Source organism: Helianthus annuus, chromosome 8 (assembly GCF_002127325.2).
Source record: "Helianthus annuus cultivar XRQ/B chromosome 8, HanXRQr2.0-SUNRISE, whole genome shotgun sequence".
NCBI classification, from domain to species: domain Eukaryota; kingdom Viridiplantae; phylum Streptophyta; class Magnoliopsida; order Asterales; family Asteraceae; genus Helianthus; species Helianthus annuus.
Window position 1 is genome coordinate 116,701,441 of NC_035440.2, and position 72,089 is coordinate 116,773,529.

General features: G+C 37.3%; 1 long non-coding RNA gene and 2 pseudogenes across 13 annotated transcripts; all 3 read left to right on the plus strand.

Annotated features, from left to right (window-relative positions):
- Nucleotides 1-7,175: 7,175 nt before the first annotated feature.
- Nucleotides 7,176-7,818, plus strand: LOC110901134 (annotated as a pseudogene).
- Nucleotides 7,819-12,368: 4,550 nt separating this feature from the next.
- On the plus strand, nt 12,369-20,015 carry LOC110901136 (annotated as a pseudogene).
- A 1,794-nt stretch (nt 20,016-21,809) lies between these two features.
- On the plus strand, nt 21,810-31,312 carry LOC110898354. 13 transcript variants are annotated; one of them, XR_004863878.1, is made up of 7 exons: nt 21,824-22,205; nt 23,661-24,696; nt 24,847-25,230; nt 25,876-28,440; nt 29,896-29,980; nt 30,776-30,862; nt 31,086-31,312. It is a non-coding gene; the product is annotated as an uncharacterized LOC110898354 (long non-coding RNA). The 13 variants fall into 13 exon arrangements; XR_002569355.2 differs by lacking the exon at nt 31,086-31,312 and having other exon boundaries at nt 21,810-22,205; nt 23,661-23,745; nt 24,541-24,696; nt 29,896-31,075; XR_004863877.1 differs by lacking the exon at nt 31,086-31,312 and having other exon boundaries at nt 21,810-22,205; nt 23,661-23,745; nt 24,541-24,627; nt 29,896-31,075.
- The last annotated feature ends 40,777 nt before the right edge of the window (nt 31,313-72,089 follow it).

Consider the following 72,089-nt stretch of genomic DNA (forward strand, 5'->3'; position numbering starts at 1 on the left):
GCTCATACTTTCATCCTTACTCATGATTCGTACATTCGTACCTATACGCGAGCGTAATCCGAGGGATTCGCTTACGTGGGTCCCATACATGCTTAAACATAAACATGCTTACATACGACATTCTTCTACGTACACATTCTTATTTTCAAATTCATGTATACCTTGATTCATACATAACTAGTACAAGCTATGTGGATCATGCGACGATCAGTATAATCGCGGGTGCACACGGGATTATAGTGATAGACGTATGAGAACCATAGAGTGTACTACTGTGTATGGTAAGACACGGAACGTAACATGACCCCGAGTAACGACGGACGTAATGTGGTTAAAACATGGTGGATACGCCGCTGGTACTTCCTATATATAAGTGTTTTCACCATGTTACCAAACTTTCGTAAAACGTGCCATGAGAAATTCAGTGTGTTGCAGACCTTTTGGACCTAATACAACTTCACGCAACTCACAAACGCATTATATCCGATTATTCATGACGAGACTTCATCCTTAACACACTACGTTCATCTATCCAACACTTATGCTATTCACATACTTGTACTCTTTAAGAGCCATTCGTTCATTCTATACTCGTATTATTTTATACAAAACTCGTTCGCAATCCAGCTTGTTTAAACATTTGAGTCCTAACTTACCTCATTACCTATAAAATAGCATCCCTATTCTTGATTCTTGTGTAACTATACTTAGTATCTCTCTATTGCTTTATTTAAAGTAACAAACCTTTTCGTTCCTCTCAATAAACAGGTTTTACGAAAGTATGATTTTTTTTATACTATCCTTAAAAACCTCCCCTTGCAAATCTACCTTGATGTTCTCCAAAATTTGGTACTTTTCAAAACTTTCAAACTTCCCAAGTTTCAATTCTTAATGATCACCTTTATGCCAAAAACTCTTTCAAGCCTTCCTCTTGAATAAATTTCGGGACGAAATTTCCTAAAGGAGGGGAGACTGTAACGCCCTGCGTTTTCAAACTTCCTACATTTAGAAACCTTACGTGAAATTCTAACTTTGGAAATCTTGTGTTCTTTTAACCATTCTTTCATTGTAATCGTTGTAAAATACGGAACGTGCTTCGTAAATAAAACTTGTACATTACACTTTTTACCTAGTTAAATCATGTTTTATTTCATATTTCACCTTGTTACAAGTTAGGGGAAACATTGTTGCACATTATTACACAACTTAACTAACAAAATTACTCATTATAATGTTTTAAAAAAATAAAAAAATAAAGAAATATGGCAGCCCCAATTCAGCAAAATTCAGCCCATATAGTTGGGTTTTGTGGGCTAGTTTCAAGGTGTAACCCCTTCTAAACACTTCCAAAGCCCAACCCATTGAAACCCTAATCCTTCCCCTTATAAATACCACTTATAACCAGCCTCCCTACCACTTTTGCAACCCTAAAAACTCACAAAACATCCACCAAACCGTAGCTGAAAGCAAGGGTTCGAGTAGATTGACACCCCTTCACGAAAATGAGCATAACTCACTCAATTCTTATCTGATTCACTCGATTCTTTTTCCTACTTGCTTGTATAATCATGGGGTTCGATTCCTAGACTTCTCCTTGGAGAAATCAGACCTGGAAATGCCCCGAAATAGTCCATAAACTTTCTGTTTGTTTTTATGTTCATCAAAAACTTGTTTAAACCTATGCAACTTGTGTCCAACACATCTCATACCTATGTCCTAATGCTTACAACTTATCCCATGGTTGGTTAAGCTTAAAAACAAGGTTGAGACATTTAAAATCAGAGGATTAAACCTCATAAACTTGGTGTTTTGTTTAGGGTTTTTAACCCACAAGTCATGTCAAACTTTGTCTTTGATACATGAGTGATTATGGAACAACTTGGGTTGTCCAAACATACAATCCTCACATGATTTGATGATTTCTCTTAGTTAGTGTGTATATTTCTTATTCTTTATTGTATGTTCATGACCCTCCTTGATTGTTTTTTTTTACATCAAGTGTAGTGGTGAACACATAGAGGTGCCTAAATGGAAGACTTGATCTTCCTACCTCCTACATGACTTCTATGACATTTAGAGGTACCAAAATGAAGATTTTAATCTTCTACCTCATGCTTGAACTATTGGACATATATTATATAACCTAAATATATTATTCGAAGAATCGAATCTTTGATGATGAACTAAGTGTTCATATGTCGGGGTACTAGATTACATCATCCTAGACTATGATAACTTATCACGATTCTAATGGAACCTTGTTCCATGAAAACATCTAAACTCCTTCGAGTTTCCTAGTGTCAAGAACAAGCATCATATGTACTAAATGATTATTTTCCATGTTATTCTCATATCTTATTTTTACGTTGTTTTAAACACCGAATCTCGACTCTAAACATACTTGAACTTTAACCCTTATACATTCGGACTCTAAATCTCTACTCGTCAACAATTGGATAATCGGAAAACATATGCAAACTTTGTGAGTATACTCGTATTCCCCCTTTTTACTTTTATCACTTTTGGGGTGTAACATGTTTACCTATTGAAACTTACACATGAACTTTTGTCTAAACACATGAACACTTCTATAACATGCTTGTATATGTGATGGCTTGATACTTTAAAGTTGGGTGATTCTTATGTGTAGAACTTATCATTAACTTCGTACGAGCCAAACCTTGACATATGTAGCGCTATAGGATTAACGACCCGCCTCTACTGAAACTTTGGTTATGTCATGAGCAAGTTGCGTTTTCTTGGTTTGATATGTTAGACACATGCCATATTTAATGTTTATCTTGAATCGCATGCTTGCTATGAGGGATTGTTCACACTTTTATCTTATGCTATGTATGTACCAAACTTGTATACTCGCCTTTGCTTTTGCATTGAATTGTATTTTAAACATGTTACAGGTTGATGATGATGAAATGAAAGAGGTAGCACGATGCCTAGATACACACTTTAGACGTTAGGTTTAATATGTTGTATCGAATTTTGGTTATGTTGGTTTGTTATTTTGATTAAACTTGTTGTTATTTGGGATCTTGTATTGATGACTACTTGAAGTTTGGAAATGAAATTGGAATTTATTAAATATTGTCACAAATAGTGTTATGATGTCTCGAGCAATCTTCACACTTCGTCTCATCCCGATGTTTCCGCCATTGGTTGGGGTGTGACAGTAAAGTTTGGGGTTGGAAAAGGAAGTAGAAGACGAAGATCCGGTCAACTACATGAAGGTCATCGACTCAAGCTTGGATGATGCTCTCCGACGGTGCATGGGATGCAAAGCATCCCGCTTGAGTAACATATGACCAGGCTTTGGGTCTAGCCAAGGACCCTTATAAACGTGGCGCACCACAGAGGCATTCCGCGGAACTATCCTTAGTTTAGCTTAGAATAATTTTTATATTTTCTAGTTTAATTTTTAATTTTCAGGAATAAAACACACTCGGGATGGTGAAGGATGACAAGGGAAATGAGAAACAGCACCCCATGCACGAAAACAGGGCCATCCGGAAAATTTTTCTTCGTTACAGCAAGTTCAACACGGGCCGTGTCCGCCCAACACGGCCCCGTGCGGCACAATCTGCAGAAAATGCCCAGTTCAGGTAACTGGACACGGGCCGTGTTCACTGAACACGCCCCCGTCTCCAAGCTTTTGTTTCTTTTTACAAACTTTTGTTACTGGCACTTGAACACGGGGTCATGCCCGGTCACCACGGGGCCGTGTCCAGAGTACCAGTAACATAAAATTTTGCTTTTTCACACCTTTTTACACATTCAATCAACCTAAAAACTTATTTTTGGGACACATTGAGGACAATGTGTAATTTAAGTGTGGGGGGGATGCTAAAACCTTGAATCTTGCAAGTCCTAATTAACAAGCCTTACACAAAACTCTATTGGAACCGCTAATCACCCCAAATTTTTTCAAAAACTTTTTGTTTTTTTTTTGTACTTGTCTTGGTTTAATTTGGGAATAACAAGTTCTAAAAAGGTTATATTTTTACAAATTTACAACCGATAGCGTCGTGATAAAAAGAACCAACATAAGAAAATTATGAAACGGCGTGACAAAGTTAGTTAGAATTTGATTATATATACTTGATCACATAAAAACCCATTCCCACAAAAGTGAGTTTTGAGCCTTTATTGAGCATACAAATACATATCTTTACAATAAATGCTCATCTTTCATTTCTTGTGTGAATAGCCGCTTGGTTCTTACGACTCTAGAACTTGCCACGACAATGCATTCCCAGTCCTTACCAACTTAAACCCGAGTAAGTAAATGATGGAGGCATTAGGACTAACCCTTTTTCTTTCTACACCATTATTTTTCTTTTTTTTTTACCACCTACCCAAAATCCCCCTAGTTAACCCCTTTGAGCCTAAACCTTTTCCTTTCTTAACCCAAACAAACACCCTTTTTACCCACCTAAACCCTTTTTCATTTTAACTCTTTCTTTTAGTAACAAAGCTCGGTTTTCCTTATGACTTATGAAAAAAAAATGAATGATGATGAAACCAAATAAACAAACAAGTTTATCAAAAATAACTTTGTTTGAAAGAAATGGTTCATCAAAATAAAATAAAAAGTCTTTCAAAAACCGATGCTTTTTACGCTTTTCGCCCTTTTACTAACCACTAACCCAACCACCCACCTTTAGGCCAAGCCTAACCCTTCACCCAAAAAGTCCTCTTAATATTTACAAAGATATATAGTTAAAAAGGAGGAGGATTGATTGCTTGGCAAGCTTATGGTAGGAGTAAGTTCCATGCCGCTCTCGAGTGATTTACTAAAAATACACCTTCGGCCGAGTGTTGAGTGATCCCCCGTGAGGTATGTGAACTTGTAGATAAATGGAATTTTAAAAAAGGCATGTTATGCCCTAATAAGTAATTTATCTTATGAAACGTTTTTAATAAATCATGACGAATAGGATTGTAAATAAATAAAATAAAACTTAATAAAGAATCTTGGAAATATCGACACTCTATGACAAGCCCAAAAACCTTCTCTTCTACCGATTCCATTTGGGAGTGAAAAAGCCACATTATAAGGAGTTTTGCTTGAGGACAAGCAAAGATTCAAGTGTGGGGGTATTTGATGTGCACAAAATGCAACATATAAATTACATCAATTGTGGCATAAAACTAACCCTTTTTTAGTACTGATGTTGGAAAAAGTGTGCTTTTGTCTTCCTTTTGTATTTTCAGGATTAAATGAGCTCAAATAAACAAAAGAAGCAAAAAGGCAACTAAATCTAACACAAATACAAGAAAATGAACAAACGTGGCATGCCCGGCCTTCCGACAACATCTTCCCAAGCAAAACATGGAAACAGAGGGCTGAACACGCCCCGTGCTCAATGAGCACGGGGGCGTGCCCAAGTGTTAGTAGAAAAGACAGTTGTAGAAGCTTCCATCGCCACCATGGGGCCGTGCTCAGCGGACACGGGGCCGTGGTCAACTATAAGATTCGCGGAATCCAGACAAATCTTGATAGTACAAATATGCTTCTGCACACGGGGTCGTGCTCAGAAACACGGAGGCGTGGTCAACTAATGCAGACAAACTGCATTTAATGAAGAAAGAGAGGAGGATGGACACGGGGTCGTGCCCAATGGACACGGGGCCGTGCCCGAGCTTCTGTTCAGCCTATAAATAGGAGTGCTTGGAGCTCTTTCAACTCATCCCTTGGCACACCACCTCTCTCACACTTCACCCACCACCAACCACCATCACAACACCATCATCCAGCACCATCAAAGAGTATGTGAGTCGTCTCGGGATCCAAGATTGATCGTAAGAGTTCTTGACAATCAAAGGCCATGTTTGCCTAAGTATCTTACATCACTTGGTGAAGAAAAGTGTTTAGTATAATACTTTTTATTTTCAATATTTTGCACTTTTTAATTGGTTATGTATTAATGACTTTAATAACTAGTTTCTTATGTTGAAGGTGATTCTTCCTTATCGTTTGTCCGTGGTGTCTTGGCATTATTTTACTGTCTATATAAAATAAAAGATTTTCACCATTCATATCTCCACGTTCTATATGGAGGCATGTTGGCTACCTGGTCGGGGGTTAAGGGAACGGTTTGGTAAGAGTCTTGCCATTGTTCAGTGTATAGATCCTGCAAAGGACCTGGGTCAAATTTAGTAGGACTTCCTTCAATACCCAACGGTATTGGATGGCGGGGGTCCAAACTCTTTGACCCCCTCATAAGTTAAACTACTATTAAAACTTTAACCCCGCTACTTAGGACTGTATCCCTGCTGACTCAGACTACTTAGCCAAGGATAACGTCGCCTTCAAAAGAGGGGCCTACCACATTATGCATTAATAACTTAATTAATTATCTTTCAATAATCCAACCCTTTAGGAATGTATCCTTGCTGACTCAAACTACTGGGTTGAGGGTAATGTCACCTTCAAAAGAGGGGCCTACTACAATAACTAAGATAATCTCTTAAACTAGTGCAAAAGTGCGAAAATAATCAAAGGTTACACTACACACGAGTCGGATCCAAGTGATTCATCTTGTCTATCTGTTTTTTACTTTTATATTACTTTTTAGCATTTTAGTTAGTTTTATTTTTCTAGTTTAAAAACCTTTTTCTAACCTTTTGATTTGATTAAACGTTGAGGATAAACCGGTACTAAAAGCTCTTATGTCCTTGGACGACCTCGGTATCTTACCAACACTATACTACGTCCATGATGGGTGCACTTGCCCATATGTGTGTTTAGTGTTAGTAAATATCGTGTTTTATAAATTTAAAACTTGGCTAAAAAAGTGTAAAAAGGGCTTAAAATATACACCTAAAATATATCACACCTAAAACGCATCATTTGCCATCAAAGACAAGTCATATGTATCCTGGGGGTTCACTTACGATGTAAGTTTGTTTTCTTTACTCTGAACCGATATATAATAATCTTATTCTGAGTTTGTTGCATTTGTGTTTTAGGTAAAAAAGTTCTACCTGGAGGATGTACTTTTTCTTGTGAAAACAAATGCTCGTTCTCTTGACCGCACTTCAGAAACAAACATTAGCAAGAAATCCAATTAACCGAAGAGTACAAACGTGCCCTTGATGAGACTATTAATTTAACTTGGTCAAGTGATGAGCTGGAATCCTTATTAGACATTGTTTCAATGGGTCAGGTTTCGGTGACAGGTGTCATACCGTTAATGGTCTTTGCTAGAAAAGGACGAGTCGGTGATATCTGCATGCTTCTTTCCTTTGGTGCTAATTGTCATTTACGAGATAACGAAGGAAAAATCACGCTGTCATGGGCCGAACACGCGGATTTGACAATTTTTAGTTTATCGGAAAACATGAGTGAAGTAACTTTTACGTTGTAACCTGCAGTTAGAGCTGATGCAGATGAAGATAAAATTGAATTGCTACTAAAGTAAGTCAAGGGTAAAGATATCACAGAGCTAATTGCTTCCGAAAGGGAAAAGCTGGCTTCGGTTCCATCCGGTGGTGGTGGTGTTGCAGTTGCCGCTGCAACTGGTGGCGGTGCCGCACCTGCTGTCGCCGCTGCTGAGACAAAGAAAGAAGAGAAGGTCGAAGAGAAAGAAGAATCTAATGATGTAAGCTTCTTTTACTTTGTCTTTGATCTTGATTCAATTTAGTCGGTTTTTTGGATCATTTGCTTACTTTTTTTGTTTATTTTTTCTGGACATGGGATTCAGTTTGTTCGACTAAGTGATTCAGCCACCGTGTGAGAAGCATGCTTTCATTTTGTTATGTTCGTGTATGTTCACTTTGTTTTGTCACAAATTATGGGTGTTTTTTAGACATTACAAAATTTTAGGATTTCCAAGTTTTGTTAGTTAAAGATATTATGGTTGCACATATTTATAAAGTGTTTTTTTGGACAACTGGAAGAGTCTAGCTTTTCTCTTTTTTGTCTATTTAAGATTATTTTCAACTATCTTTTCCAAAATTTTAAGACTCTAAATCTGTACTTCATGTCTATAAAATTGTAATTAAAACTAAAAATGTTTTCTGTTAAAAAAGAACTAAAAATAAAAAAAATCTCAATAATTATCTTCGTTTTCATCACCAGCATTATCATTAAATGGTTTTCACAACCTAGCAAGATTACAGAAACTATTGTCTCTTCTCTTTGTGTTTGGAAACTTTTGCAGAAACCTAGCTGCTTATAAGACACTGATTTGGTTGAAAAGTTTCCAAGTTGCAAACTTGCTATTGATTCTGCTGGTTATCTTTTGAGGTTTCTTGCATTGTTCTTGATTTTATAATTAATTTACTTTTATTATGTGTTTGGCTTGTGTATTACGTCGGGTCATAACTTGTTCATGCGAGCGAATTGATTTATTTAACTTTGAGCGGATTTTGACAACATGAGCTTGCTTGAGTAAAATTCATGTATGGCTTCAGTTAATGAATTGAGATGGTTGTTGTAGAGCAGGTTAATACTACCATTTATGTAACGTGTCGCGGCAACGCGCGGGCATTCCCACTAGTATTAAAAGAGAGTCAAATTGTTTAAATAAACTCAAATCAAATGAACAAGAAATTAGCAGTTTAACAAGAAAAGTCAATGAGCTGTTATAGGTCATTGATTTGGCTTGTGAAACTGTGAGGGATAAAACTAATGAATTTTCTGAAAAGTGTAGGGAATTGGCCATTGCATAAGGCCAAATTGTTGAACTTAAAGATAAGTTAGACAAATTTGGAAAATCTTCATTAGTTAGGACTCAAATTCAAAAAGGACTGAAAAGAGTAATGGTAAAACGGGAGTGGGGTTTAGTAAAGCATCACCTTCTAAGGATCAAGACTACTCTTTTTTACCTGATGAGAATGAGTTAACTGATTTTGTGCCTACTACACAAGCTGTAGTGGATTCGATAGCTGTGGACTTGCCGAATAGTCCAGTTTCTTTGAAAGAATCTGTTGAGTCTAACAGTACACCTCATAAATCGGATGAGGATACTGAAAAGGAAAAGAAGAAAACATTTAAAAAGAGATTTAATAAAAAGAGAATTTATAAGAAAAAAATCTTGTTTTAAATGTCACAACAAAGGGCATGTGGCGAGTTGTTGTCCTTTGAATAAAAATAAGCAAAACGTTGATGAAGTTAAGGATGGGAATAGGGTTGGTTTGAATAATAATGTTCATCAACACTGTCAAAGTAATCAACCAAGATTTCAATCTAAAACTTCAACATCAGAAAGATTTGATAGACCACGAAGTATTTCTACACAATTTAGTCATTATAATGGCAAATCAAATCGGTTTCAAAGTCAAAATAGAAATTTTGGATATCAAAATCAATACCAAACTTCTCGTAATCGAAATTTTCAAAGAGAACATAGGGGTTTTAGTAACTCAAATGTTCAACAACATCCAAAATTTTTCCAAAATTCATGGTATGATAATGAGAGAAGAAGGTTTTGAGATAATGATTTTCAAAGGTTGGAAAATTCAAGAGTTTATTGGAACTCTTGCAATCAAAGACCTAGTGGAAGTTATAAATCTTGTTCAACAACGGGTAAGACATCCAAGACACCAGTAAGGTGTGATGGATACTGGTTAGAAGCATCTTATGTGGATTTATATGGTCGACCCAAAACCGGTAAGGTTTGGGTTCTCAAGTCTAACTAAGTTGTTGAGAATGTGCAGGATGGCCAAGAAGGACTTTTTGATGTGTTCAACAGTGGTTGTTCCTGTAAAGCATCTGAGGTGAATAGTAGGTTAAAATTGGTAACGAACTATTTACTACAATGATTGTTATGATTATTCTACACTTTAACATTGAAAAACTAATTGTGAGGTTAAAGTGGGAGTCTATTTGTGTTTTTATATTTATGTTTTTGAAACTTGCTCCATAAAAACAAAAATTAGGGGGAGAAATTTCCCTAAGCCAAAAAGAATTTTGTTAGTGCGTGAGTTTAGGGGGAGTAAGTTAAAAATAATACAAAAACATTGAAAAATGAAAATCATAAAAAATGAAAAATTGAAAAAAAAAAAGAGATTTCATGGTGTGAAAAAGAAGAAATGATAGTACATCAGCAAGTTAGACTGTCACACTGAAATTGAATTAAAATGCTTAAGTGTGATAGCAGCTTCATCATATGATGTACCAGTAGGCAAAAAGCATGAAATAATCAACTTACCAATGTGATATAAACATAACGAACTGTGTATGAGTGGAGAACACATCAGTGGCGTATGGTTTAATGACCTTAAATCTTGCGTTGATAGATTACCAAAATACAAGGTTTTGGGTCTTTATACTGTTATTTCATCCGGGGGTATCAGGGTTGTCCTTCTGCTGCATCCAGATACATGCTGACCTAGGCACAACCAGGATATCTTAAAAGACCTAAAAATGCCAAATCCCATAAATGAAGAAGCTCTCCTAGAGAGTCATTCAAATGTGCAACATGCATAATTCGTACCAAAAATGGTATTTGTCTTAGCCCTCATTAGATATTTTGGTCTCTTTGCTGTACGGAAGTACTGACCTGATCACCAATTTTCTATCATTGAAATTCAAAATGGATGAATTCAGTATACTAACCTACTACGAGGAATCTTTGTGCATACCTTGATCGCGGGGGACATCCTGAAGTGGGACACACTAGTGCATCAGTATAATACTACCTTAATGTATCACAAGGTAAAGGAACTTGAAATGTTCATGCATTTTGTTGAAGTGGACAAGCATACTGGTAATCGTCTTGAACTGCTTTTCACAGAAAATTATATAAAGAATTATCTAATAGTGTGAAAACTGTTTGATTTTGTTGATATGATCTTCTTGCACATGATTCTCACAAAAAGATGAAACTGTAAATAATTTTGAGTTTTGTTTAGTTTGTTTTGAAAAATATCAAAAAAACCAAAAAGATTTCTTTTTAAAAGACTTCCATTTTGAATTGACAGATTGTTGTTTTTGCATGATAAGATAAAATATTAGTTTATCTTGAAATGTGAAAAAGACCAATGGTTTTTCGAGATACTTGCTTGTGTTTCTAAACAGATTGATTGCAGTTATCAAAATGAAATGCAGAATACAAGTAAAGTGCAGATTGAGAGTGATGTGAAGAACATGTGAAGATGCATGGTAGGATCCTTCTACTACATTGCAGAAATAGAGAAAGATATGGAAGAGTTGGAGTTTACTTACTTAACCAAAGATTGCTAGTTCACTGATCTACAACGAATGAAAGTTTTGGAGATTGGAAGCATCAGCTAAGGGGGAGTCTGTTGATGTCAGAAATGTGTAGTTGACGCTATCCAAAGACAAAAAGACTACAAGATGTTTGAAGACAAAGTTACACTATGAAGCTATTGTCAAGGGGAAGTCTGTTGGTGCATATTCTGTCAGCTTAATAGTTTAATTATTTGGTCTTTGGATATTTTGTAATGGGCTTAGCATATTGGTTAGTAAGTTAATTGTTGTAATGGGCTTGGAGAATGGCCTAGCCCAGTTGGAAGCCCAGTTCACAAACATGTGGTATATAAACATGTTTTGTGATTAGGGTTTTAGGGGTTAGAGTTGTTAGAGTTCTTGGAATTTTAGAGAGTGAAAACGTAGAGAGAGAGTGAGATTTCGAATTAGGGTTTGTAGAGCAAGATCACAGAGAGTGGCTGTGAGGTTATGTCGGTATTGAATTGATTGTAAACTGCAAGTTGGATAATCAATAGAATACCGGTTAATTGTGAATTTTGTTTTCTACTATTTTCTGTAACAATCTAATCTAGAGGATTCCGCACTCTAGGTAAGATAGACAATTCTGTGAAAGATCCATAGGATTAAGGGACCTACACATGTAGTAACCGGAAGAACGAATATCGTTAACCGAAATTTCGGCGAGAGTATTCTACCTATTAGGCCAAAGCATGTTTCCCTAACTCAAAAGAGTTTTCGACCACTTTGGAATAGTCTTAGTTTCATTCCGAGACACCCCAAGATTTTTACATTGAATCTCTTTTATGTCATATCAATTTTAGTGTGTTTTGATACTTGAAACCTTGTTCATTTCAAAGTCAAAAACCCAAATCACGCTCTTCTCGCAACCTAAAACAATAATAATATTCGAGAACAAACTAAATTTACAACTATTTCATTATTGTTTAATTATGCATATGATATTACGTGTTATGCTTATGTGAACTATGTGAAACCTACATGCTACGTGATATACTACTATGCTAAATCATGCAAAGAAAACTTTACTTTTCTAAACACTTTATGATCAAGTCTCATCCTCTATCCATATTCAATCTTGTAGATGTCTTCTAACCGATCCTCCCACTCTAGGAAGAGCTCAAAGCAAGGTTCCAACAAGAAGATGATGGCATTCATGGCCAAGCAAATGGCCAAGGTCATACCCGAGGTCGTGAATCAAATCCAAGCCTCTTCAAGCACTAATACCTCGGTTGACACCTTTACCTTTGAACAATTTAACTCATGTAGTACGGCACCCTTCACGGGTAATGATGGGGCTATGAAGATGCTTCAATGGTTTGACTCCATTGAGGTCACCTTTTGCCAGAGCAGGTGCCCAGAGCATCTTCTAACCACCAATGCCACCGGTGTCTTCCAATCAAAGGCACTCGATTGGTGGACCGCCGAGCATAAAACACGCGGAGACGATGCTGCCTACGCCCTACCATGGGTTGAGTTGAAACAACTCATGATCGACGAGTTTTGTCCCTCGCACGAACTTCAAAAACTTGAAAAAGAGTTTTGGAACCTCAAACAAGTTGGGGGCGACAACGCAACCTACACCACTAAGTTCAAGCAGCTTAGGGTGTTATGTCCTACCCAAGTCCCTATCCTCAAGAAGACCATCGAGAAGTACATTTGGTTTATACATGACAAGACAATTTGATTTATACAAAACAAGACATTTGGTTTATACAAAGTCACAAATGGTTTTCAAATATATATAAACCATACAAATATTATTTTAACCAACTGGTTATTCATACGATTTTTTTACAAGGAACGATTTTGTCAAGATTCGTGGTTACAAAGATTTATTTAAAATATCAACTCTTGTAGTTGGTTATACATGTTTAAATACAAATTTGTAGCCATGAATTTGATCAAAAAACCTATGTTACTCACCAACTTTATTGTTGATATTATTTTGACTTATGTTTTAGGTGCAAATATGTGATGATTATTCAAGTATGCTACACGTAGGAATGGACTCGTGCTTTAGTTTGCTTTAATCTAAAAACAATTGTTTGTAATCTTTTGTGGTTGAAAAACAATATAATATACTGAAACTTTAGTACCATGTGTTACGAGAAATTTGTAATTTGACTCCCCGACGTTTCCGCCACGGGTTGTATTCGCAGGGTCGAGGTGTTACAGCTGCATGGAAGCAACAATAGACTGGAGGACTTGAAGGGGTACGGTCCCGAAAGGCATGCGTAAGCGTGCACACAAGTGACCATACCACTAAAACGACATCATCAGGAATAGATCATGGCGAGACCCAGATAGACGATCCAGTGACACACAAAGATTATCCCCGACAACCACTAGGAAGGGAAATAGTACAGGGGACAACCCGTACAAAAGGACTCCACGTGGCACCAAGCATTGACCTCCAAGCTCTGTCCTATTATCTTCAAAGGACAGCTGACGACAAGCCGACCAGGAGTACAACGGGGTGCTGAGGTGGAACGAATAGCATTGCGCCACGTCATCCCCACTCATGTCGGTGACTCTCTCCTACTAGGGGAGACCAAACGGATATTCTCCAGGAATGATAGCTGGCCAAGGTTCAGCTGGCCTTATCCTCCTTCCTTGCCCTTGAGCTATAAATAGAGAGTTTCACCTCTAGGTTTAAGGATCGCCTCTCTAATTCTTTCACTCTTATCACTAGGGGTGTGCAAAAAACCGAATTAACCGAACCATAACCGAATTAACCGACAAAACCGAACCGAAAAAACCAAACCAAATAAAAAACCGGTGGGTCGGTTAATGGTTTTTTTGAAAACCGAAAGTAGCGGGTCGGTTATTGTTATCATTTTTTCCATACCCACCATAACCGAACCGAACCGAGATGTAATAAATCTTTGTAGGATTTAGAACTTTTCACCATATTTTTAATATTTGATATTTTTGACTGAAGATTTTTAGTACTTATGGGTTTTTCATATCATTTTGTGGTTTTGGTTGAATGTTTATTTGAATTTATAGAATGTATCATATCACTTTATTTGAGTATTCGATAATAATTGGTATTAATATTATAGATTATATGTATTTTTTAATATTATGTAATATGCTAATACATACAAATATGCAATAACAATTTATTCTATGTTAAAAAAATTAAACTATTTTTAGCTAAGCTAAATACACGGTTAACCATCCATAACTGACTCGCTATAACCATCAAAACTGAATAACCATAACCACCATAACCGATCGGTTATGGTTATCCAATAACCGACATCGCGGTTATGGTTATGGTTTTTGGTCAAAACCGACCAAAACTGACCCATGCACACCCCTACTTATCACACACTTATTATCCTCAAAACAAGTTCTTCTTCTCACGCTGGAGGGTGGTTACAAAGAGAACCTCCAACTTCTCCTCCTTGTGACAAGCTTCATGGTGTTGTGATGTTTTGCAGGATCAATTTATGACCAAAGAATTATCTATCAAGGAAAGAAGGAAGATTAACCTTTGTGACGAAACTAGACCCACAAGTTAAATGCTTCGGGTCGACTTGGTGTTTTTTTTCAAAACCATACCCTCATTGTTGTTAAACTTTTATTAAATGTTTATTTTAAATTAAGTGACATAAATGAAAAATGTATGAAATTCGGTTACTATTAGATAAATATTTTCTACAGGTTTAATCAAAGTACATGAAAAAAAGTAATAATCAAGTTTCATGGTTGTTTCATTTAAGTCATTCAACTTGATAGATTAAAAATTAAAAACAATTACAATAGTGAAACAATAGTTAAACTTGAGCAATCTATATATATTAATAAATGAGATAATTTGGGCTATTTGTCCTTGAATGGTGAAGTCATTTTGCTAATGTGGCATCCAATGGTTGAGTAAAGAGTGATTTTGGGAGGGAATTGGTCTTATTCTCTATACACAAACAAAAACACAATTTGGACACGGGATCCGGCTAAATTCGGGTCGGGTTTATGGGTAATATGGATCCTATAAATCCTATAAACACACTTTTTGACAAACCCTAGATTGGTATGTTATCTCTTCTTCAATACGCTGGTTCTTCTTCATTCTTCGCCGCTGATTCATCATCCAAAACTGATCCATCATCCAAAACCGATTGGTATGTTATCTCTCCATACACTTCTTCCTTCTTTGGGATTAGGGTTTATTTGTGTTTATATATTTTTTTTACAAATCAGTTTAGATTGGGGTCTTTTTTGTTCAGATTTGTTACATTGATTTGTTCCTCCTTCTTTATCATCGTTCAATGATTCAGACTGATCTTTGTTTCTTGATTGTTAGTCAAATGCATACTTGATTTTTCTTTACAAATTCAACGACGACAGATACTTGCGGGAGATATTTTTTGTTTTTTGGACAATCTGTAAATGGAAATGTATTCACCACCCGTTTGTAAGTACCAGCTTCTCGAATGATACATGTATTGTTATTATTCGAATTTGATGTTAACAAAATCTATTAATTAGTTTCAGTGTTGAATATTTCTATTGTGCCTGAATGAAACCTATTAATTTCATTTCACATGTTTATATGTTCTCTACGTGTTTTTTTAAACTCTTAGAATGATTAATTTAAATTAGTTGTAAGAGCGGGATCTGTTTTCGCTTTTACGGCTCCTGTTTAGAAATCTAAATTGAATTTCCACCCATCACTAAATGGGGTTACTGCACTTTTGTTACTAGGTATTGAGGTGGAGCTTCCACCTATCCATGGTATGTGCACACTTTCATTATCCTAAATCTCTTTTCCTTTAATGTTTGTATTATTTAATGAATTTAATTTCAGTTGTGAACTTTTTGTAGAACATAGCAACCAACAGGAACCCAGGTTGCTGCACCTTTTAGGACAATTTGTTACCATTTTCCTTCAATGATATGTCAATTAGGCTTTACACTCAACTCTTCTTCAACTAAGAGAGAGGTACGTATATGGTGCGCAAGCATTTGAACATTTGTTTTGGGGATTAAATAAGATGTTATTTTATGCGATTGTGATTTCGATTTTGTGTCTATTTTCTATAAGCTTCGTTACGATTTGGGTGGCATGGGGTGGTATATGTTATTGATTTGAGTCTCATTTGCATTGCTTCTCTAATAAAAAGTGTAAATACAACTTTGATTTAAAAAGGTAAAGATTTTAATGAATGAATATAAACCCATAATGTAAATGGTGATTCTGTTTTGAAGGTTTTAAATTTTAATGAATGAATGTAAATCCATAATTTAAAATACCGAACGGGTTGGTGGATTGACCCGTTTAACCCATTTATATTATATTATATTATATTATATTTTTTTACAATATTTTTTTGTCATAAATTAAATTGACAGTTTATTTTACGCCATAATTATAACTTAAAATGAGAAATTGACATAAGATTTTATAATTTCAATGTAAGTGTTTTTTTTAGTAAATTTTAATTTCAATATGCTAATTTGCTGGAAAAATTGATATATTGAAGAAGTACGGGTTGAACGGGTTGTGTTCGGGTCAACCCACAAATATTCGGGTTCATATGTATCGATGTATACGGTTGTGAGCCTGTGATTAAATCGTAATGTTTTTGGTCTTTATTTTTGTTATTGTTGGTGATTGATTAGAGCATCTGGGTTAAAATGTATCGATGTAATTTGATTCGGGAGATTGGATTTGATAATAATGTAGGATTATTTTTTATTGATATGATATTTTAGTATGTTGAGGGTTTGGGAATACGGAGCAGGGTGGTTAATTTTTTTTGGATGGGATTCTTTTTTTATTAATATGATACTTCGATACGGTTCTGTCAGTTATTTTTGTTTTGGTTTATTAATCTTTTTTTTCTCATCTATAGGCAGTAGTGAAGGAACGCAAGGAGGGCGCCAGAAGAAGGTTTGTTCGGTAGTCGAAAAGTTCTTTGAGCAACTCGACTGAGAATGGCACATTTGTACTTTTGTCTTCACTTCGAAAACCATGTGATGAACCTAAAACACTAAGGGTAAGCGAGTGCTTTAGGTTTTAAATATCGTAGATTGTAACTTTGTCATCATTAGGTTGTGATTTTGGGCAGGAGAGGAAGGAGTGGTTTCAGGTTGCGAAAAGAATCATGATTCGAAATCATTGATAACTAATGAGAATCATCATGGAATACGTGTTATTGATTTTGGGAGCAATCACTATTATTATTATTATTATTATTATTATTATTATCACTATTATTATTATTATCACTATTATTATTATTATTATTATTATTATTATCATTATTATCATTTATTATCAATATTATTATTATTATTATTATTTTTATTATTATTATTATTATTATTTATGTGGAGATGATTAGAAAAGAAAAGAGGAGACTGACCTGTTTTATTCATTGCAAGACTGAAGCCCTGAGGTAAAGTGAAGTGGGTCCATTACACCTCTAAGCCTCTATATGTTAATAGTTTGGTACTCTTTTGAGATACCCTGTTTTGGTGCATTATTATTACATGTAATATAATATACGGTTTTAATTAAGATTAATAGAGGAGTTTTGTTTGATTAGAACTAACTTTTGGTCATGTTCTTCTGCAGGGTTATAGTTTGTGTCAAGATCTCCTTTTATTATAACTAAAAGGTGCTTGCCGGAGCTCTGAAAGCTCGGAAGAACGACATTCCTGTGAAGGTTAGGTTACTTTTATTATGCGTATGTGTGTCTATATTGTTTCGATACGAGATTTGTGAATTTAATCTGGATTTTGTAGACTTTGTTGACGATATGCAAGGGACGTGAAGGTACGGAGTTATCGGATGGAGATGTGTTGCTTTTTCCTTAAATGATTAGGTACAGGTAATGTTATAATTCCCTAGGGTTTTGATTTTGTATTTTTGTTAGTTAGTTAGTTAGTTATATACTATTGGTTATGAGTTATGACCTAATTGTTAGGTTTATGCCTGTGAGCTTTTGGTTTTTGTTGATATAAATAGAATTTAGCATTAAAACATGTTTAGGTATCTTTTTTTAGGCTTTCTGTTGTGTATTTATTCCCTTCTGCGTCTGTGGCTACTGATAAGGATGACTTCTTAATTTTTTCTTTTACAAGCTTCTATTGTTCTATAATTTTGAAGCGATTTAGTAGTTTATTTACTGAAGTTTCTGTGATTGAAGAGGATTGAAAGAATCGGACATTAATAGCTTTGTGGACGAAGTGGTTGTGAATAGAAAACTATGGTCTGCAGGAGTGCAGGAGACAATGACGGGTTCACACGTATTTGTATGTTCACATAGTAGTCGAGATAAAAGGTGTGGATTTTGTGGGCCAATTCTAATAAAAAAGTTCAAAGAGGAGGCTGAATTGAGGGGATTGGATAACGTGTCTGTGACTGATAGGGAACTTGATAAATTATAGCGTTCAAGATAAAAAATTTTATGGTCATTGGTAAGATAATTTGTTTGTTATACTCATTTGAATTTTTTTTTTAATTCGTTTTCCTTAATGTTTAAATAGTTGTAAAATTCGTGTGCTTCAGGTACGGTTATGTTACCCCGAGTGATGTGCCTGAATTGCTTGATAATCACATTGTAAAGGGTGAAATCATTGATAGGATTTGGAGGTACAATTTTACTATATTTGTTTTTTCATTTAGCAAGTTATTGTTCATTTGTTTATAGATTTTAGTGTGATCTATCATATGCAGTTGATATTGGTGATATATTGGTTATTGGTCCCCATGTAAAATATCGTTACTGATATTGTTAGCAATATCGACCGATATATCACCGATATTCCCGATATCAGTACCTTTCTTTATAGTTCTACCGTTCGTCTTTCTTCTTATTGTTGCTATTATTGTTTTAATTCTTAATTGTTAATTGTTAGTGTTAAATGTTGGTGTTTTAAGTCTTAACCAGTTCCTACTTGCTACAATTGTAAGTGTTTTGCAAGTTGCAAAAAGTTATTTTGTTAATGGTAGGAGGGTATATAGAATTGTTAGTGTTAAATTGCTATATACTTAAAATCTGCATGATATTAAAATTACCGAAATCCGATCGTGATAACCTATACCTCAAATATAGGTCCTTGACCGATACCCGATATTTTACCGCATTAACTGCTTAGGATATATCTGGGAAATTGACTGGAAAGTAAATGTGTGAAAGGGGTCGAAAGTTTCCCAAAGTGTATCAATATGGATTATATGGTTTCGTTTATCGTCATAAAGGCCATAACACAAATCCCCTCAAAAATGCAAAATGACATAAATACACCTGATGAGATGTTAACATGTTAAGCAAACTATTGTTTGTGTCACTTTATTTAGAACTTAGAAGTAAGGGCAGTTTTGTTATTTTATGGCTTTTTAGCAATTTAGCTGTTGAAGTAGCATAACAAATTGATACCTGGGTGATAAGAAATGTTGTTTAGAAATGTGGGGTGGACTTAATGTAACCTTTAATATTGGATAACTATATCAATAATCTTAGACAAAAATTACGCGTACGAACATACCAGTTTTGACTAGGTTACCCAACCCGCCCATGTCCAAAAGTCTTTAATTTACAGTCACTTAACTCCATTGCAGGGGCCAAATGGGAGTTCCTGTGGTCAAGAAAGCTGAAAAAGCAATTGAACAGTCCCAAACGGAAATGACGTAAAAGTCTCTGAAGCGGACCACCACGCAAGCAGCACCATGGAAGAGAGAGAGAGAAAGAGAAAGAAAACAATGGAGGGTTTTGTCAAGGTGCCAATGGGTTCTCATGTTGCAGAGACGAAACACCTGAAACCGAAACAGAAAAAGAAGTAAATAAAGCAAGTGCGTTTAACATGTTGAGAAAAAAATGGGAAAAACATGAGGTTGTTACAGTTGTTGCTGTCATTGGCGCTGTGGTAACGTTTGTTGTGGCCTATAGCTTTTATAGAAGGTTATATATTTATTTGAAATGTGAAACTCTCTGTTTGATTTGATTATATATATATTTGATTACAAGGGTAAAACAAACTTTAAAGCAACTTACTGTTGGAAGAATGTACCAACTACCACATGCCATCTATTTTAATTGATTGCAATGATTTTCTAAAATTAAGTATAATATTTAAGAGATATGACATGGTTGGGTACTTTGGTGACCAATTGTCTGGTTTTGCCTTCACTGCTAACAGATGGGTGTAATCATATGGGTCCCGTTGTGTTAAGCCACCAATCATCTATGGTGATGTCAGCAGACCCAATACCATGACCGTCTTCTGGTCCTCAATGGCTCAAGAGATGACCAAATGGCCAATGAAGGGTATTAATCTTTTTTTTTTTTGAAAAGTAAACTTCATTAACAGAACTGACGGCCCAAGCCGGGCCAACACAAAAACAAATTACATATTAACAAAAGAGCACCATTCCCTCCATTCTATCCCTTTATATCTTGACATATTCGAAAACCATAAAAATCCCAAAGCCTTGACCTCACTCAAAATACAATCAACCTTGACCGGCTTATTATTAAAAATAAGATTGTTCCTGGCTCGCCAAATGCTCCAACAAACAATCAAAATGATACCTTGCACCACATCCTTTTTCTCCGAAGCCCTTAGATTCGAATGAAAGCCGAGAAGATCCTTAACCGAAAAAGCAAAAATGCTAGGAATGATCTCATAAAGATTAAGGGTATAATCTTTATGAATCCTCTTTTTTATATAGTACACAACTCATTGTGCATCAACGTTTGTCAATCTATAGCCAAACTCTATTATTTTGACTTCAAAAAGTCAACTGCATTGTTGTCAGAATCAAATTTCACTCAAATGAGTTCAAATACCACACCTTAATTCGTAATAAAAGTAAAAGATATAATGTTTTATACTTTAAATTCATTTTAATTATATTTTCACTTTGTTAATAAGTAATTTATGCAATATGTTACTTTTGTATTTATATTATTTATACACTTTGTGATAATGTAAATTAAATTTTTCGACCTGCGAAGTTCGCGGGTGATAACCTAGTCTATACTATATAATAAAAGAAACCAAGTTTGGGACACGTGTCACTCATAGAAGGTATCCTCAAATTTATACTTATCTTATATTAACTAAATAAATAAATAATAAACTACTATTAAATCTTATCATACTTTAATAAAATATTATCCTCAAATCTAAATTGTTAATTTAATATATTTTTAAAACAAATACCCTCTCTTTCCTACTTATCTTATATTAAATATATAAATAATAAATTAATATTAAATGTTATCCTAATTTATTAAAAATACAACCATTTTTACATATGTTCATAAGCCACATTTACAAGAAACTAAGGATCCTGCACCTTTACATTTCTATAATTCTATAATGACAAAGTTTGTTTCCCCAAACCCATTAAAAAATACTTTGTGGATATTAGATCAATGGAGTATCATCGTGTCACCAGCGGAGATAAAAAATATATTAATGTTTAATTGTTTGTAAAGATAGAGATTAATTTACCTTTCGAATTCATAGTCATGCTTCAACACCAAAACAGAATGTACTTTGTTTCTTCAATTTCTTCAATTCGTTTTGATTGGGACTACAAGAGAATATATAGAGTTTTTGGGTCTATAAATGTAACACGCCAAATTTCGTAAGATATATTACAATGTTTTAATCGCAATATTTGACTTTCAGAAATGATAAACATAGATTTCTACTATTATTAAAGTTTTATAAACTATGGAAAGTTTAAAGCATATGTGCACATAAAGTTAACCAAGTTAGTATGTGAAATGAAATAAGTGGCATGTTTTAAAAGATAGAGGGGTTAAAATGGAAATATGCTATAAATAAACACTTGACAAAAAAAAAAATTAGTCAGTGTTTGGTCTGGGCGTGCGAACGAGGAGAAGGAACCAAGGGAACCAAAACCCTAAACAACCTAAAATCATCAAATTGAAAGGGGAATCGAGGGCTGATCGAATGCATGAGTCTAGATACCCTTTAATCTAAGTGTATTGATCATAAGGTGAGTTCAATTTTCTGTTTTAATGCTTCATGATTTAGTGGGTGTTGAACAATTTGTGAAAATTGTATGAAATCGAGTTGTATGTGAATTAGTATCATCATGTAGAACGAGAATCTTGCTCGAATTTGATGAAATTGAAGAACTTGAGTAAAACCCATTTTTGTTCTAGTGGTATGGTGGTATGTAGTGATTTTATGATAGTGAAAGTTATTTGAAATTGAAGCATGAATGTATAAACAGTAGAGTGTTGTTAGATGAACTTGATTGTAGACTAAGAAACTATGTGAAACTAGGTTGAATTGATCATCGTGAAAAGGACTAGTAGGTTATGCATATCATACATGTACATAGTGTTTAAAATGTCATACGCACACCAAGTGTTCGACTAAATGCTTGAATGATAAATTTGTAATTTCCGAATGAATATGAATGTTGTATGATGATAAACTAATAAGAATGTGCCTTATAGTCTTGTACCGAATACCATGATTATGATGCTTACAAGGTGTTTGATAAATGCCTACAAAGTTTGTGTAAAATAGTTACTTTTGACAGCCTTAGATAGTCATCTTGTAAAGGCCGTATCTCATTCGTTATTAGGAGTTAGACAACGAGCCTTATATCGTTGAAAAGGTTGTTTCGCATATTACATTTCATATTTGGTCATAAGAGGCTGATTATGAGATTTAGTGGGTCAAAACAGCATGAAAAGTTAGTAAATTCGTTTTGACAGCAAGCTGTTTGGAAGCATTTCAGCTTCTGTGCTGATTTTGTAAAAATCATATAAAATCATAGGGATGTCCGATTTTTACGATCTTTATATGCTTAGAAAGATCTCTGAGTGTAGATCATTTCGTATTTGAACATGAAGAACTGAATCAGAAGATAAATGGGTTAAAATGTGTCGTGAACAGCTGCTGCGCAGAAAGTTGCTGCACATTTTTAGTATAAATATTAAGTAAAAATAGTTGTATTGTTATGCACACTTGTATGAATCATGAACTACTGATTTTAATAAATTATTAGTAAGTTATTTGATTGTTTTAAGTGTCTAAAATACTTACCAACTAGTCTATGCATATGATTGCACCAACGGGTCGAAACGGGTTGTTGATAGAAAATAGTAGAATGGATGTGTAAAAACCAAGGTGTTAAGAAATGGTATGAAATGTTTAATGTATGAAACAAGTTGCCTAACTTAGAGAATGTTATCATTCTAAGTATGGAATTTTGAAAGAATAATGAACATGATGTAAATACATAATTATGCATGCTAGAAGCTCATGTATGACTTTTGTGATGATGGAATGATAAATTGTTAGATTGATTAGCATTGTAGTATTATGATACATGTTGAACTCGTTAAGCGTTTGACACGTGAATAGAAGTGTGATTAGTGATGCGTATGATTACGTATACTAACTATTGAATGGATGTAATGGAATGAGATAATAGGAACGTGTCAAGGAGAGCTCAAGCATAGGAGGATAACGGGTCAAGATAAGGCAAGGTGACAAATACACTTATTGGAATACTCAAGGTAAGTGATTTCTATAATCACTTCTTTAGTTGTTTAAGTAATATAATGTTTTAATTATTAAGTTCATATGAAGTTGAGGTTAAATCAATGGATTATTTTGATAAATGCACGAATGGGTCGAATAATTCATAGATGAATAACAAGCCGAATACGTATAAGTTAAGGAATTCCTTAACTCGGATGTTGGACTTCAAGATCACGTGATAGAATATTAAATTACAATCATATAGGAAGAAACGTGACGCAAAACGGACGAAAAATGAGAGAGTTATGTCCGTTTCAGTAAGGATTAATGGCTAGAAAAAGTGCAGAGTTGACACGGCCGGGTGGTGAACTGACACGGCCGGGTGAAGGTTCTGTCAAAAATAATATTTATGTGATTTATGCGCCGTAGGCTTCGGTATATTATCCGTGAACTACGACGGGCCTCCCAAACATGATTTCGAGTGTTTCCTTGACGATTATAAGTTGTAAACCCAAGTCTAAGCCTCATGTAATTTATATAAGAGTGTGATAGATGTATGTAAAGAAGTTGGACATGTATTACATGTAAATGTATACAAAAATACGTACGGAACACGTAGGTATGAATACATGATTGTAGGTATGATTAAATGTATATTAGGTATGTAGATGTGTATGATTGTAAGTTTGTATGTGTGCAAGTATGTGCGAATGCATGATTCGGATGCATTTAAATGGTTAACGTCCTTTTTATGAAGATGTAGTAAATGAATATGTTGAGATTACGGGTTTGGCTAACCAAGTTATTATTGAGTATGTTTGAAAGTGCAGGTGATGAATGTCGGACTTTCGAAGTGTTGATATAATAATGAAACGGTTGAATGTTGAAAGGATAATCGGACTGAAGTAACTTATGCGGTTAGAATATGCTATGGACGTTTTAGTTTATACAATATTATATGTTTGGTCGTCACCATCTACTAACAGGTTCGTTGTATGAGAGTATATGTCATACCCATTTAATTGGGTAATCGAATACGTAAGAAAAATGTACGCGCACGAATGGAACTAAAATGACGGTTTTATAAGCAAACAAGTATAATGACTAACTTTTTAAAGCTTTGTTGTTGAATGTAGGTAAATCCTCAATTTAGGCGACTTGGAGAATCGGAGCGAGCGCGTGTTCGTGTTATGCGATACCAAACGCTTCCGCTAGTTTGTTCAAATGTTTTTGACCCAAAATTTGTTGTATTGGTTTTTAGTAGTATCTTGTTGAACGAATTGTAGAATTGTATCTAGATTGTTTATGTTTAAAACAGGGGTATGCTCGTTTTATGGACGGGTCATGCCCGATTTTTGTTAAATTATAGTTTGATAATATCACATTTAGGAAGGTGAAATTTTGGGCGTAACAAGTTGGTATCAGAGCCTAGGTTTGAGGGATTCGAGCAAGAGTATCAGTGCTTGAACTCAAACCGATGACTCGTGCAAAAGTGTGCTCGCTCCGAGATCGCCAATGAGGTAAAATTTTAAATTTTCGATTGATATAAGTATGTATAGTGTGTTACGGTATAAGTTTTAAGGTTCAAGTAGGCTACGGGTGATAAGGCGTGTAAAATAAGAAGTCCCGGGACCCGTGTAGCTGAAAACGGACCCGGTAAATGGTCGGAACACTCAAAAGAAATTCAGCAGCGTTTCAGCAAACGGGAGGCCGTCGCCGACGAGCTCCTGGCCGTCGCCGACGCCCCCTTAGTCCCGACGCCCTAAGTGTCTGCCGACGGGCAAAAGTGGCCGAAGCCACATTCCAGGACCCGTCGCCGACGGGTGTAAGGCCGTCGCCGACGGCTTGTGGAGTAACAATCTGCTAAAAATTTTATTTTAGTATTATTTTCGCGTTTCGAGTTACCGGGTTGTCCGAAGGCCCATTCGAATGTTTATGTAGGGTCCAAATAATGCCTAATAAGATGTATCTAACCACAATTAGTGATTACGATGGAAAGAAACTTGTAAAGGCCTTGTTTTCGTACTTTGAGTTTCTAAATTGTCTAAAAGCTTAAGGAATGTTCGTGTAAGATCTATATAAGGCCTAGTACGACGTATGTGACCACGATTAGTGGATAAGATAGACGGAATATGCTAATCATTTATTTATATGCTATTTATAAGGCCAAGAGCACGCGGGTTATGTGAAGGGTAAGCGCAATTGTTCGGAAGGAATGATCCGTGAATGCGGTCTAGGACCGGCATCAAAGCAAGTAATAAGACGAATTGACCCCTGGTACGTATACTCAACGCGTTGATGTATGAAATAGTATAATTAGGCAAGTGAAAGGAAAATCTAAATGAATACAACAACGACATGGTAAAGGAGTTTTAAAAATGTAACACGTGCCGAAACTTAATTCTTCGGGCATAATGTGGCGATTACGCGAAGACACGAAACTAGTACGTGGATTGTGTGCCTGGCCAGTACACAAGAAACGTATGGCGTTCGTGAGACCGCGATAATTGTTACATGTATGTCCGTTAGAATTGGGTAGCAGGTGGGCGTACGGGTGAAATGAGTAGTAAGACTCTCGGGAGATTGAGAGTACTACGTAAGAGTACAAAATGCAAGTGATAAGAATAAAATGTTGAATCCGTAAGAAGTACGGACCAACAATGTATGAATGCAATGCTTGAATCTGCGAGACGGATTCAAGGAATGAAAGATACGAATGCAATGCTTGAATCTGCGAGACAGATTCAAGGAATGAAAGATACGAATGCAATGCTTGAATCTGCGAGACGGATTCAAGGAATGAAAGATACGAATGCAATGCTTGAATCCGCGAGACGGATTCAAGGAATGAAAGATACGAATGCAATGCTTGAATCTGCGAGACGGATTCAAGGAATGAAAGATACGAATGCAATGCTTGAATCTGCGAGACGGATTCAAGGAATGAAAGATACGAATGCAATGCTTGAATCCGCGAGACGGATTCAAGGAATGAAAGATACGAATGCAATGCTTGAATCCGCGAGACGGATTCAAGGAATGAAAGATACGAATGCAATGCTTGAATCCGCGAGACGAATTCAAAGAATGAAAGATATGGATGCAATGCTTGAATCCGCGAGACGGATTCAAGAAATGAAAGGCATGAATGCAATGTTCAAATCCGCGAAGCGGACTTAAGGTATAAAAAGGCGAAAACTAGTCTACATAAGAAGAGTCAATAGTTTGACCATGATTGCGTCAAACAAGTCATATAAGTAAATGTAAAGCAAATGAACAAAGAAATGACAAGAATGAAGATATTCGAATGTGAAGTAATTACGTACCAAACAAATAAATGTTCCTTAAGTGATGTGATTCAGTTTATGCTTGAACTTCTATATATATATATATATATATATGAATATATTTATGCAAATGCGTTTTGTACAAGAATGGTCGAAAGGATAAATGGGTCATACGGGTCAGATGGCGATCTCCATTTGAACTCGGTAGTTAATGTTTTGATATGTTAAGTTTTGTACTCATAGGTGAGCTTGATGAATGGACACGCAATGTTACTAATCAGAAAGGAAGGATCATCGTAAGGTATGGATAACGAATCAATGGAATTTACTTCCGTCAGGTATGTATAAAAAGAAGTGTAACTTTAATAGAGGTTAGTACTCGACTAGAAATGGATGTGTCAGAATAGAATGTATGTATATATACAAACCGTAATGCAAAATGTGGAGTGAATTTCAAAATGTTCGTAATGATCATCGGGTAGTATTGAACTTGAATGCTCGTAACTGTGGAAATTCTGATAGAATATAAGAGACGATAAGTATCCTTAAGAAATGCTAACTTTGATGCTCGGCTTGTTGGCCATGTTCATTTGAACAAGACATTGTAGAAAAGATACGCATGGCATAAATAACAATAATAACCATGGAAATAATGCTTAGTCTTCGTGATTTAAGTATGGATAAGTAAGTTTAAGAAAGGATGTTGGTAACGGGATGATAAGGTTTGCTCGTGGTGAACATAATGAAATAATGTATATGATATAATGATAGAATGAAACAAATCATAGAAAGTGAAAACGACACTAATAAGAGCTCTGGATCAGATTATGAGTTTTATGTGATTATGAAAATAAATTACATAATTTAAGAACGTAAGGACAATGCGTACAATCATGTTTAGGTATGAAACAAACTTTTGACCAAGATCCCGAATGTATTCATGTTGTAATAAGCATCGTGAATGAATAGATGGAAAGGTAAGAGTAGTATTGGGCTACTAAGAATAAGAAAGGTTTCGGGGACGAAACCTTCTTTAAGGGGGGTAGACTTGTAACACGCCAAATTTCGTAAGATATATTACAATGTTTTAATCGCAATATTTGACTTTCAGAAATGATAAACATAGATTTCTACTATTATTAAAGTTTTATAAACTATGGAAAGTTTAAAGCATATGTGCACATAAAGTTAACCAAGTTAGTATGTGAAATGAAATAAGTGGCATGTTTTAAAAGATAGAGGGGTTAAAATGGAAATATGCTATAAATAAACACTTGACAAAAAAAAATTAGTCAGTGTTTGGTCTGGGCGTGCGAACGAGGAGAAGGAACCAAGGGAACCAAAACCCTAAACAACCTAAAATCATCAAATTGAAAGGGGAATCGAGGGCTGATCGAATGCATGAGTCTAGATACCCTTTAATTTAAGTGTATTGATCATAAGGTGAGTTCAATTTTCTGTTTTAATGCTTCATGATTTAGTGGGTGTTGAACAATTTGTGAAAATTGTATGAAATCGAGTTGTATGTGAATTAGTATCATCATGTAGAACGAGAATCTTGCTCGAATTTGATGAAATTGAAGAACTTGAGTAAAACCCATTTTTGTTCTAGTGGTATGGTGGTATGTAGTGATTTTATGATAGTGAAAGTTATTTGAAATTGAAGCATGAATGTATAAATAGTAGAGTGTTGTTAGATGAACTTGATTGTAGACTAAGAAACTATGTGAAACTAGGTTGAATTGATCATTGTGAAAAGGACTAGTAGGTTATGCATATCATACATGTACATAGTGTTTAAAATGTCATACGCACACCAAGTGTTCGACTAAATGCTTGAATGATAAATTTGTAATTTCCGAATGAATATGAATGTTGTATGATGATAAACTAATAAGAATGTGCCTTATAGTCTTGTACCGAATACCATGATTATGATGCTTACAAGGTGTTTGATAAATGCCTACAAAGTTTGTGTAAAATAGTTACTTTTGACAGCCTTAGATAGTCATCTTGTAAAGGCCGTATCTCATTCGTTATTAGGAGTTAGACAACGAGCCTTATATCGTTGAAAAGGTTGTTTCGCATATTACATTTCATATTTGGTCATAAGAGGCTGATTATGAGATTTAGTGGGTCAAAACAGCATGAAAAGTTAGTAAATTCGTTTTGACAGCAAGCTGTTTGGAAGCATTTCAGCTTCTGTGCTGATTTTGTAAAAATCATATAAAATCATAGGGATGTCCGATTTTTACGATCTTTATATGCTTAGAAAGATCTCTGAGTGTAGATCATTTCGTATTTGAACATGAAGAACTGAATCAGAAGATAAATGGGTTAAAATGTGTCGTGAACAGCTGCTGCGCAGAAAGTTGCTGCACATTTTTAGTATAAATATTAAGTAAAAATAGTTGTATTGTTATGCACACTTGTATGAATCATGAACTACTGATTTTAATAAATTATTAGTAAGTTATTTGATTGTTTTAAGTGTCTAAAATACTTACCAACTAGTCTATGCATATGATTGCACCAACGGGTCGAAACGGGTTGTTGATAGAAAATAGTAGAATGGATGTGTAAAAACCAAGGTGTTAAGAAATGGTATGAAATGTTTAATGTATGAAACAAGTTGCCTAACTTAGAGAATGTTATCATTCTAAGTATGGAATTTTGAAAGAATAATGAACATGATGTAAATACATAATTATGCATGCTAGAAGCTCATGTATGACTTTTGTGATGATGGAATGATAAATTGTTAGATTGATTAGCATTGTAGTATTATGATACATGTTGAACTCGTTAAGCGTTTGACACGTGAATAGAAGTGTGATTAGTGATGCGTATGATTACGTATACTAACTATTGAATGGATGTAATGGAATGAGATAATAGGAACGTGTCAAGGAGAGCTCAAGCATAGGAGGATAACGGGTCAAGATAAGGCAAGGTGACAAATACACTTATTGGAATACTCAAGGTAAGTGATTTCTATAATCACTTCTTTAGTTGTTTAAGTAATATAATGTTTTAATTATTAAGTTCATATGAAGTTGAGGTTAAATCAATGGATTATTTTGATAAATGCACGAATGGGTCGAATAATTCATAGATGAATAACAAGCCGAATACGTATAAGTTAAGGAATTCCTTAACTCGGATGTTGGACTTCAAGATCACGTGATAGAATATTAAATTACAATCATATAGGAAGAAACGTGACGCAAAACGGACGAAAAATGAGAGAGTTATGTCCGTTTCAGTAAGGATTAATGGCTAGGAAAAGTGCAGAGTTGACACGGCCGGGTGGTGAACTGACACGGCCGGGTGAAGGTTCTGTCAAAAATAATATTTATGTGATTTATGCGCCGTAGGCTTCGGTATATTATCCGTGAACTACGACGGGCCTCCCAAACATGATTTCGAGTGTTTCCTTGACGATTATAAGTTGTAAACCCAAGTCTAAGCCTCATGTAATTTATATAAGAGTGTGATAGATGTATGTAAAGAAGTTGGACATGTATTACATGTAAATGTATACAAAAATACGTACGGAACACGTAGGTATGAATACATGATTGTAGGTATGATTAAATGTATATTAGGTATGTAGATGTGTATGATTGTAAGTTTGTATGTGTGCAAGTATGTGCGAATGCATGATTCGGATGCATTTAAATGGTTAACGTCCTTTTTATGAAGATGTAGTAAATGAATATGTTGAGATTACGGGTTTGGCTAACCAAGTTATTATTGAGTATGTTTGAAAGTGCAGGTGATGAATGTCGGACTTTCGAAGTGTTGATATAATAATGAAACGGTTGAATGTTGAAAGGATAATCGGACTGAAGTAACTTATGCGGTTAGAATATGCTATGGACGTTTTAGTTTATACAATATTATATGTTTGGTCGTCACCATCTACTAACAGGTTCGTTGTATGAGAGTATATGTCATACCCATTTAATTGGGTAATCGAATGCGTAAGAAAAATGAAAGTACGCGCACGAATGGAACTAAAATGACGGTTTTATAAGCAAACAAGTATAATGACTAACTTTTTAAAGCTTTGTTGTTGAATGTAGGTAAATCCTCAATTTAGGCGACTTGGAGAATCAGAGCGAGCGCGTGTTCGTGTTATGCGGTACCAAACGCTTCCGCTAGTTTGTTCAAATGTTTTTGACCCAAAATTTGTTGTATTGGTTTTTAGTAGTATCTTGTTGAACGAATTGTAGAATTGTATCTAGATTGTTTATGTTTAAAACAGGGGTATGCTCGTTTTATGGACGGGTCATGCCCGATTTTTGTTAAATTATAGTTTGATAATATCACATTTAGGAAGGTGAAATTTTGGGCGTAACAATAAATCCATCTCCATATACAACTCTAATTTTTATTTACTTAACGGATTAGAATGAATGTTAGTGTTTCAAATTGAGTATTATAAGTTACCTTTTATGTATGGATTTTTGATTCTCACAAGAGAGGTTTTCCCAAATTATTGGGTTTTCTCATGAATTGGTGTATAGGCATCATGCCTACTAGAGATGAGTATCCCAAATTATTGGGTTTTCTCATGAATTGGTGTATAGGCATCATGCCTATTAGAGATGAATATGATCGTTTTTCCGGTGATGAGAGACTAACAACATTAGGGTTCTGTTATTCAAGGTCCATTGGAAGCCAATGTGTTAATAGTTGGGACAGCCAGTGGTTATTTTTGAAATTGGAACTGTTAGCGGCCAACAACGAATAGTTGGGATTATTAAAATCCAATATTCATTTCTTTAATTCAATGCAGGGTTTTTAAAAATATAACTTTCTTTATTATTTACTATACAAAGTTACATTTATATAACACGTGTAATACACGAAGTTTTTAAAGATATAACTTTTTATCATTTGCTATGTAAAATTAGATTTATTCAACACGTGTAATACACGGGGTTTTTAAAGATACAATTTTTTTATTATTTGGTAGATTTTTCAACACGACTGACTATACACGGGTTTTTTAAAGATACGACGTTTGGATGTAATATTTTTATTATTTGGTAGATTTATTCAACCCGATTATACACGGGTTTTTTAAAGATACGACGTTTTTAGTATTTAGTATACAAAATTATATTTATTTTAAAATGTGTAATACACATGGTTTTTAAAAATAATATTTTTTTTATTATTTGATATATAAAATTACATTTATTTAACCCGTACAATATACAGGGTTCATAAAGATATAGATTTTTATTATTTAATATATAAAATTACATTTATTCGACCCGTGTAATACACGGGGTTATAACCTAGTTTTATATAGTTTAAAAAAAGTACGAATAACTTTATTGGAATAATATTAGAATTTTGGTTATTATTGTATACCTAATCTATCTATTATACTAAAGCAAAATAGTGTTTGACTATTTGACTTTGATGTGGCTATTCTCTTTGGCCAGAGAATTGTGAAATTGGGCGCCATTCTCATATTCTACCTATTTCCTTTAATTTCCTTCAATTCCTTCAATTCTCTGCGCGGTTTCTTTAGATTATATATGGAAGGTTGCAATCTTATTCAATAATTGGAAGTTTTATTAGGAAATTATGGAACCGTTTCCAATTATATCGCCTATATACAAATTATTTCTTTTAATCGGATGTTTGAAACGATCACTGAAGAAGCCTGCTATGTTTTATGTTCATCATCAAACTTCGAAATACAAGGATCGGTAAGTTGGATTCCACCTCTGTATGTTAATTTTTAGTTTTTATTAGAAAACCCTAATTTTGTTGTATGATTTATATGTTGTTGTTGATGTTAAAGGATCCGCTAATTGTTTTTGATATGAGATTTTAACCAGTTGATTGTTGTAATTTGTCTGTTTATTGATGTTCTAATACACCGTAATGGATTTCTATTTGTTTCTGGTTAATCCTCTTTTCTTAGTTTTCCAGTTCATTCATTCCATCATAAACCCTAATCGCTTATTTTGATTATGTATACAGATTTATTATGTTGCCATGTTGTTACGGAGTTTGAAAATTTAATAAAACAGACTTTTTGTTCTGTTTATTTGAATATAATATTGTTCTAATTTCAATTTTTTTGTGTGTATTCTTATTTTCTTTGCAGATATGGAAGTTGGGTTTCTGGTTCATATGACGGATCATTATAAATCTGAGTTGGTTAGGAACTCTGCTTTATTTGCCAATTTTATTTTGTTAGATGTTATAAAGTAATAGAAATCCATGAAATGCTATTACGAATTCGTTTCTCAAGTGTTGTATGGTTTTGTGTAGTTGGTCTGCTGACAGCAGGCTTCTCTTGAGTGGTAGCAAGGACTCTACCTTGAAGTTAACATTAATTTTGTTCATAATTGATTATAAATAATGATAATCCAAATCAGTTCTATAAATTTACAAGTACTGTTTTAATTTGTTATGATATATTTAGGTTTGGGATGTGAGGACACAGAAATTGAAGCAAGACCTTCCTGGTCATGAAGATGAGGTTATTATTTTTTTTAATTTATATTGTTTTTCTTAAAAAAAAAAGAAGGTTAACAAGAATAAAGGTCATTTCAACAAAATGATAATTATTATCATTCTTTTCTTTCAATTTGTTAAGGTTTTTGCTGTGGATTGGAGTCCAGATGGTGAGAAAGTTGCATCGGGTGGTCGGGATAGAGTTTTGAAGCTATGGATGGGTTAAAAAGTTAAGAAAGCTTTTTGTATGTACTTCAAGGTGTACATGAACCATCTATTGCTCTCATATGGGTTGTGTTTCGTGGTTAATCCTCTTTTCTTAGTTTTCCAGTTCATTCATTCCATCATAAACCCTAATCGCTTATTTTGATTATGTATACAGATTTATTATGTTGCCATGTTGTTACGGAGTTTGAAAAATTAATAAAACAGACTTTTTGTTCTGTTTATTTGAATATAATATTGTTCTAATTTCAATTTTTTGTGTGTATTCTTATTTTCTTTGCAGATATGGAAGTTGGGTTTCTTGTTCATATGACGGATCCGTATAAATCTGAGTTGGTTAGGAACTCTGCTTTATTTGCCAATATTATTTTGTTAGATGTTATAAAGTAATAGAAATCCATGAAATGCTATTACGAATTCGTTTCTCAAGTGTTGTATGGTTTTGTGCAGTTGGTCTGCTGACATCAGGCTTCCCTTGAGTGGTAGCAAGGACTCTACCTTGAAGGTAACATTAATTTTGTTCATAATTGATTATAAATAATGAATAATCCAAATCAATTCTATAAATTTACAAGTACTGTTTTAATTTGTTATGATCTTAAACATGTTATATATTTAGGTTTGGAATGTGAGGACACAGAAATTGAAGCAAGACCTTCCTGGTCATGAAGATGAGGTTATTATTTTTTTTAATTTATATTGTTTTTCTTAAAAAAAAGAAGGTTAACAAGAATAAAGGTCATTTCAACAAGATGATAATTATTATCATTCTTTTCTTTCAATTTGTTAAGGTTTTTGCTGTGGATTGGAGTCCAGATGGTGAGAAAGTTGCATCGGGTGGTCGGGATAGAGTTTTGAAGCTATGGATGGGTTAAAAAGTTAAGAAAGCTTTTTGTATGTACTTCAAGGTGTACATGAACCATCTATTGCTCTCATATGGGTTGTGTTTCGTTATTAAGCATCAAACGCTTTACGTTCTTAGTTACATGTTTCCATTGTAAAGAACAGACATATGTACACACATAGATGTATTATATGCATTTGTTATGTTTAGAATTCAGTTTTAAGTGAATTACAGTGAAACATGATGTAGGGATGTGATGCATCGATGCTTTTGGATCGTACTGTCTTTATTGGGAGTGAGAAAGACACTCTACCAAATCAGTCTTTGAGGGGATTTATGATGTAATCCGATTAGAGCATCGGCCGATTCTCATTTTCATTCGAAATCTTCAATTTGCAAAGAGCACTGGAAAGAGCTTTCATTATACAACTTCACCTCATCTTCCTACACAGGTTTCCACTTTATTCAAATGTTGCCCGAAACTCATATCAAACCCTTTATGCCTTTCTTAACACCAATTGTTGATATCTTATCTTCTAGGGTTATAGATTGTTTATGGTTGAAAAGTCAAAGATTGGCAAGTCTCTTACAATCAGGTTTCTCTATGTTCATTTTGTTAATCTTTTTCAAGTGTTATTGTGATCTATATTTATTTGGAGTGATTATTTAGTTGCTAATGATAGCTACTGCATGTATTATCAGTGTCTTAAGTGATACGTTGTTAGGGTTCAGGTTTCTGTTTGTTTAAATTGAGTTAGGGTAGGGTTTGGGAGTGCTGAATTGGATTGGAACTTATGTTAGGAGCATTAAAGTATGGGTGCAATCAGTTAATAGGGTTCAACCTAATTATGTTTTTGAGTGGAATTCGTGGGTTCCAAAGAAGGTAGGAATTGTGGCATGGAGGGCTGTGAAAGAGAGAATGTTGACTATAATTTTGCTGCTTAGAAGGAGAATCCAGGTTCCCTCGAAAACATGTGTTGTTTGTGGTGAATACAATGAAACAAGCTAACATTTTTTTTTTGTTTCTTGCCCATTCGCCGAGTCGATGTGGCAGGCCACACTAGCAGTATTTAATACTACATTGACAAAAAAATGAACATTTTTATACAACTGGAGCTATTATCATAACAAGTAAAATGAGCGGAACCGAGTATTATCTAATCTTGAAGGAACATTGTCATTTTAATTTTGTCACCTGCTTCAGGATAACAAAAAAGCCGTTGGAAGGATTTCATATAATTGTGGATGCTGGCAATGGAGTTGGTGGTTTTTTTGCTGTAAGGCTTTTTTAATCTAAAAATGGGAGTTATGTGTCAATTAGTTTGATTTTCTTTTCTTTTTTTTTTCAGGGGAAGGTGCTGCCTTTAGGTGATGTTACTTCTCGCAGTCAATTTCTAGAAACCTGATGATAATACGCTGTTTTTTAATATATTTTTTTTTTTGCAGGGAAAGGTGCTGCCTTCAGAGGAACTTAACTATGACCAGGCAATTTCCGTTAATTTTCTTTTGCAAAGTCACCAATATGCACCTCATTTAACGGGTCAATTCAGGCTTTAATTTTATTTGATATATGTAAAATATTAAAAAAAACGTAGCAAAATATAAAATAGATACAAGTTAAACGGGTCAAAATTAGTCTAACTTATATTAAAATTCGTATAATGTCCTAAATTGTTCTATTTAAAAGAGATTAGATTCATAGATGTCAATAGTGGTAATAGCGCCCACTATAGCGCGTGCCGTAGCGTTGTGAGGTTTTGGCGTTATTCGCTGGTTAGCGACTAAATAACTGAAGAATACCAAATTTTATGGTTTTTTTATTTTTATAAAAATTTAGTTTATTATATATGTAAAATTCTCTTTGATTTCAACTTAATATAAAAGCTAGCGAGTCGACACAAATTTCGACCTCCATATAGTGTTGAACATTTGATAGGTTAAATTCAATCTAATCAGCAGCTTTAGAGTTTGAGAAATGGAAAAAAGGGATTTTAAAGTAGATGCTGAAAGTACTATAGAAAATGAAGTTCAATATGCCAACCATGGTTTGCTTTTTGATTTTGTTGAGTACATTAAGGTATGTCTTTGGTCTTATTAAATAATTTAACTTAATGTGTAAATTGTTTTCTTAAAGGTAATGGGTTATAAAATGATTTCATGATATCACGTGCATGCTCTTCAATTTGCAGAAACAGAAATGTGTTCCACTTGAAGATCTTGCTGCAAAATTTAAAGAACTCAGGTGTGTTTTTGTGTTCTACTCAAAGTGCCAATGTGGTTTGTTTTACTTTCTATAAATTACAAGTGGGTATTTATATTTTGAAATAAATGATAATTTTAAACAAAGGTGTCACTTTTGATCATTTACTTTTATATGGGTTGATTTGGGTCACCAAACTTCATCCAAACAACCTCATCAACCGTTTTGTTCAAAGGTTACGATTCTTATTTATTGTGATCTATATTTGTTTGGAGTGATTATTTAGTTGCTAATGATAGCTCATGAGTTGCCGAAATATGGTCTTAAGGTTAGGCTCACATATTATGTTGTAGGTAGGTATGTTCTAATCCAATTTTATTGTAACTTAACTACAATAATTACGAAATTAGAAAATTATTAGGTGAATTCATATGGGAAAGAACATAAACTTTTAGACAACCATCTTTCTTATACGTGTTATTCTATTTTCTCAACTTCTAACCTGTCGTGCTTATGCCTATGTGAGCAACTGTTGTCGAAACGAGCATGCCAATGTTCATCGTCATTATTATTATAATTATATCCAGTTCCAATTGAATGAAAGTGATTGTTTACTGAAACAAAGTTGTAAACTTTGAGGGAAATTGACAACGACTTACTTAAAACAGACTTGGAGTCATTTTTATCTGGTTTAGGAAGTAAATCGAAGCCTTGGACCTTGGACTAAGTTTTTCAGCTTTTAAATCTAACTTGGCTATAATCGGTGATGAATTGTTGGTCGCTAACGAGTAGAAGAACTCTGAGACAAGTCTCTGCCATTTAAGGTGATTTTATATATTTTTTCGATGTTATTTGGTTTTTTACAATTGGGCGTTGATTCGATTTCATGGGTTCTGTTCTTTCAGTTTTATAGGAACCCGAAAATATAATTTATAGAAGAATTCGACATTCAGATTATGGCAGCTGCATTTCAGGATTATTCAAATACTCCCTGTTGATTATGATTTTAAACTTGACATATTTACTTATTTGGCATATTTACTTATAAGCGGGTCAGCTTACAACACATCAAAGGGGTAATTTGTTTATAAAAAAAGGCTAAATATGTTTGGGCCAAATGAGTTAAAAGTCACCCATTTTCATATTATAAAACCTAGAACCTTTTAATCGGTTAAAAGAAGACGGTTTGAATGCGTCAAAGTGTCAAACGGTTGAAAGTTGACGAAGTCTGTTTTAATGCACACAATTTCTAAAATTGTTTAATTCAAATGTTAAGATTATTATTGTATTAATATGGTTTTTGTAATACTATTTAACACAATAAATACTTATTAAGAACAAAATTGGACAAAAACATATAATGTGTTAAGCTTTCTACTTTGATTCATGATTTATTTTGTAAATGAATTCACTTAAAGTTTCAATCAGTTTTTTAGTTTTTGGCATGAAATTTGTGGACTTGCGATTAAACTCACATTGAATGTTTATTGACTGTTTATTTGCTGATAGGTATTGTTGGGTTTGGTGATAAATGCAGGTTATTGGACTTGGGTTTGACTTGAATGATGGCTAGAAGCTTGAAGTTTGTTGCTGATGCGTATGAAAGCCGATAAAGTTTTGAAGATTGATGTTTTTTGTTTGAACTGTATTTAGTCTTGATTTTGGTTGTTTTCGTTTATTTTTTGTTTGGATTTTGAATAGGTTTTATGTTTGTAATACTTGGGTTGTGTGTGGTCGTGAGTAGAGTTAGAAGTAGTAATTGTTATTTGTTAGAGTGGTTGGGGTAGGGGTTTGTTAAAACCCGTTCTGTAAGGCCTTAGGCATTTTTGAGGTTGGTGTTCTTGGGGTATGTCTCGGAAGACCCAATGCTCTTTAGGTGTAACTATTATTTTTGAGGTTTTCTTTGTAAATAGGCTTCCTTAATAAAGTTTTGACGGGGTGCCGTCCCCGTTTAGAAAAACAAAAGATTGAATTAATTACTTTAGTTGCATGCCTAATTTGAGGTTTTCTTTGTAAATAGGCTTCCTTGATTTTTTTTATGGTATGGGATAAGTCGGGTTGGGTTGACACGCAAACACAACTCCGATCATCGGATATTTCAACTAGATACAATGTTGGGGCCTTTTTGTTTCTACTCTTAGGGGAATCATTGCTTATGTAATGTGGAAGGCCTTCAACAGTAATTCGAGGTTGGATCATTATTTATTTTATATCTATGGAAAAATTATGTTTACGATCAATATACATAACTTTAGGATGTCAAAGAGAAGCACTCAGTTACTCTCTTATAGCTCAATATCATCAGGATGTAATAAAGTATTTACGTATTAAAGTATAATTTTTTTTGTTGTTTAGCCACCCGTATATTACACGGGAACTTAGACTAGTTTACCTATATATTAAAAACTGAATTGAATGAACAGTAATAATATATATTGTATATTGTATATTTAAAACAGAATGGAATGAACAGTAATAAAAATGAATGGTATCGGGTACCGGTACCGGTATTAAATTTACCAAACCAGGTGTATTTTCGGTACCGGTTCGGATCGGTATTCATCGGTTTTACCCTCAAATACCGGTGTTGTACCAGTATCGACCGGTACTGTACCAGGTATATTCGGTACCGGTACCCACTTTTGGGGATTTCGATAATGGTATTTTCAGTACCGGTTGGTACCGAACTCATCAAATCCTGTAGAACGTAGCAATGCAAGTAATTGCACTGTTTAGATTACTTTTTATACACACAGTAAGTAAATTGTATTTCGTTTGAATGAGGTTTTATATACACAACAGCTTATTTTGCTTTATTTTTTTCTTCTTCTGTAATGAATGCATTGTAGCATATGAAATTAACTTGGGTATTTAGATTATTGATGAGCAATCGTATCAAATCCTGTAATCAAAACGGTATTGTATCGGTACCAAATTTACTATACAAAATCATTTTCGGTACCAATTTGGTACCCACCTTTTGGCGTTTTCAGAATCGTTACTTTCGGTTCGACACCGGTCTAGCACCATACCTGTATTTATTGATTTTTACCTTCAAATACCATACGATATTGTACCGAGCATTTTCGGTGCCGGTACCTAATTTTGATGATTTTCTGGATCGGTACTTTCGTTGCCGTTATCGGTTCCGAGCTCATCCATATTTTAACGTGTTAGCACCATAATAACTGAACTGAAAACAACCGAATTTCCAACATGTAGGACGTATGAGTCCTATTATTATATATTAGGTTATTTAAAATCACTTTTTTTAGGACAGAGTGACTATCCTTTTCACGACATTTTTATTTATGTTTTGATATTCGGTATTTGCTTGCCGTTACTGACACGCATTTTGCAGTCATTGGGTCCCCGCCGCAACGCGCAGGCGGAAAATCAACTAGTTAGCATTTAACAAAAAACATTGTGAATAGTAATTTACTTTTTGACTTTTCTATTTTTCCATTATTATTATTATTATTATTATTATTATTATTATTATTATTATTATTATTATTATTATTATTATTATTATTATTATTATTATTATCATTCTTGTCTTTTTTTAGTTTTTGTTTTTTATACTCTTATCCTTCAAAACATTAACATTTATAACTTTTAATTTTTAAAAGATTTTGTAATCGAGTTTTATATATTTACTTTTAACATTAACATTTATACTATGTCGGTATAAATTAAGTTGATTTACGTTTTGATGTAATTTTTCTTAAAAATGAGACAATATGTTCTTACACTTATTATCCTGTTCGTTTTTAGTTGTTTCATTGTGAATAGTAATTTATTTTTTGACTTTTCTATTTTTTTCATTATTATTATTGTTGTTGTTGTTGTTGTCTTTTATTAGTTTTTGTTTTTTATACTCTTATCCTTCAACTTTTAACATTAACATTTACAACTTCTTAATTTTTAAAAGATTTTGTAATCGAGTTTTATATATTTACTTTTAACACTAACATTTACCCTGTGTCGGTATAAATTAAGTTGATTTACGTTTTGATGTAATTTTTCTTAAAAATGAGACAATATGTTCTTACACTTATTATCATGTTTGTTTTTTGTTGTTTACGTTTCGAATTATATTAATTTCGGAAATATGTCAGGTCAAATATAAAAAGTTTTCGTGCTTATATTTATATACGTTTTTTTCATTTAATATATGTTTTGACGTAAATTATATTTAGTAAGTTGTGTGAATAGTGCTTTCATTCAATTGGCTTTTTTGACTTTTTGTGGACTTTATTATTTTTATTTTTTCACCTTTATTTATGTTTAAGATAGCGTTTACGTTCCTTTTTTCATTAAAGTTATATTTCAGATAACGTTTACGTCTCAATTTACAATTAATTTAAAATTAGTCTGTCCTGCTGTCCAATTTAAATTTTTTTTTTTTTGGTTTTCGGTTAATATATCGATATTTTTTTGAGCATATTTCTTTGAATTGTTATACTGAAACAAAATAGATATAGACCCAAACCCCGCAATGTAATGCGGGTATTCTTACTAGTTACCTATAATAAATCTAAATTTTCAGTGATGGACTTTAACTTTTCACCTTTTGTTTAATCTCAAGCAACATCCTAGTCAAACACAATTATTATAAACTTTATACTATTTAATAAGGCCTACACTTATAAAAGACGCGTTTATAGGCTTTGAAAAAAATAGTATTTTGAAGTTATCTTAAGCTCAAACTGAACACACGAAACAATTTTTTTTTTTTTTTTAATTAGTAGTGTACCTTGCATTCTCAAAAAATGTGTAGACTCGTTGGCTCGAGTAATCAAAATTCAACTTGCATGATTTGCACAAATATGGTACAAGCAACTCGGCCATCAACTTTGGTTCTTTTGTTGCGGATTCTTCAAATTGATGTTAATCAACATATTTTTTTTTTTTAACAACTAAAATCATCAAACCTGAGATTTGCAGGATTTAAATCCACAACCATTTTTTTTTTGAACGGCCAACTAGATTACCGGATAAGCATTCGCGGGATGCCCTCAATCGAGCAAATGCATCATCTCCTCCATAACGGTCAGAGTTGGATGCATAACCGAGCCACCAAGCCACCAGTTCCGGGGAAAACCCGCCGCTCGGAGGCCCACTGCGGTAAAACCCGGATCGGCTCGGTTTCGAACTGGTGACCTCAAGAGAGGCCTAGTTCTAAACTTCATTGCCACCACCAATGTCCTTCAAAGTGATGCTAGTGGGAGTTGAACTTGGGACGAGAAACCAAGTGACTAACCACTAGACCAACTTGTCAGGACGAATCCACAACCATTTGATTAGGGAAAACACCACTTTATCATGTGACTTTAATTGTGATTAAATTAACAAATGTTAAATAACACTAAATCTCTATAACCAAATTCCAAAACCCTTCAGGCAATTCTTGATTGATTTGCATTGCTTGTTTGATATTTTAAGCATATTTTGTACATATTAAAACTAGCTGATGATCATATTAAAACTAAGTGAGGATGAATAGTAATATATTATTTATTTTTATTATTATTATAACTTTTTTAATTTTTTGGGTTTTAAATATTTTTAACTATTTTATTATAGTAGTTTATTTTAAACATATATTATTTTTCTATTATATTATGATTTTATACATATTAAAATTAAATTAAATTAAATTAAAGTTAAAATTAATTAATTAATTAAAATTAAATTAAAACTATATATTATTTTAAATTTTAAATTAAAACTAAATGATGATGAATAGTAAAATATTATTTCTTTATTTATTTATTATTATTATTATAACTTTTCTAGGTTTTAAATATTTTTAACTATTTTATTATATTAGTTCATTTTAAACATATATGATAATTTATAAGACTTCGAGTATGCCGTTGCGATGTGTTATCTAGTTCTCGATAAAAAAAAAAGGTATTGTAACTAAGTTGTGAGTCTTAATGTACATGTAATCAAAGTACAAAGGTACATGTTATCAAGGCTACCCGTTTTATTATTCTAATAATACGATGTAACATTTTATAAAAATCTTAATATGTCGTTTCAATGTGCTTAATTTTATCAATGTTTTAATAAAAGTTTTGTTTAAAGTAAGTTGGGTAAAATATATTTTGTGGTTCTTTACTGTGACGAACTAAACTAATATCGCCCGAATAACTTTGATAGCAGTATAAAGTATACTTTATATATTATATGCTATAGCGAGTGTCGGTACCATACCAGTACCGTGACGAACCAAAGTGACATCGTCCTAGCAACATCGATGCTTTGACAATTTCAATCGAAGAACATCATTTTCGATACTATCGGAAACGGGAAACGTTACTGATATTTGTTTTTATAGTTTTCGACCAACGTAAAACACTTCTCGATATCATTTTGGTCATATCATGTGTTAGACCCCAACCGATGGCGGAAATATCGGGGCGCGGCACTAAGCAAAACAGATTGTCCAGGAGAAATCCATAACAACCAATATTACCGAATAATTAACATTAAGTCCCATACCAAAACATATTCAGTAAAATAATTATTACAGCCATAAAATCTTAAAGATAGTAAATTGTTCCGACAACTCACATTTAAATAAATTGTTCATTTGTTTCTAGACTCGTCCTAACTTGATTCCACATAGCAAGCATCCTAGCAGATAGCATCCTAAACATCTGTCACATACGTTAAAGTAAAGTTCAATACACATAGTGTAAAGGTGAGCATACAAGTGTGATAGATATAATAGAGTTCGTAATCGTTTACGCATAACCAGCATGTAACATGTATAAAGTGAAGGCTAGTAGGTTATCGACAGAGAAATATGCACAGACGTGATTGCGAGTTGTAGAATGCGCAACACATATCCCCACTGGGACACGTGAAGTAAGCCCTAAACAATCCCTGTCCACGACAGGTGCTGAGTCCAAACTATAGTACTATCGTTGCTAATGTGTCAGGCAACAATCACTGTGTTAACATAACATACAAGCATTCATCGAATAACACGTAGCATGCAATAACGGTTAGCGTATAAATAGTGTTTGCGTTGTGTGTCGATTGTGATTTAGAATAAGTAACGTATGTAACACCCAAAAGTGCATAAAGCAAAAAGGGATCGAGTATACTCACAGATAGCGTTTAACTTAATAAACACTGCCTTGGATTGAAGGGAGCGCTGGGAGAGATTAGCCTGAATAGTTAACGATAGCATAAACGATAAGCGGCGCGTAAAACGGTGCAAAGTGATAAGTGTCGGATGGTAATCCGATCGGATGGCCAGTTGATCGGATGTCAATCCGTTCGGATGGTCATCCGATCGGATGGCCATCATTCGATTGGATTGACACCTCGTTTGGTGAGGATGTGTTTGTGTATGATGGTTTGCCTTTTGAAGTTTTTGTTGTAGCATTTTGAAAACAGAGAAGTATCTCTGCCTTTCATGTCGTTCGATCGAACGGCGGTTCACAGAGAACAAGTTCACAACAGCGTTGTCACTCGATCGGATGGTCTACCGATCGGGTGGTAATCCGTTAGAACTGGTAGTGCATTGAACATGTTGAAAATTGTTTAAGTGTTGACGTCCCAAACGTTACATGGTCGGATGGTCGTTTGATCGGATGGAAATCCGATTGGAGGGTAATCCGTTCAACGTTCAGTACCTTGAAAGTTGAAATAAGAGTGTTAAGTGTGGGTCCAAGTGTAAGCCGATCGGGTGGCTGTCCGATCGGATGGCAATCCGATCGGACGACAATCCGTCCTGGCGGCCTAATCGTCTTTGACACTTGAATGTTTTGATAGTTTTGCAGTTTTGATCGAGACGGTTTGATAACGCATTAAACAACAGAACCTCGTCAAGACCCTAGTGACCCAATCGAACAGGAATCACCCTGATCCGACCCGTTCACTGGTTCGTGGCGGTTGTTCATGTTTAACCCGGAATCAATTGTCTCTTTGGTAGAACCCAGATCTTGAACCAACACATCACTAAGAGGGAGTAGAAGATCAGAATAAGTTCCGATTCTATCGGTTTTGAGTGCATTGAGTTTAAAAGAGTTGAAAGAAAGTTTGAAAACCATCTTTCAATCCCCTTCACCGTGAATATGTTCAGATCTAAGTAAGATCTTTGTTTATTCATGTGGAAATCGTCCAGATCTAAGTTGTTCTTGGTGGGTTGAATCCAAAACATGAAGTCCATGATGTGTGTCGGTGTGTATATAATTTAGATATATAATTAAGCCCTTTTTACACCTTTAGCCAAGTTTTAAATTTATAAAACACGATATTTATTAACACTAAACATACATATGGGCAAGTGCACCCATCGTGGACGTAGTATAGTGTTGGTAAGATACCGAGGTCGTCCAAGGACACAAGAGCTTTTAATACCGGTTTATCCTCAACGTCTAATCAAATCAAAAAGTTAGAAAAATGTTTTTAAACTAATAAAAACTAACTAAATGCTGAAAAATAAAAATAAAATAAAACAGATAGACAAGATGAATCACTTGGATCCGACTCGTGTATTAGTGTAACCTTTGATTATTTTCGCACTTTTGCACTTGTTTAAGAGATTATCTTAGTTATTGTAGTAGGCCCCTCTTTTGAAGGCGACGTTACCCTCAACCCAGTAGTTTGAGTCAGCAAGGATACAATCCTAAAGGGTTGGATTATTGGAAGATAATGAATTAAGTTATTAATGCAAATTATGGTAGGCCCCGCTTTTGGCGGTGACGTTACCCTCGGCTAAGTAGTCTGAGTCAGCAGGGATACAGTCCTAAATAGCCGGATTATAGTATTAATAGTAGTTAACTTATGAGGGGGTCAAAGAGTTTAGATCCCCGCCATCCAATACCTATGGGCATTGAAGGAGATCCTACTAAATTTGACCCAGGTCCCAAGCAGGACCTCTAAACGCTGAACAAGGGCAAGACCCTTACCAAACCGTTCCCTTAACCCCCGACCAGGTAGCCAACATACCTCCATATAGACCGTGGAGATATGAATGGTGAAAATCTTTTATTTTATATAGACAGTAAAATAATGCCAAGACACCACGGACAAACGATAAGGAAAGATCACCTTCAACATAAGCAACTAGTTATTAAAGTCATTAATACAAAACCAAATAAAAAGTGCAAAAGATTAAAAATAAAAAGTATTATACTAAACACTTGTCTTCACCAAGTGATGTAAGAGACTTAGGCAAACATGGCCTTGATTGTCAAGATCTCTTACTATCAATCTTGGATCCCGAGACGACTCACACACTCTACGATGGACAATGGATGATGGTGGTGGATGATGGTGTTATGGTGGTGGTGGGTGGTGGATGAAGTGTGAGAGAGGTGGTGTGCCATGGGATGAGTTGGAATGAAACCAAGCACTCCTATTTATAGGCTGAACAGAAGGCTGGACACGCCCCCGTGCCTGTTGGACATGCCCCCGTGCCCGTCTGACACTCTCTCTCTTCATTAATTGTAATTCGCAATTACAATTAATGCGCCTGCTGTACTTTCGCCACGCCCCCGTGCTCACTGGACACGGCCCCGTGGTGGGCAATAGAAGCTTCTACAGGTTTGTCTTTTCTGCTGCTTCTTGGGCACGGCCCCGTGCTGGCTGAGCACGGGGCGTGTTCAGGCTTCTGTTTTCTCTTCTTTGCTTGGGAGGATGCCGTTGAGGGTTCGGGCAGTCTACTTGTATTCCTTTTCTTGTATTTATGTTAGAATTAGCTGTCTTTTTGCTTCTTTTGTGAATTTGAGCTCATTTCATCCTGAAAATACAAAAGGAAGACAAAAACACTCTTTTCCAACATTAGTACTTAAAAAGGGTTAGTTTTATGCCTTATTTGATGTAATTTATGTGTTGCATTTTACACACATCAAATACCCCCACACTTGAACTTTTGTTTGTCCTCAAGCAAAACTCTTTAAATGTGGCTTACACTCCCAAATGGAATGGGTAGAAGAGAAGGTTTTTGGCTTGTCATGGAGTGTCGGGAATCCAAGATCTTTTTGGGTTTTATTTTTATTTATTTACAATCCTATTCGTTATGATTTATTTAGAACGTTTCATAGGATAAATTACTTATTTGGGCATAACATGCCTTTTTAAAATTTCATTTATATACAAGTTCACATACCTCACGGGATAAATCACTCAACACTCGGCCGAAGGTGTATTTTTTGTGAATCACTCGAGAGCGGCATGGAACTTACGCCTTCTATAGGCTTGCCAAGCAATCAAACCTCCTCCTTTTTAACTTTATACCTTTGTAAATATCAAGAGGACTTTTTGGGTGAAGGGTTAGGCTTGGGCTAAAGGTGGGTGGTTGGGTTAGTGGTTAGTAAAAGGGCGAAAAGCGTAAAAAGCGTCGGTTTTCGTAACACATTTTGTTTTTAGTGACTTTTTATTTTGAAGTATTTCTCCAAACAAGCTTTTGTTTGCATAGCTTTGTTTGTTTTTAACTTTATCATCATTTTTTTAGTCACATAAAAGAACGAGCTTGCGAAAAACCGAGCTTGTTACTAAAATAAAGGATGAAAAATAAAAAGGGTTTTTTTTTGTGGGTAAAAAAGGTTTAGGGTAAAGAAACGAAAGGTTTAGGCTCAAAGGGGTTAACTAGGGGGATTTTGGGTAGGTGGTAAAAAAAATTGAAAAATAATGGTGTAGAAAGAAAAATGGTTAGTCCTAATGCCTCCATCATTTACTTACTTGGGTTTAAGTTGGTAAGGACCGGGAATGAATCGTCGTGGCAAGTTCTAGAGTTGTAAGAACCAAGCGGCTATTCACACAAGAAACGAAAAATGAGCATTTAGTCTAAAGATGTAAATTTGTATGCTCTATAAAGGCTCAAAACTCACTTTTGTGGGAATGGGTTTTTAATGTGATCAAGTATATATAATCAAATTTGAACTAGACTTGTTATGCCGTTTCATAATTTTCTTATGTTGGTTCTTGTTATCACGACGCTCTCGGTTGTAAATTTTATAAAAATATAACCTTATTAATCTTGGGATTCCTAACTTAAACTTCAGACAAGTAAAAAAAAATGAAAAATTTTTGAAAAAATTTGGGGTGTTTAGCGGTTCCAATAGAGTTTTGTGTAAGGCTTGTTGTTAGGACTTGCAAAATTTCAAAGTGTTAGCTTCCCCTCCCACACTTAAATTACACATTGTCCTCAATGTGTCCCAAAAATAAATTTTTAGGTTGATTGGATGTGTAATGTGGTGTTAAAAAGCAAAGATTTATGTTACTGGCAGTCTGGACACGACCCCGTGTTCGCTGGACACGACCCCGTGGTGAACTGCCAGTATCGAAAACTTACAGAAGGTGAACACGGGGGCGTGTTGGTTAGACACGGCCCCGTGTCTGGCAAATAATTGTAGGTCAGTAACCAAACAGCAGGTCTGGGAGATGAACACGGGGGCGTGTCGGCTGGACACGTCCCCGTGTGGACAGTCTGTGAGCCTGAAAAACATATTTCGTCTCCCGGTTTCTCCATTTTGGGCCTGTAAGTGCTAAGGTTTAGCACTCTAACCCTTGCATTGTACCTGTTTCATCACTCAATACCACACCAAGCAAACATAAAACATCCTACATTACCACAGTTAATTGTCTCCAAGCATAAAGTAGAAAAATAAAACGGAAATAAAAAGGAGTTCAGGAAAGTAAATTGTTCAACAAGTGGCACGCAGGCCATAAATTGTTCGATAGAAAAGGGTACTTAAACCTGTGGGCTCACCATCAACCTGCTCCTTGTTCCTTCAAGCCTCCTACTCCATGTCTTCATCGCTATCCTCACCTCCACCCCCATGCCCCGCCATATACTCCCGGATGCTACCGATATCATCTTGTATGTCGTTGATGTTGCGCTCAATAGCTCCGACCCGGTGGTATGTGTTGTTGGCGAGATTGTAGGTGTTCCTGGTACTCATGAGGTTTTCCTGCAAAAGATCATGTAAACTTTGAAAGTTAGGAAAACCGCCTCCTTGTGAGGAGGATTGGCCCGGATCGCCATGGGGTTGGTACTGGTATTGGGGAGGTGGTGCATGAAGAACTAGGGCCTCCTGTGGGTTCCATGCATAGCCTTGCGTTCTTTGGAAGCTCACCGTCCCGTCTTCCGCCTCATAAAGCAAGTTCATGGCTCGGCAAATGTGGTAGTCAACTCGTCCCGACCATGGACTTCTTTCAAAGGACCTTGGAATGTTCGTGAAGTGCTTGAAAAGACGGTACACCCATCCCCCAAAGAAGATAGGTGTTGGAGCGCGAGCAAGGCGATTGAGATGCATGTTTCGCAACAGGAGATATGGAACATCGAGAGGCTTCCGGTTGTGGATGCAGTGAAGGACAACCAAATCTTTCAACCCCACAACGCCACTACTGTCGTGACGCTGGTTCAGCGAGTAGGTGAGGAGACTGTGAATGTAGCGGTATAGCGGGTCCCTCAGTTTGGTGCTCTTAGTGCTGCTAGGGTTGTAGATTCCTTCACCGATTTGAGCCCATGCGGCTTGACGTTCGGTCTCATCCAAGTCTCGTAATCCCCCAGTGTTTTCCTCATTTCCCGATTCCTCTTCACCGTATAGTCCTATTATAGATCCAAACTGTGCCATGGAGATTGAGTATTGTGTCCCGCCACACCGAAATGCGACCCCTTCATTGTCAAATGGGTCACACCTCGAATTGAAAGCGAAAGTACTATAAAACTCCATTATGCATTGATGCACCGACCGAAGCCGAGTGTTCAATGCAACTGCTAGTGGCCCTGTCACGATGTTGTTGAATCGGTCTAGTTGGTTCACCATGGTTAACAAGTCCGTACATGCTCGCCTAGGGTACTCCTCGGGTCTTGTTTGGAGTATTTCATATCTCGCCCTAGCATCGAGTTCGCTTGCATTGAACCTTGTGAACTTTGACATCCGAAAGAATACACCAAAAGTTAGTACGAAACAAAGAAATTTTTAAAGAAACTGCAAACAGTGGGCTGGACACGGCCCCGTGTTCAGCGGACACGGCCCCGTGTCCAGGCGTCTGTAACCCAAAAACTTCATTTTTCGTCCCGGTTCTGAAAACCTGAAAATTTTTAGCCCAATAGTTGCGGTTTCCCCCGAAAATGAAACCCTAAGTGTCGTTTTTCCCAAAACAAACCGTTTACCCTTCCAATTTCGTCTTTTTCGGTTCAAAAACAAGGGTTTGAGGTTTTAGTAGGAAATCAAACGAATCTATCAACAATACATGTTTATTTACTTTCTACTACACTAATCTAAGCTACTACTAACAGATTGTATCAAAAATTTGAAGTTCGATCCGGATGAACACGAAGAACCCTAGATTTTGCCCCAATTTTTGATGCTTTAACTACATGCAAGTAACTAATCTAACTACTAAAGATGATAGAATCATACCTTGATGTTGTTAAACGTGGTAGTGACGTCGGAAATCTGCGGAAAATCGCCTGGAACCAGAGCGTTTTCGGCAAAACGGGGCGTGTGGAATGAGGTAACTGTTATGAAAAGAGGGTTTTATCCCGACAGTTGCCTCGACACGGCCCCGTGTCCAGCGGACACGGCCTCGTGCCGAGCAAAGTTTTTAAAAATTATTTATTTATTTTTTTTATTTTTTTTTGTGCTCGTGTGCATGCCCCTTTTTTCCGAAAATGGTTAGAAGACTTACCGGTTTTTGACGTACACTTGCCTGTTCGTAACATGTCGGGTATGATGTTGAGTTTATTCGTTAACCGTTTGAAGCGAGATCTCCTCTTCCTCATCCTCAATGGATCCTCGGTAGAGTTTTAGCCGTTGGCCATTGACTTTAAATGGTATCCCATTTCGAGCTTTAATTTCTACTGCACCGTGAGGAAAAACATGGGTGACGGAAAAAGGTCCTGACCACCTAGATTTTAGTTTACCAGGAAATAATCGAAGTCGTGAATTAAACAATAGAACTTGATCTCCTACCCGAAATTCATTAGACTTAATATATTTATCATGTAAATTTTTCATTCTTTCCTTATAAATTTCGGAGTTAGAATATGCATAATTCCTTAGTTCGTCTAATTCATTCATTTGACAAAATCGATTTTTACCGGCAGTTTCTAAGTCTAAGTTTACATTTTTTATTGCCCAGTAGGCTCTGTGAGCTATTTCTACCGGCAAGTGACAACTTTTTCCATAGACGAGCTTATATGGGGTCGTGCCTATAGTGGTTTTATAAGCAGTTCGAAAGGCCCATAAAGCATCGTCTAATTTGTCAGCCCAATCCTTTTTATTTAGTCCTACGGTTTTTTCAAGTATTCGTTTTAAACCTCGATTAGTCACTTCGGCTTGCCCATTTGTTTGAGGGTGATACGCTGTTGAGACCCGGTGATAGACCCCATACCTTGTTAATATTTTTTCGAGTTGATGATTGCAAAAATGGGTGCCCCTATCACTTATCAAAGCTTTTGGTGTTCCGAAACGAGAAAATAATTTTTTTAGAAATTTTACCACTACTCTTCCATCATTTGTTGGAAGAGCTTCGGCCTCCGCCCATTTAGACAAATAATTGACTGCCACAAGTATATATTTGTTTCCTTTTGACGGTGGGAAAGGTCCCATGAAATCGAGTCCCCACACATCAAAGATTTCACAAACGAGAATGCCATTTTGAGGCATTTCATTTTTGGAAGAAATATTACCTGATCTTTGGCAGGCATCACATGTCTTTACAAGGTTTTGTGCATCCTTGTAAATGGTTGGCCAATAAAACCCTGAATCAAATACCTTTCGTGCGGTACTCGCGGCACCATGATGTCCTCCGTATGGACCTTCATGACAGTGACGGAGAATTCTTCGTGCTTCATTACCATGGACACACCTTCGGATGAGCTGGTCGGCACACATTTTGAAAAGATAAGGGTCTTCCCAAAAGTAATGCTTTACATCAGCAAAGAATTTCTTTCTTTGATGATGCGGCCATCCTTTGGTGACTATACCACTAGCTAGGTAGTTAGCATAGTCGGCATACCGTGGCTCTTGTCTACTCTCCATCATCTCCAAGTAGGGGCGTAAATTTCTGACACGACCCGAAAACCCGACACGAACCTAACACGAAATTCGCGGGTTTAGGTTTAGTCTAAACGGGTTCGGGTCAGTTTCAGGTTGAACCCGCGAACCCGTTTAGGTTAGCGGGTCGGGTTCGGGTCAACCTGGTCGGGTTGGCGGGTTGACCCGTTTAACACATTTATACTATATTATATTTTTTTACAATATATTTTATGTCATAAATTAAATGGGGTGTGTATTTTATACAATGATTATAACTTAAAAATAGAAATTAACAGATATTTTATAATTTAAATATGATATTATTATATACATTTGTGTTTTTAAGTAAGTTTTAATTTTAATATATTAATTTCAGAAAAAAATAAAAAAATTCGGGTTGAACGGGTCGTGTTCGGGTCAACCTACGAAACTTCGGGTCGTGTTCGGGTTCTTATGTATGATACGATTTTCGGGTTCGGGTCGGGTTCGGGTTTGTGTAAAATTTTCGGGTTCGGGTCGGGTTGAACCCGCCAACCCGCGAACACGACCCGTTTAGCACCCCTATCTCCAAGGATTCTGTGGGAAATTTCTCGTTGATTTGCTCGTCCCTGGTCGCTTCCAAAGCTGGGTCTTCTAGGCGTGAGAGATGATCTGCAGCAGTGTTTTCTGCTCCTCTTTTGTCCTTAATTTCGATGTCGAATTCTTGGAGGAGTAGAATCCATCTGATCAAACGGGGTTTTGCGTCTTGTTTCTTGAAGAGGTACCTGATGGCTGCATGGTCTGTATAGACTACAGTTTTAGAGAGAACAAGGTAAGAACGGAATTTATCAAAAGCAAACACTACTGCTAGTAATTCTTTTTCTATAGTTGTATAATTTTCTTGTGCGTCATTAAGCGTTTTACTAGCATAATAGATTGGGTGTAAATGCTTTTCTTTTCTTTGTCCCAAGACTGCTCCAACGGCAAATTCACTTGCATCACACATGATTTCGAAAGGAAACTTCCAATCGGGCGCTATCATGATAGGTGCATTGACTAGCATTTCTTTGAGGGTTAGAAATGCTTGATTGCATTCCTTGTCAAAGATGAAAGGTGCATCTTTTTCAAGTAATTTTGTTAGAGGTTTTGAAATTTTTGAAAAGTCCTTGATAAACCTTCTATAAAATCCGGCATGCCCTAAGAAACTTCTGATTGCTCTTACGGAGGATGGTGGAGGTAATCGAGAAATAGTTTCTATCTTTGCTCGATCAACTTCCATTCCTTCGCTTGAGATTTTGTGACCGAGTACTATTCCCTCTGTTACCATGAAATGGCATTTTTCCCAGTTAAGGGCGAGGTTAGTTTCCTCACATCGGGATAGCATTCGTTCAAGATTATCGAGGCATTGGTCATATGAGTCTCCAAAGATGGAAAAGTTGTCCATGAAGACTTCCATTGTCTTTTCTATCATATCATGGAAAATGGCTACCATACAACGTTGGAATGTTGCAGGTGCATTACATAGACCGAATGGCATGCGTCGATATGCGAAAGTTCCGTAGGGGCATGTGAAAGTTGTTTTCTCTTGGTCTTCTGGTGCTATCGGTATTTGAAAGTAACCTGAAAAACCATCTAAGAAACAATAAAATTTATGACCGGATAGTCGTTCTAACATTTGATCAATGAAAGGCAAAGGAAAGTGGTCTTTCCTTGTCGCTTCATTTAATCTCCTATAATCTATACAAACTCTCCATCCTGTGACGGTTCTTGTTGGTATTAATTCATTTTTCTCATTAGTTATTACCGTCATACCTCCTTTCTTTGGGACTACTTGGACGGGACTTACCCACGGACTATCGGAGATAGGGTAGATTAGTCCGGTGTCAAGTAGCTTGATGACTTCATTTTTAACCACTTCTTGCACATTAGGATTCACTCTTCGTTGTGGTTGAATTACTGTTTTGTAGTCATCATTCATTAAAATTTTGTGCGTGCACATGGAAGGACTTATTCCTTTAATATCTACAAGTTTCCAAGCGATCGCGTTTTTGTGTTTTTTAAGTAGATTAACTAATTTCTCTTTTTCTATGTTACTTAATTTAGAAGAAATAATTACAGGTAAACTACCATATTTGTCTAGAAAAGCATATTCCAAACCTTTAGGAAGTTCTTTGAGCTCAATGGGTGGGTCTTTAGAAGACACCTTATTTTGTGGCTCATCTAGATCAAGAACCTTAAAGGTTTGTTCTATGGCGATCTCTTCTTCGACAAAGTGGTCATCTTCTTTAGTCGTATTGGGTGGTTTAGCTTCATCTTCAATTAGGGGGTCATTATTGCCAAAAGGATATTTCATTGAACGCTCAAGATCTATGCTCCTTTTGAATGCCCCTAACTGAAGAGGTAGATTGTTGAATTTCCAGTTTTTCAAAGCCTTATGAGTTTGTACAAAAGGTTTTCCCAAGACTAGAGGAGCGTCATCAAGGATGACAAAGTCGGTTAGGATTACCATTTGATTTGTTTGAACCAAAACATCTTCAACTACACCGATTGATTTTATCACTTTTCGATCGGATAGAAAAATGGGTATTTGAAGTGGAGTAAAGTCATTATTACTTAATTTTTCAAAAATGTAGTTAGGCATTATGTTAACACAAAGATCTTTATCAATGGTGATATTACTAATAAATGAATTTTGAAAGAAACATGGAACCGGTGTAATGTTAATTTCCAAAGGATCTTCTTTTATTAGCGAAGTTTGATCATTAGTTAACTTAACACTCACTATTTCTTTGATTTTAGCACTAGTGTTTAACTCTTTTAAAAACTTGGCATGAGGGGTTACTAAACAATGATTTTCGAAAGTAGGTGACAAGAGGTTAATTTCTTCAAAATTAGACTCTTCTTGTAATTTAACGTTATCGGACTCACCTTTTTCGTTGTTTAACTCATGTGTCAGTTTTTCACTTTCTTGTTCTTCCATTTTTACACTTTCAACTATCTCTTCGTTATTATTACAAGTTAATTCTTCTCTTGCGCGGGATTCCTCTTCCCTTGCGCGATATTCTTTCGTGTAACGTTCGATAGTTTTAATGTGTTCTAATATCCTATTGGTCACTTTGGTGAGAGAAAAAGAATTTGGATCCTCAAAGCTTGAATCCGGTTGTTCGATCCTTGGCTCCTCATAGTACTCATATGAAGTAGATGGTTCACACCATTGTTCTTCATTGTAAGTATATGATGGATAAGGGTCGAAACTTTGTTCTTCATAGTACTCATATGAGGTGGGTTGTTCACGCCATGGTTCCTCATAATAAGAGTATGAAGGTGGTGGCTCATATCTTGAGTCTTCAAAGTATGAGTATGAAGGCTCATACCTTGGTTCATCAAAATATGAGTATGAGGGAGGAGGTTCATACCTTTGGTCTTCATAGGATGTGTATGAAGTTGATGGCTCGTACCTGGGCTCCTCATAATGGTTGTATGAATTGGATGGTTGATATGAGTTATTATATTGAACCGAGCGTGTGTTACGACAATTAGCGCAATAATTACCTCTATAATCATCCTCATCATAGGTGTAGTTGTAACCTCTTGAGTATTGATCCATAAGAATCACTCAACAGACCACAACTGAGTCTCGGGACCAGAAAACAAAAACAAAGATGGAAACAGAAGCTGGACACGGCCCCGTGTTGGGTGAACACGGCCCTGTGGTCAGGGTCTGTATCTGGGCGTTTTAATTAAAGTCACTGGTCACGTTGAGCACGGGGGCGTGTTCAGTGAGCACGACCCCGTGTTCAGACTCTGTATCTGGGTATCTAACTAAAAATATGCAGCACGGGGGCGTGTTCAGTGAGCACGGCCCCGTGTTCAGGCTACTGTAAATGCAAACTAAACTAAAATGCAGAAAAAAGTGCGCGCGTTTTGAAAGGGTTTTGAAAAACTGATTAGGCCGTCGATTTTAAGCTTTCTTAAAATCCTTGTGTCCCCGGCAGCGGCGCCAAAAACTTGATGTGTGTCGGTGTGTATATAATTTAGATATATAATTAAGCCCTTTTTACACCTTTAGCCAAGTTTTAAATTTATAAAACACGATATTTATTAACACTAAACACATATATGGGCAAGTGCACCCATCGTAGACGTAGTATAGTGTTGGTAAGATACCGAGGTCGTCCAAGGACACAAGAGCTTTTAATACCGGTTTATCCTCAACGTCTAATCAAATCAAAAAGTTAGAAAAATGTTTTTAAACTAATAAAAACTAACTAAATGCTGAAAAATAAAATAAAACAGATAGACAAGATGAATCACTTGGATCCGACTCGTGTATTAGTATAACCTTTGATTATTTTCGCACTTTTGCACTTGTTTAAGAGATTATCTTAGTTATTGTAGTAGGCCCCTCTTTTGAAGGCGACATTACCCTCAACCCAGTAGTTTGAGTCAGCAAGGATACAATCCTAAAGGGTTGGATTATTGGAAGATAATGAATTAAGTTATTAATGCAAATTATGGTAGGCCCCGCTTTTGGCGGTGACGTTACCCTCGGCTAAGTAGTCTGAGTCAGCAGGGATACAGTGCTAAATAGCCGGATTATAGTATTAATAGTAGTTAACTTATGAGGGGGTCAAAGAGTTTGGATCCCCGCCATCCAATACCTATGGGCATTGAAGGAGATCCTACTAAATTTGACCCAGGTCCCTTGCAGGACCTCTAAACGCTGAACAAGGGCAAGACCCTTACCAAACCATTCCCTTAACCCCCGACCAGGTAGCCAACATACCTCCATATAGACCGTGGAGATATGAATGGTGAAAATCTTTTATTTTATATAGACAGTAAAATAATGCCAAGACACCACGGACAAACGATAAGGAAAGATCACCTTCAACATAAGCAACTAGTTATTAAAGTCATTAATACAAAACCAAATAAAAAGTGCAAAAGATTAAAAATAAAAAGTATTATACTAAACACTTGTCTTCACCAAGTGATGTAAGAGACTTAGGCAAACATGGCCTTGATTGTCAAGATCTCTTACTATCAATCTTGGATCCCGAGACGACTCACACACTCTACGATGGACAATGGATGATGGTGGTGGATGATGGTGTTATGGTGGTGGTGGGTGGTGGATGAAGTGTGAGAGAGGTGGTGTGCCAAGGGATGAGTTGGAATGAAACCAAGCACTCCTATTTATAGGCTGAACAGAAGGCTGGGCACGGCCCCGTGTCCGCTGGACACACCCCTGTGCCCGTCTGACACACTCTCTCTTCATTAATTGTAATTCGCAATTACAATTAATGCGCCTGCTGTACTTTCGCCACGCCCCCGTGCTCACTGGACACGGCCCCGTGGTGGGCAATAGAAGCTTCTACAGGTTTGTCTTTTCTGCTGCTTCTTGGGCACGGCCCCGTGCTGGCTGAGCACGGGGCGTGTTCAGGCTTCTGTTTTCTCTTCTTTGCTTGGGAGGATGTCGTTGAGGGTTCGGGCAGTCAACTTTTATTCCTTTTCTTGTATTTATGTTAGAATTAGCTGTCTTTTTGCTTCTTTTGTGAATTTGAGCTCATTTCATCCTGAAAATACAAAAGGAAGACAAAAACACTCTTTTCCAACATTAGTACTTAAAAAGGGTTACTTTTATGCCTTATTTGATGTAATTTATGTGTTGCAATAGATGGTCTCGAATTTGGAGGATTTTGTCAGTCGTTTCTTGCAATAGCTCAGGACCGGTTAGTTGCGAGTCTCCGATCTTGTACCACACAATAGGCGATCAACATCTTCTTCCGTATAATGCCTCAAATGGTGCCATTTGGATGCTGGAATAATAACTGTTATTGTACGAGAATTCGACTAAAGGTAAGTATACGTCCCAATTACCACCGAAATCTATGACACACGAACGGAGCATGTCTTCAAGGGTACGAATCGTTCTTTCAGTTTGACCGTCGGTTTGGGGATGGAAAGCAGTACTTAGATTAAGCGTAGTACCAAGATTCCCAAAGACGCAAGGTAAACTGACCATCGCGGTCAGAAATGATGTCGCGAGGCATCCCATGTCGACAAGTGATCTCATTGGTGTAGATTCGGGCTAATTTTTCTACCTTGTAGTATTCTCATATCGGCAGAAAATGAGCCGATTTGGTCAAACGGTCAATGACAACCCAGATGCTGTCGTGACCTGATGGCGTGCGCGGAAGTTTCGTTATGAAGTCCATTGCTATACTTTCCCACTTCCACATGGGAATCTCGGGCTGGACGAGCAAGCCAGAGGGTCTTTGATGCTCGGCCTTGACTTTCGAGCAAGTCAGGCACTTCGAAACATAGAGGGCGATATCTTTCTTCATGCCCGGCCACCAGTACTTGTAGCGAAGGTCCTGGTACATTTTATCGGCACCGGGATGAATAGAATATCGAGATTTATGGGCCTCGTCCATCAGAATCTAGCGCAAATCAGTCCGCTTAGGGATCCAAATTCGGTCCAGATAATGGAATATCCCATTCGACTTATTCACTAGCTGGGATCCATCGTTAAGAATCCTTTCCTTCTTCAAGGTGCATTCGGTAAAACAAGCATGTTGGGCTTCGCGGATAAGGGTTTTGAGATGATGCTGGGCTTGAACATTACGAGCGTTATGCAAATAGCTTTGTCGGCTTAGAGCGTCGGCAACGACATTTGCCTTGCCAGGATGGTAACGAATCTCACAGTCGTAATCGTTGAGAAGTTCAACCCATCGACGTTGGCACATATTAAGTTCTTTTTGGCTGAGGATGTGTTGTAGGCTCTTATGATCTGTGACGATCGTACACTTGGTACCATAAAGGTAGTGTCGCCAAATCTTCAGCGCAAAAACAACTGCACCTAGCTCGAGATCGTGGGTCGTGTAGTTCTTCTCGTGGATCTTGAGCTGACGAGACGCGTAAGCAATAACCTTGTCTTGCTGCATGAGAACGCAACCAAGACAAAGGTTCGAGGCATCGCAGTAGACAATGAAATCGTTTGAAAGGCAGTCTCTTGTCCAGTTCCCCAAACAAAGGGATTGTCTTTGTGCGTGAGAGAAGTAAGCGGCACGTCGATTTTAGAGAATCCTTCGATAAATTGGCGATAATAGCCCGCTAGTCCGAGAAAAGAACGGACTTCAGACGGGTTCTTAGGTGTAACCCAACTCTTAACAGCTTCGATCTTCGCGGGGTCGACGTGAATACCTTGACTATTGACAATATGACCGAAGAATGGAACCTCCTCCAGACAGAATTCGCACTTGGAGAACTTGGCATAGAGTCGATTCCCTTGGAGCAATTCAAGAACCAAACGTAGATGTTGCTCGTGTTCGTTTTCGACTTGGAATAGATCAGGATATCATCGATGAACACGATGACGAAGCGGTCAAAAAATGGTTTACACACGCGATTCATCAGATCCATAAAAACCGCGAGCGTGTTGGTCAAACCAAAAGGCATAACAACGAACTCATAATGGCCATAACGAGTGCGAAAAGCGGTTTTGGGTATATCCTCCTCTTGAATGCGTAATTGGTGATAGCCTGAGCATAGGTCGATCTTGGAGAAATACGTAGCACTTTGTAACTGATCAAACAAATCATCGATATGAGGCAGGGGATAGCGATTCTTGATCGTCAACTTATTCAATTCCCGACAGTCGATGCACATCCGGAACGACCCATCCTTCTTTTTGACGAAAAGGACTGGTGCGCACCACGGAGAGGTGCTCGGGCGAATAAAGCCTTTATCAAGCAATTCCTGGAGCTGACTCGAGAGTTCGCGCATTTCGGATGGAGCGAGTTGATAAGGAGCTCTAGCAACAGGATTGGCTCCAGGAACGAGGTCGATACGAAAATCGATATCACGACTTGGCAGTAAGCCAGGGAGGTCGTCTGGAAAAACGTTAGGAAATTCACAAACAACGGGGACATCTTTCACTTCTGTCTTTCCTTTCTTTTCCTCCCCCGCTACTACAATGTTAGCCAAGAAAGCTCCGTATTCCTTGCGGAGATACTTGCTAGCTTGGACACACGACATGAGTTTGAGACCTTTCGAGGGAGCTTCACCATACACACAAAGTTGATCACCATTCGCGAGCAAGAATCGAATCATCTTATCGAAGCAAACAACTTTAGCATGGTTTTCACGAAGAAAGTCCATGCCTACTATGATGTCACGAAGAACAGAATTGACTGCGATGGTTCTTCCTATGGCAACTTCGATATCGAACGTCGAGTGGAGATGGGAGCGCTTACGATTAAGGAGCTTTTCTAATTCAAATGATACAAAACAGTTATCGGTTCCAGTATCAAACAAACGCGAAGCATAAATACCATTCACAAGGAATGTACCATTGACCACGTTGTTGTCAGCCTGAGCCTGGCGCACATTGATGTTGAAAGTTTGGGCGCGAGCTGCTTGTTGCTGTTGCTGCTGAGGCTGCTGCTGGTGCTGCTGCTGGGGCTGCTGTTGTTGTGGCTCTTGCTTCACAACTCGATTGGGGCACATTTTTGTGAAGTGGTTGGGATCACCACACGCAAAGCAAGCTCTAGCATGGATCGCGGGTGCAGGAGCCGCTTGCTGGCCTTGAGGAGCAGGAAGTAGAGCTTGTTGAGCAGTAGCTTGACCTTGAGCTGGAGCTGGGACTTGGCGTGGACCTGTACAACAGTTGGCGGTGAAGTGGCCGTGCATGTTGCAACGCACACAATATCTGCAGGCGATTCCCACTGGGTGGTGATAAGTACAAGTAGGGCAAGCCGGGTGAGGACTAGTATACACACGCTTAGCCGGTGGTGCGTTGGTAACTGGGGCCGCTACTTGGCGGTGTTGGGGCTGCGATTGAGCAGGAACTGATAGGAGTGGGGCAACATTGGTGACAACGCAGTTTTTGCTACTGTTGTTGTTGTTCTTCCTCTTGCGACGAGAGGACTTTGAAGACTGAGGAGCGGCAGCGGTTTCAGCAGTTGCAGAGGTGGTAGCTTGATGCAGATTCTTGGTGGCTTTTTCCCAGTAGCCAGACTTGACCCGCTTGTCATTGATCTCAGCGAAGAGCAGATAAGTTTCTTCAATCGTTGACGTCTTTGCAGCTTGAACGAAATCAGCCACGCAATCCGGAAGAGCACGGATATACTTCTTAATGGTGATTTCGGGCGTCTTAACTTGATCTGGACAGATTATGCTTAGCTGCTTGAAGCGAGCAGTTAAAGCAGCATTGTCACCATCCTTCTGCTTGATATGCCAGAATTCGTCCTCCAACTTTTGGCGCTCGTGGGGAAGGCAGAACTCTTCCATCATGACGTCCTTCAACTCATCCCACGTCAAACCGTAAGCTGCGTCATTTCCGCGTTTGTTTCTCTCGGCCGTCCACCAATCTAAAGCGCGGGACTGGGAGACGCTGGTGACGTTCAGAGTGAGGAGATCATCAGGACAGCCACTCTGGCGCAGGGTGACCTTGATCGAATCAAACCATTGGAACAAGGCAGTAGGACGTCCTTCGCCGGTAAATTCTTTCGGTCTGCACGCTTTGAACTGCTTGAAGCTAAAAACAGACTTTGGCGAATCAGTTCGGGATTCTTCAGAAGACTTGCTAGCATTCTCGTGCAGGTCGCTAACAATCTGAGGGATGACTTTCGCTATCTGCTTAGCGACGAGAGTAGCAATGCGTTTGTCCTTCTGGTTTCGGCGAGCAGTTCGAGAGTGAAGGGATCCAGATGACGACATTGTCTGCAACAGACATCGCCACAGGACTCAAACACAATATAATCGGATCTCACCTCACACTTACTTAATACGACTAAAGCTCGGGAACACATCTATTCATATAATCACACAGGCATGTAGGCACATAAAACACATTATCACATAAACACGTAGAGCACAGAAGCAGGTAAACACACTATATTTCGCACGTATTCACCTATATGTGACATTCGTATTCCCTTATCGTTCAAGAGGTAGTCAGAATACAGAAACCTATCATTCAAAGTTCGCGCGCGTTCGAGAATAGCGATTGCGATTAGCGAGTACACAGCGAGTAGCATATCATGCAGTTATTCCCCAGTAGTAGCGATTTGTTAACGTTTTGAGATAGATGTGCAGTGCGATTTTGTGTGTGTCGATCAAAGCGAAAGCGAAAGGCGAATAAACCACCAAAATCGAAGCACATAAACAAATAAAATCACATAAAACACATAAAATCCACATAAAACACACAAAAAGCGACAAATTATCAGAGTCAGCAGTTGCGAGCTCAGAATCGAAACACATAAAAATCGAGGATAGATTGTCTGCGGCTGGTAGACGTCGACTACCCAAAGTGATTCGACTATTCACAAGGACTTTTGGTACACACTTTTAACTTTCGGTACTGTGCTTTTGCCTCGAATTTGGGCGAACGGCGCGCATCCTTCCAGTTACAGCGTGACTTTAAGTTGTTGGAGTCCGTCGAGACTTTGGTGAGAGTTTTGTGGCACGGAATAAGTCGTCAAGGTTCGAGTTTCACCCCTAACTTAGCGACTTTATTCCTGTTTTGATAAGTAAGGTAGGAAATCTGCGTTAAAGTACGGTTTTCACTCCTGATTCAACGCAAATTCTCCCGTTTATAGATAGATAATGCGAGTCGAACAAGCGATTCGGTCGAGAGTTTGCGGTTTTCACACCTAATCTCAACCTAATCACTCGTTCATTTTTGAAAATTAGAGTGCAGTGATAGTGTAGTGTAGACGAGAATAGCGAGAAATAGCAAGTAAGCTTGCACAAAACCCCTTATAGGGTATGCACAAGTCGGTCTGTTGGTACTTAACTATAGACTAGGACGTTTCTAAGACATCGACCTGGACTAGGTCGAGTCTTGCCTAATTCCCTATAGTTATGGCTCTGATACCAATATGTCACACCCCAACCAATGGCGGAAAAATCGGGGCGCGGCACTGAGCGAAACAGATTGTCTAGGAGAAATCCATAACAACTAATATTACCGAATAATTAACATTAAGTCCCATACCAAAACATATTCAGTAAAATAATTATTACAGACATAAAATCTCAAAGACAGTAAATTGTTCCGACAACTCAGATTTAAATAAAATGTTCGTTTGTTTCTAGACTCTTCCTAACTTGATTCCACATAGCAAGCATCCTAACAGATAGCATCCTAAACACCTATCACATACGTTAAAATAAAGGTCAATACACATATTGTAAAGGTGAGCATACAAGTGTGATAGATATAATAGAGTTCGAAATCGTTTACGCATAACCAGCATGTAACATGTATAAATTGAAGGCTAGTAGGTTATCGACAGAGAAATATGCACAGACGTGACTGCGAGTTGTAGAATGCGCAACACATATCCCCACTGGGACATGTGAAGTAAAGCCCTTAACAACCTCTGTCCACGACAAGTGCTGAGTCCAAACTATAGTACTATCATTGCTTAGGTGTCAGGCAACAATCACTGTGTTAACATAACATACAAGCATTCATCGAATAACACGTAGCATGCAATAACGGTTAACGTATAAATAGTGTTTGCGTTGTGTGTCGATTGTGATTTAGAATAAGTAACGTATGTAACACCCAAAAGTGCATAAAGCAAAAAGGGATCGAGTATACTCACAGATAGCGTTTAACTTAATAAACATTGCCTTGGATTGAAGGGAGCGCTGAGAGAGATTAGCCTGAACAGTTAACGATAGCATAAACGATAAGCGGCGTGTAAAACGGAGCAAAGTGATAAATGTCGGATGGTAATCCGATCGGATGGCCATTCGATTGGATTGACACCTCGTTTGGTGAGGATGTGTTTGTGTATGATTGTTTGCCTTATGAAGTTTTCGTTGTAGCATTTTGAAAACAGAGAAGTATCTCTGCCTTTCAGGTCGTTCGATCGAACGGCGGTTCGATCGGATGACGATCCATTCGGCGAGGCATTTCTCAGAGAACAAGTTCACAGCAGTGTTGTCACTCGATCGGATGGTCTACCGATCGGGTGGCAATCCGTTAGAACTGGTAATGCATTGAACATGTTGAAAATTGTTTAAGTGTTGAAGTCCCAAATGTCACATGGTCGGATGGCCGTTCGATCGGATGGCAATCCGAACGGACGTTAATCCGTTCAACGTTTAGTACCTTGAAAGTTGAAATTAAAGTTTTAAGTGTGGGTCCAAGTGTAAGCCGATCGGGTGGCTGTCCGATCGGATGGCAATCCGATCGGACGGCAATCCGTCCCGGCAGCCTAATCGTCTTTGACACTTGAATGTTTTGATAGTTTTGCAGTTTTGATCGAGACGGTGTGATAACGCATTAAACAACAGAACCTCGTCAAGACCCTAGTGACCCGATCGAACAGGAATCACCCAGATCCGACCCGTTCACTGGTTCGTGGCGGTTGTTCATGTTTAACCCAGAATCGGTTGTCTCTTTGGTAGAACCCAGATCTTGAACCAGCACATCACTAAGAGGGAGTAGAAGATCAGAACAAGTTCCGATTCTATCGGTTTTGAGCGCATTGAGTGTAAAAGAGTTGAAAGAAAGTTTGAAAACCATCTTTCAATCCCTTTCACCGTGAATATGTTCAGATCTAAGTAAGATCTTTGTTTATTCATGTGGAAATCGTCCAGATCTAAGTTGTCCTTGGTGGGTTGAAGCCAAAACATGAAGTCCATAAGAACTCCATGATGACATCACCCTAGAACACCTCAAATCCACTGATTTCACGGTTAAAAGTTAAGATTCGAAAGAGAGAATGATGAAGATGTGCGTGTAGATCATAGAAGTACAAGATTTAGGTTGAAAACTTACAAGAATCGCGAGAAATCGAGAGAAAGAAGGGCTGAAGCGAGCTGGTCGAGCAGAGGAGCTGTCACATCAAGTGATGTGACAAGTGAAGGTATTTATAGGGTTTCCCAAAAAGGAAAGTGCAAAGGATCGAGTGGGTCACCGATCGGATGACAGTCCGATCGGATGGCAATCCGATCGGTTGTGTGACAACTCGGAGTTCCAAGGTTCTGTGCGCGTGCATGTCACCTTTATTAACGCTCTGTCAGAGGTTGCAATTATATGTTTATGTGTTCGTTAGGTGAAACCCTTATGTGTTATATGTTCAGTATTGGTATAACTCCGCTGAGCTTAATCTAGATGTGCGATAAATCTGTTTAATATGACACACTTAGGTAAGTGGGCCGCACCCATCACTAATACTATTGGGCCACCATTGTATATTAGATTACTTCCCTGCGTTTTCTGATCGACTCGGCCCACATTAACGTTTGAATCTGGCCACTGTTATGATTTGAGTCCAACCCGAGCCCACACAGTTACCGCATATACATGGGGCCATTTAAAGTCCAATGGAAGGTTGGAAGTGGGCCGGTGGGTTGGGGTTATTGTTCGCGCACACATTTAAATAGCCGGTTTATGTTTGGGCTTCGGCCCACCCTTTCATTTGGTCCGCGTCGGTAGAGTCCAAGAACTCTTTATGTGGTATACATTAGAATACGTAATATAGTTATGAAAACATGGAAACCCTACACCTCTCTAGATGGCGACGGCAGAAGAGACCCCCCCCCCCTCTCGTGAAGCTTTGTGTCGTGTTCATCTTATACCTTAACTCCTTCGGTTAGTATTACTACTATGTTATTATTTGCTTCTTGGCTCAATATCCTATAACATTACATGTGAGAGACCTAGGGAGTGCAGCCAAGTAGATAAGAATCACTTTAGGTTATCGACCAGTGTGCTCATATGTGCATGTGAATTATCAGGAAGCATGTGATGGTTGTTATGTGTGCAACTTGTTAATTAGAGTAGATATAGTCTGCTAACTGTTCTAATTAATCGATGACCTAATGATTGTGTTCAATGATTGAGTGCAATTTGTTAATTGGAGGGTATCGACTTCGGCCCACCCTTTCATATGATAACATTTTCTAGAGATAACAACTAATACAACTCAAACAATAAACTTTTGATTTAATGGTATTTGATTGGACCTCAACATATTCCTCATGCAGTGTGATGTGATGACCAACAACTTCATAAATCACATGCAATTCTGACAAGTTATTGAAAAATGGTTGACTATTATGAATCCATATCAAATCACCTGCAAATTGAAAAGATCTAATAATGATATGGACCGCATACAACTGTGAGACACATACATGCACATAAAGAGAAATATTAGTTGGGCTTGATGATTAATAACAGGGCCTGTCTGACCATAGGGCCACACGCCTCAATAGGCGACACACTATGCTGGGCCGTGCAAGGGGTGTGGGGCCGGAGAACTTTAGGGGTTGCAAAAGTCGATTGGGTCTTTGAACATGTTAAACTGTTATATTAGATTACATATCAGATTTGAATACATAAATTACTTTTGCACGAGTAACGGAAAGGTCGTTGTGTTGAACGGGTATTGTGTCTTATTGTAATGGGTTGTAATTTCGTGTTGGGCCGAACCCCTTTTTAATTAGTCGGGACGCACATAATCAGACATGCCATAATGGATTACCAAGTAGTGTTAGCTTAATACACTTGTGACACGAAATTACCTGTGGCTTAAATTGCTTAATGTGTAATATGTGAACTTGTATGTAAACCGAACTATTTGATTGTGCCATTAGGAAATACGAACTTGTGACGTGAGTGTGTTTATCGCTCGTACACTTGTGGTGATAGTAGTAATGATTTGTGATGTACTTGCTTGTTGTTGGTGTAATACGTGACAACCTATGTGGTGCAATATGAATATAAACTGATCATTGTTGGTACACAATGGTAGGACGTGTTTGATAGACTATTAAACAAGAAATTAATCTTACCGAGCAAACCAAAGGTGAGTTCACTACATTCGAGCATGCGTCCCAGTGGTTGGGGACAGTCAGTGGGTATTCCATGGGGGGAATGAGTCTTTGGGTAAAAACGAGTATATTGGTTAATGATCTCACCTATCATCATTTGTAAGTCCCTCATCGGGTATTAGTTAGTAGCGCTACTTAGGTTTGGCACCCTCACCCCGTGCCTGTAGAGGACGGAGGTGAACTAATGACCCAGTCTGGCCCAGTACTGGATAGGAGTACGTGGGAAGGGCAGTCGTGTATTCAGGAGCCGTCATTGTTCGGAAATGAGATATTAACAATATTACTTGCACTGGTTATTGAACTGTTTTACATACATCCGGTAACAAACATTTTCTAAAACTGTGAACTCGCCAGCTTTGTCTGATACACTTGTTACATGCTCGCAGGTCGTTAGATATCTTGGATTGGGAACTTGCTGTCTGGAGTAGCAGGAGTGGTCATGGGTCGTACTGGATGCATTCGAGTGATCGAATTATGGATATCTTACATTGGTTTTGAAACGGTTTAACTTTGGTTTACTATTTGCTTCCGCTGAACATGTTGGGTTTTAATTGAACATATTATCGAAACTTTTATTTAATAATTGATGATTTCATTTGGAAACTCGTATGGGTTCAATGTAATTAGTGGCTCGTTATTGGAATATCACACGCCTAGCAGGGACTTTCCCTAGGTGGTATTTTGGGGGTGTGACAGTTTGGTATCAGAGCCACTGGTTATAGTGAACTTGGTTTTAAAAGTGTTTTTATAAAACCAGACTATAACCAAACAGTTCTGAATACGTGAATACGACCATGACACTCAGCTCCAGACTGCAAGGTTCGTCTCTCATATACTCATTGTACTGCGTAACTAGTGAACACTTACATATGATATTGCATGTGATTGCACGTTTAGCACAACAGTATGAATTCATGTATTACCTGCATGTGTTATGTGACTGATAGGGTGGTATTTCCCTAAACATTCATGACTTACGTTTTGTGATGCTCTTTGTTTGCTACTCGAATTTGAGGAACCATTTGACATGAGTTAGGATGAGCTGAGATGAGCATGCAAATCACAATATTATTGTGGGTGCACACATAATAATAAGGTGGGGTGCATGCGAGTCCCAGTGAGGCTTAGCAAGTGAAAAAGGGGTTCCGTTCCGTTATTTGATCGATGTGAAATACAACAGGCTATAGGAGTCGTGGTAGTGATTGTCTCCTACTTGAGCGTGATCTTTTCACTCCTCTCTGAATCCTTTCGAACCTCGATGCTATCGAGTAGTACCTGAACACCCATCTGAACGCCTAGTGAGCTGTGTAGAATGTTAGGTGCTAGTACGAACGTCTCTGAGTTGGATCGCAGCGTTGAACGATTGGTCTATACTTTCCTCACTTACCTTTGGTTGCTGGAACTTAGCGTGTTGACGCCTTAGATCCCTAAGTGCGATCACTTCTGCAACACTCTCGCGACATACTGTGTGATACGCAGTCAACTTGCAAGAACGATAGACAAGAGGGTAAACGTAGTACCTTACCGACTTCAGCATTTGAACGACCCTAGTTACCGGCAACGAACAACAACGATTTGACTCCAATCGAATCCTTAACCCCAGCCAGCGACTCATGGGAGACGACTCTAACGAACCAATCAAAAAAAAAAAAAAAAATCGATGACGATTGACTGTAGAGCAGACTGTGTAACCGCCCGCACCATGAGTAGTGCCTTAGGACATGGCACAGAATGTGAAAAGATGGACCTTGTTGGTGAAAGGACGCAAGACACCGTTACAGGCAACAATATTAGAGGCAACAGTCGCGGCAACATCAAGGTACTCGTGATCGTAGCTTACAGTATGGAAACGAAGGTGACCTCGACAAGGATTGACTGTGTTAAGTCAAGGTGACGACAGCCAAGGGAACGACGGCAGTACTGGAAATTCTCGTGACGAAACAACCCTGGAAATGAAGCTCAATGAAGGACATTTAGTATTGGCATAGGCTACACCAGGCGTAATAGCAACACGATAGCTTCGATGGGTAGCTATTCGCTTCGTCTCTATTCTGTTTAACCCTAATGCTTCTTGAAACCGAACCAGTTGTAGAAGTTGGCTGATGCAAGTCAATTGAAGCCTTATATGTTCGCTGGGACGCAAGCTCGACCCTGGGGGACAGGTGTTCGACATCGACCTTCCTTCTACTACCCCTGATGGTTACAATGCAGTAGTTAGTATGGATTGGTTATTCGGAAATCGCGCAGACATGCCTTGTGAGGAGAAAATTTTGTGTTGAGAATCGTTATTTGTTCTAAAGCAATAGAGTAGTGCAAAAGTTAGCGCAATTTCAGCTATGAAGGCCAGAAGTGTCTATTGTGGGATTACTCCGCTGTGTTAGCAACCGTTACTGATGTTAGTTAAGGAAAAAGAGGAAAGAGGATCCACCAATTGTTCGTGATTCCTCTCGGTTTGCTACCCGAGGAACTTCCGAGCTTACTTCCACAACTGTTAGGCAGAATCTCAGTTTAATCTCACGCCAGAAGCAACCTTGATCACTCGTACTTCATATCATCTTGTACCAGGAGGGATTGCAAGAACTGCCTAATCAACATCAGGAACTACCAGGTGCGGGTATTAGCGATCTAGCTCCTTGTCCTGGGAAGCCCTAGCACTATTGAGGAAGTGAAGGACAAGTCCTATCGTACATATACAGACTACCCCAAGCTGACAAACATAAACCGTCACCCTCTAACTCGCATCGACCACCTGCTAGACCCGCTGCAATGATCAAGCTTCTACTCGGAAACCGACTTTTGGTCAGACTGTCAATTGATGGAAGACCCAGGGGAGGATGACTTCTAACACGGCGTTACAGGCACAGTACGGCCACTACGATTTTCTGTCCTCGTTGTCTAAGGTTATCCAACACACCAGCAGCCTTAGGGATCACATGAGTAGTATGTGCCAACCCCATCTTATCATATTTGCCAACCGTGTTCATCTTTGACGTTTTGAATCACTTTCAGGAGAAAGGAGCACCATGAATGGCACTTGTGTTTCATCGTATAGCTTCTAGGGGAGGAGCATCTACGTGCGAAGTCTACCTAAGTGTGACTTCAGGATTCGAGGAGAACACATTTTTGGTCATATAAACAATGAAGTGGGAATACACGTGAATCCCACTAAGACCCAATTGGTTAAAAACTAATCGACACCAGAGATTCCTTCGGGAGGCAGCAATTCCTTGGTTTCTCTAGGCACTACCACAGAATAGTAGCAGGATTTTCGAAGTTTGCTCAGCTTTAATCTCTTCAGCACAGCAGAGTGTTGTGTACTTACGAATGACAAAAGAGAATGACATCTTTTCAACCATTGGAAACCCAACTCAGCAATGCACTAAGCATCGTCTTTACCTGAAGGTACGAGTGATTTAGTGGTAGACTATGATGGTTTGAATCGGAGTCCCAGTTACACAACAATGCAACACGAGAAAGCAATGGCTTAAGGTTTAGCTTACAAGAAGGACTGCACGATACACAATCTGCGATGGAAATCCTAATCTCGGATTTAAGCTGGAGGCATTACTTGGACGGTACCAAATGCGCTACCTAAACCGATCGCAAGGGCCTCCCGTGTACCTTTGTTTCGGAAGAGCTAAACATGTAATGGCAACGCTGAATGGAACTTTTGGATGGTTACGACTGTGAAACTTGAATGTGCTCGAGCTTTGAAGCTCACTATCGACTCTAACCTACCCGATCAGACTCGCTCTGTTCAACCCGAAGCACTGAAGGAGGAAATTTTCAAACTGGGTCCATGCGGGGCATGGAAGAGCAACTTTTGGCGAGTCGGATGATATCCGTTACCTCATGGAATGAATGTGGGTCTCATTATGCGACAACTGAAGGGAACCTGTGTTGAGTGAAGCGCACCAACCTCGATATGCTGGTCATCTAGATTTGATGGAATAGGATAGGATCGAAGAATCTTGTACTGGCAACTAGGCTTGAAAGTCTACACGATGGAGCATATGAACGACGTTTGACTTGATCTAAAGTCAAGGTGGAACATCAGAAACCTTCTGGTTCGTGTCAGTAATCAGAAACACCCATTTGGAGATTGGAACAGACGGCCATGGAGCTTTTCACTAGTTTACCAAAAACTCAGAACGGAAACAATATCACTTGGGTGATCGTTGATTGTCTTACATAACCAGCACACTTAGTTGCAATCAAGGACACTGATGAGTCGACATAGCGTATGAATATTCCTCTGGGAGAGGCGGCTTTTAGGCACGAGGTGCCAACTCCTATTACCTTTAATTTTGAGCTATACCTGATTTATGGCTAGCAATACACAACACCCTTGGCTCACGTCTAGACATGGGCATTGCTTACCACTGAAGGACAACCGGACAGAGTAACTGACCATTTTGACACACAAAGACAATCGGCGAGCAGGTGCGTGGTTGACTTTAGTAAACATTTGGAAGGACACTTATGTTTGGGTGAGCTCTACTGCAGCCGTTACCGTATTAGTATGCATACAGCTCTGTTTGAGGCATTGCAGGGATGATAATCTTCTAGTGGACCGAGGTGGACGACAACCTAATCACGGGTCCAGGACTTGCACTCGAAACTCTTGGGAAGATTGTTTAGATTGGTAATCGTGTGGCGGCAACACGTGACCGTCAGGAAAGCTGATAAGCTTAGGAAACACTGGGAGTTCGCTGTAGGCGAACATATCATAGTCGAAAGTCTCACCCTGGAAGGGTGCGGGGGACTATGGAAAACGTGGCAGGTTTAGCAATTGGGTAACGTTCATGATGTCAATACGTCTCAAATCTATAGAAATGGTTGATCGAGAAAACATTTATGACACCTACTACCCTCGAATTATCTCGTGAGAGTTCGTTGGAGTTCGTAGGAACTCAAGACGTGGACCGGAGTTCACGTGGGAATGCAATCATCGGAGTAAGCTCTAGAATCCTCAGTTGTTTAATCGATTGAGTCAACTCCCGATATCATTGAGGAATTTCGGGACGAAATTCCCTTTCAAGTTGGGGATGATGTGACAACTCGGAGTTCCAAGGTTCTGTGCGCGTGCATGTCACCTTTATTAACGCTCTGTCAGAGGTTGCAATTATATGTTTATGTGTTCGTTAGGTGAAACCCTTATGTGTTATATGTTCAGTATTGGTATAACTCCGCTGAGCTTAATCTAGATGTGCGATAAATCTGTTTAATATGACACACTTAGGTAAGTGGGCCGCACCCATCACTAATACTATTGGGCCACCATTGTATATTAGATTACTTCCCTGCGTTTTCTGATCGACTCGGCCCACATTAACGTTTGAATCTGGCCACTGTTATGATTTGAGTCCAACCCGAGCCCACACAGTTACCGCATATACATGGGGCCATTTAAAGTCCAATGGAAGGTTGGAAGTGGGCCGGTGGGTTGGGGTTATTGTTCGCGCAC